General features: G+C 42.9%; 1 long non-coding RNA gene across 2 annotated transcripts; it reads right to left on the bottom strand.

Moving 5' to 3' along the window:
• Positions 1-37,422: 37,422 nt before the first annotated feature.
• Positions 37,423-57,035, bottom strand: LOC101902212 (uncharacterized). 2 transcript variants are annotated; one of them, XR_003031217.2, is made up of 4 exons: positions 56,284-57,035; positions 54,917-55,033; positions 50,698-50,783; positions 37,423-37,748 (listed from the first exon to the last, which is right to left on the bottom strand). It is a non-coding gene; the product is annotated as an uncharacterized lncRNA (long non-coding RNA). The 2 variants fall into 2 exon arrangements; XR_001494442.3 differs by lacking the exon at positions 50,698-50,783 and having other exon boundaries at positions 37,432-37,748; positions 56,284-57,031.
• Positions 57,036-72,089: the final 15,054 nt, after the last annotated feature.

The raw sequence follows: 72,089 nt of genomic DNA, 5'->3' as shown, positions 1-72,089 counted from the left end.
CCAGGTCAGGTTTAAGCTCAAAGGTAGATTTGGCCCTTCTACAAACTAGTTGTGTGACCCTACATTCGTTTCTAAACCTCTCTACTCCTTGGTGTTTCTGCGAAGGCAGACTAATGGCCTGGAAGCTGTGCCTATGTTAGGTTACATGGTGAAGGAATATTAAGTTTGCAGATGGTAGTATGCTTGCTACTTAGCTGACCTTGAGATGGGAAGATTATCCTGGATTGTCCATACAGGCGCAATGTAATCACATAGGAAGAGGAAGACAGAAAGGGTCAGAGTGACAAGATGTGTTAAAAATTCAACCCAGCCTCTGTTGGCTATGAAAATGGAGAAAGGCAGGCATGAATCAAGAAATGTGAGTGGCTTTTAGAAGGCAGAACTGAAGGAAAAAAAAAAAGATTTTTCCCTATAGATTCCAGAAAGGACTACAGCCCTTCTGCCACCTTGATTTCAGCCCAGTGAAAACACTGTCGGACTTAACAGAACTATAAGATTATAAATCTGTGTAGTGTTAAGCCACTAGGTATGTGGAATTTGCCACAGCAGCAATAGAAAATATACCATCTATAAAATGCAGTTAATAATGGTATTTGTCTTAAAATGATTACTGAGACAAAAATTAAAAAAAAAAACAAAAACAAAACATTCACTGCCTGATACACATGGAGTACTCAGAAAATAAATGCTATTATTTTCAATCCTCCTCCCAACTTTCTTCCCCCTTCTTCTCCCAAAGCCCACAGTCATGGTACACTGGAGGCTGCACCACACCTATGAATGGGCCTGCCAGCAGCCACTCTCCCAGAGGTCAGCTGACAGTGCTTTCAAATCCATTTGACCAGGGTTGAAAGTCTGCCAGTATTCTAAAGGAATTTTCTTTTTTACATTAAAGTGACAGATCTTTATGACAATAGGAGCAGCTGCTGGCCAAAGAGCCACCTTTGCTCCTTTTACATATTCATTCCTATTTTAAGTTGTATGTTATAAGAAGAAGCCAAGGATATCTCAGCTTTAAAGCAATGTCCTATCTGTAAGCTTTTAATTCCTTACTTGGGGAGCACAACAGCTCGTATCATGGATGAATTCAATGAAAAGAGATGGTATTTCCTGCTGGGTGGAGGACAGATCCAACAGTTTCTGGGAAACTTCTCTCTTGGCACCTTGCCTAACCACCAGGCTCTTCAGTGCCCCCGCCCCCTTTACAGTTACCCCAATAGTCCAAGAAATTGCCCAATTCTTTCAAAAGCTTAAAGTCTGGTTCCATATGTCTTAGGTATAGGCAACAAAAGTCCTTAGAGGACGACTTGACTCCCTTGGGTTATGCAAAAAAATGTTAATGTAACATTTATGGTTGAGACTTTACACGCATAAAAGTCAGGAAAGCTTTATTTATGGCTTGCACAGCTGTTGTAAGGTACTTGCCTCCTTCTGATTGCGTGGGGATTATCATATAGGCCGTTAACCTTAATGCTATGTTAGCCCTTATTTGGAATCCTCTCAGCCCAGTTCTATCTCACCATTTGCATTTGTTGTCTTTGGCAGAGAAAATAAAAGAGAAAGAGAACCATTGTTGATTGCATATTCAAATAAACACAGCGTTCACACAGACTGGGGTGTGGTGGCAGATGTAAATCAAGAAGTCTGGTTTGATGAATGAGTTGAGGGTAGGGAGGGGTGGGCTGCTGCCTGATCTAAGTAGGGGGTTTCTTTCTTTCTTTTTGAGGGGGCAGTAGATGGGTCAAATGTTTCAATTCCTTTCATGCTGTTGATACATGCATGTGCTTGTTCATGCAAGATCAGCAGTTCAAAGAATGGTAGGATTTTCCTATTTCTCTTTTCTTTCAATAAGGAGAAGCAATGAAAGAGTCTCTTGAGAGCATCTGATTCTTCTCCCCACCAGCAGCCTACTTACAGTGCTGTGAGCAATACAGGATCTCCTCATCTCTAGTCCCAGGCAGGCCAGTCTTTATCTGCTTACCCTGCTCCGTATCTGGGCCCCACAGAGACAATGGGACACAGCCAACTAGGATGAGCCAGGGAAGCAGATAGCACAAGTGAGGAAAGATTTTGGAAGTGAGCCATACCTGGAAGGAATGTGGGAATGGGACGTAATTGTATGGAAAAGAGAAGGGCTTTGTGAAGAGGGCCTAATTACAGAGAAAAGAGGGAGCCAGTGTTCAGGGCGCATTGTCTGAATGACAGAACCCACCCATGCCTTCCTACAGCAGGAAGGAGAAGACGCAAGTCGTGGGAAGATGGATGAGGTTGACACACAAAGACCTTCTGACCATAAGGATGGGGAAGGATGGTTTTGTTTCTTTTCCCAGATAATCTGTTTGTATTTCATATGGGCGCTTTCCTTTCTGTTCTGTCACAACTGCAATTCCATCTAGGTAGGAAGGATGGATTAGGATTTCTCAAGAACTCTTCCAAACTTCTCAGCCAGAAGCCTGAATTCCATATGAAGTTCCACCTTTAATAATATTTAAGTTTTGTTTTTTTTTTTTTTAACTAAAGGAAAGTAAGACATTTTACCAACACAGCATGCTGGAAGAGTTTATTACCTTCATTTTTGAATAGAGGGAAGCTGACACCTAAAAAGCATTAGTATTCTTTTCCTTCCCATATAAATAGAAAGTTCTCTAGGCATATGATTTCCAATTTCCTGTCATTGACTCTGGATTTGGCTTTTGAATGTGGAGCAAACATAAAATATCACTGATGTTTTAAAATTGCTATGCCTGCATCTTTCTTGGTTATACTCACCTCCATTTAAATGCTTTTACTAGGAATGAATAATATTTCAGGCAGTCTTACAGATAACCATTTCCTCTTTACCAAGGCAAAACCACAATACCTGAGTGACACAATAGTGTTTATTTCAATCATGGTACTGACTACAGAGGGATGCAGGATGGAGGGACAAATTCTGAGATGGTGGAAAGAAAAAACTTCCTGGTAAAAATCAGAGTGGTCAGAAAAAAGCTGTGCTTACTGAAAGATCCTGGAAAGGGTTTGTTGGAAAAAGTGGCTGCACTTATTATCATCAAGGCTTCAGAATCCAGTCCCATTTACTTATTAAGTCCCTATTATTTATCTTTAAAAGGAAACCAATACTGTGGCTATCAGAAAGCCCAGCCTGCGAAACAACTGGAGAGCAAATCAAGACAGGATTCCATCCTCCCCCCTTCCCCACACTTCAACTGCAGTGTTTCAACACTATAGATGTACCCACCCCCCGTGAAAACTGGAATGCAGTGGACCTTTGCTTCCAAAATAAATAGGAGTTTAATTTCCCAGCATTTCCCGTCTTTTCCAGGTTCATTCCAGGAGCTTGGTTTTAAACAAGATTAAACATGCACACAGCTGAAATCAAACTGGGTGCTATGGAAATGTTGAAAGAGTGGACTTAAATCTTAGCTCCTCAAGACAGTCTAGAGTCATCCCACAGCAAATGTTCCTTGCAGCTGCTGCTCTTCTGGTAAACAGAAGAGAGAAGGGCAAAAAAAGTTATTATCTGCCTGTTGAAACTATCCCAAACTTAGGTAGCATACTCATCATGTAGCATAAATGTATCTTTTCTTTTCAGTTTTAGTCGACCAGAACTGCTGCCTGTTGGAGACCTCTATGAAGAGAAAAATAATTTCACTTATTAAAAACTTGATTTTGCTCCTCCTTGGACATCTCTATAGCAGATTTATGGCTGGATTCAGTCTGTTTCCCGAATCTGAATTCACCATTTATTCAGGTTCTCCGTCTTGTTGGCAGCTATGATACAGAAGAACTATTTTTATATTTAGCAAGAGCTGTTTGTCTTATCTTTTAAGGATAATATTGGCTTAAGAGAGAAGACAACCAGGCAATGTATATTTGGAAAATGATCATTACCCTTGAAGTCCTGGGTGTCTAAGGCCAAGGAAGATAACTGATTATCTGATCTCAACACAAAATACACAGTCACGTCAAGGGGAAGACACCTCAGAGACCGGCAACCTCTAGCCTCTTCACTTACTATAAATGAGGAAGCTGAGCCCTAGAGGAGACATCATGTCCTTCCAGCATCTTCCTAAGGGGAATTTACTTTGGCTTCCCTCGTTGTGACAAACAAATCAAGAAATTCTGCAAACAGACGTGCCCAGGTAAGAATTCCATAAATACCATGGCTGCTTGGTATTTATCGGCTACACTGAGCCAGATTGAAGGTGGTCTGGGTGGTCATTGGCCAATTCAGGTAAGGGTCAAAACAGGAGGATCTTGGCACAGATTGCCTCAGAAAGGTGACATAGCCTCAAAATAAAAATTCCCTAGTCCCCTGTGGACTGTTTCTAAGGGTTCATGCTTTAGAAAGGGGCACAAAGTGATAAGTGTTCCCATTTAAGATGTCCCCAGGCATTAGTGGTGGTTTATCCCTGATCTCCAAACCCTGGGTTCTAGACTGAGTCTCCTAAGCAAAGAAATCTGGTTTTCCTGTGTGTGTGAACCACTCTTTCACTGCCACTGGTTATATCTATTGTTATTGTGGCGCCTGGAATTTAAGCCCAGTTAGGGCCCAGACTGACCAAGGAGGAGTGGAAAAGAAAGTTAGTCCTGGCTGTTTGGGATTAATCAATACACACACTATGGACAAAACAGAAGAGCCACAGGACTCACTGTATAACACAGGAAGCTATACTCAATATGCTATAATAACCTAAAATGGAAAAGAATACATATATGAACTGAATCACTTTACTGTATACCTGGAACATTGTAAATCAACTATACTTCAATAAAACTAAGTAAATAAATAAATAAGGGGAAAAACGTTAAAAAAAGAGTTTGGGCCCTGTTGGAAGAAAGCCTCGAGGCAGTGAGTGAGGTCTGATTTGGCCTTGCAACTCAAAGGGTCCCCTACTGGGGACATCAGCCTTTTCTGGGAACTTGTTAAAAAAGCAGAACCCGCAGGGTCACAAGATCTTCAGGTGATGTTCACGTGCATTAAACTTGGAGAGTAGTACCTGGTCCTACTTCCAGAGATTCTGACTAAATTGGTTGACTTTGTGGTCTGGGCATGGACACATTGACAGACTCGCCCAGGTGATTCTAAAGTGTAGCCAGACTTGACAACTACTGCCCTAGAGGGCTGGGCTGTGACCACATGCCCAGGACAAGAGGGCACTGGGCAAGTACCCTTGACCCAAGGAAGTGTAGCTCATTCTTGCTGTTGTTAGTTTTCCATGCAAAAATCTTCATGGAAGTTTAGAGAAAGGATTCCCCCCCACAACCCCCACCCCTCCGCCCCAAGCATTCTGGTTTTTTTTTTTTTTCCTATTGAAGGATAATTGTTTTACACATTGTGTTGGTTTCTGCCATACATCAGCATGGATCAGCCATAGGTATACATACGTTCCCTCCCTCTTGAATCTCTCTCCTACCTCACCCCACCCCTCTAGGTTATCACAGAGCAGGGTTTGAGCTCCCTGAGTCACAGAGCAAATTCCCACTGGCTATCTGTTTTCTATAAGGTAATTTTTATGTTTCCATGCTACTCTCTCCATTCATCCAGCTCTCCCCACCACCCCCCTCCACCCGACCTGGTCCCCAAGTCTGTTTAGAGAAAGGATTTTTTTTAAGAGGAAAATAATGGGGAGAAGGCAAACCTATGGTTGGTCAGGGAAAGATGGCTGTTCCTGTTTAGTCAACTTGGCCCAGTAATTGGGATGAAATGAATTAATATAAGCAAAGCACTTAGAACAGATATGATCTAAGTGATCAGAGCTTTACTGATCATTAACATGTGATCAGAGCTTTAGACATGTCTGTTATTGTTACTACTATTGTTATTCATAGAGACTGTGGACTTGAATAAAGAGGTTACTACAATGGCTACCTTTCATTTAGTATCTAAGCATCCAGCCTTCTATATTCATTATCCCATATACTCCTCATAATAGCTTTCAAAAAGATATTACTACCCCATTTGGAGGAGAAGAAACGGAGGCTAAGAGAGATGTCTTAGACTGCTTGGCAGATATCACAAAATATTATAGACCAGGTGGCTGAAACCACAAATACTCCTTCTCACCCTTCTGGAGGCTGGAACGTCCAAGGTCAAGATTCCTACTGAGAGCCATCTTTCTGGTTTGCAAACCGCTCTGTCCTCCCATGGTGGAGAAAACAGGACTCTGGTCTTCTTTATATAAGGGCACTAACTCCATCATGGGAGCCCTACCCTCATGAGGTCCCACTCAGATATACTTGACCCTAAAGCACCATTTCAGCCAGGATGAAGATTATATCATTGTATGTCCTGGGAGTGCAGAAGATGGAGGTAGGTAAGTAGAGGCTGAGAAAAGTGAAAGGCGAAACTGGAATGAACTTGATAAATTCCAAAAGTTATCAGTTTATTAGGCCCTGCCTCCTCTCAGTTCCCAGACCCTCACTCGGCCTGCTGCCCAAAGTGCAGAAATAATGCAACACTTGGTCATTCTAGAAAAGCTCATCTCTGCGATCAAGAGAGATGTCTTGCCCCCGGCTTAGCACACCAGGGCTGGGTTCCAGCTAACGAACCTCCTCTTAGCCAATTACAAAGGAGGGTGGAAAGGCTAAGAATTAGAAAGGAGTGAGTGCCAAGCCCAACACATTTTATTACCAAACTGTTAGAATTAGAAGAGGGCGTCTATCAGATCGGCTAAGAAAACACTAGCAACCACTTGGACTGTGGAACTCCAAAAGGATTTGCAGTAACAGAGTCTGATAAGATGTAGCCAGTGTGGATTTGTGAGGGCAGGCCTAGCTTGAAAGAACTCGTTGGGTTTGTTTTGATTTTATTTTTTTAAGAGGAATTACAGTTATAGGAGACAAAAGAAAGAAGAAAAGTCTAGGATTCTATTTACCTAAAATTTCAAAAAGCATTTGATAAGGTTGCACATTAAAGCCAATTGCCCCAGGTGAGAAATCATGGTAGGGGGTAAAAGAGCACACTGTGAAGACAAGGTTCTGCCCAAACAGGAAACCAAAAAAGGGTAGTAAGAGGTAATATCTCTAGCTGGAAAGGGGTTATTCGTGGGGCTGGTTTGATCTTTTCTCATTTATACAATTTAATCAGAAGACAAAAACTCTGGTGGTTTTTCACTGTCTTTTTTTCAGGTGGAAAAGAAATTGAACAAGGGTATTGACATCGTGTGTGTGTGTGTTAGTCGCTCAGTCATGTCTGACTCTTTTGAGACCCTATGGACTATAGCCTGCCAGGCTCCTCTGTCCACGGAATTCTCCAGGCAAGAACACTGGAGTGAGTTGCCATTCCCTTCTCCAGGGGAACTTCCCGACTCAGGGCTCGAACCTGGGTCTCCTGCATTGCACGCAGATTATTTACCATCTGAGCTACCAGGGAATTCTACTGACAACCTAACAGCATCAAAATCTACCCTCAAGTCCTCTCCTCCCCAATTCTTCCTTCAATAACAATTCATGGGATGTTTCTGCAATGAGAGGGACTGCTGTAGACCCTTGGGATAATCAGTGAACCAAAAAGACAGAAACCCCTGCCCTCCTGGAGTTTGCAGTTGTAGCAAACAGACAATAAACAATATACACCACGCTGTTCCCTAAACACCTACGTTACAAATGAAATTGAATCCCAGGAACGTTGCCACGGTTCAGCTAAGACGAGTCAAAACGAAATGACTACAAACATTGAGTGATTTGTTAGAACTGTGACCTATCCCACCAGGGCTACATAGCAAGACTTTTGGAATCCCTTCATTTCCAGGTTAGGATTAAGGGGCACTTAAAAGTCTTTAGTTCTTGATGTGAGTATATTCCTGCACCCTTGTCCCAGCACAACTTGAAAGTCCTAGAGGGCAAGAATCACTGCACCTCTTCTATTTCCTACATCTCTACCTGGCTCATGGGAAACAGTGAATTCTCAACCCTACAAATGTCAATGACTTTGTTACCAGTTTCCATAAACTAGAGGAGGAGACTGCAGAAAGAGTTACAGTTGCATCTCTAAACCCACAAAAGATTATTACTGTTAAGCCTATGGCAAACAGTTCTCCAACTCTGCAGAAGCCAGGAAACAAAACAAAACAAAGTAGCAGAGGAAGTGAAGGTTGCTGGTTTGCCAGACAGGTCGATAAAGACATCAACAGAACTTTTTTCCCCTGCTGCTGCTAAGTTGCTTCAGTCGTGTCCAACTGTGTGCGACCCCATAGACGGCAGCCCACCAGGCTCTGCCGTCCCTGGGATTCTCCAGGCAAGAACACTGGAGTGGGTTGGCATTTCCTTCTCCAATGCATGAAAGTGAAAAGTGAAAGTGAAGTCGCTCAGTCGTGCCTGACTCTTAGCGACCCCATGGACTGCAGCCTACCAGGCTCCTCCATCCATGGGATTTTCCAGAACAGGTTGATAAAGACATCAACAGAACTTTTTTCCAGAGACACTTAAAACAGAAAAGATTCTCAAGGGCCTAACGAAGTTTGGTGATGGAGGTTTCTAAAAAACAGACAGTGGTAATAATTGCTTATGTCAATTCTAATTTGTGATAACAATCTAAAAAGCATGAGGCTAGCACTGGAGAGTTGAGTTCACAGTTGGAGATTTAAGGATTGAGTTCCTGCTCCCAAAAGGATCTTTGCCAATGGGGAAGGCACAAGGTCTCTCTGGGAGATAGAGCCATGGCATATTATAAACTCAACACTTGAGCCAGATGATTCAGTGGATTGAGTGGGCTGTGATCAAGTATGGAGCCTCTGAAGCTTTAACTGGCCACTGTAGGATGGCAACCATAACAGGAGACTAAAGCGCTCAAGATCAGTCCTGGAAGAAGTCTTCACCTTTGAAGAAGAATGTTCAAAAGAATGTGGTCGTGATCCATCATTGCTCTAGCAAAGTAGGCAACAGCCACAGTGTGTCAACTTAAACAAGGAGATGAGTGCTCCCTAGACAGGGAGGATTTCCACCCACTGTTTTTGTGGGTTGTGATGGCATAAGACTTGATCACACAAGGCTTCAAATGATGCCAAGAGCCAAGGTAGAACTCCTTGGTCAAAGGCATGGTAGTCAAGAATTGGTCTTCCCCCTCTCCTCTCACACCTGCTGTCCTCCGTGTCCTACTAAACACATATGCACGATCAGATGAACAGTAGAGTCCTTGAGACTCTGATGTTTCTTTGTTCAGTACATTTAGGCAGGTTTTCTGACCACTATGACTTCCTGATATCCATTTGTATCACACTTCAAAACAGCAAGTCTGTCCAAAACGATCTCATCTTTAAAACTGTCAGATTTATCTTTGACCTTACAATTTTTTTTTGTGGCAGAAAGTCTTCTTTTCTGAAGACTGCAAACTTCCTACAGCAGGGTGTATAATCCAAAAGAAATCTGCTATAAGAAGCACATCACAGTTTTGACTGATGACTTTGCTTGGATTCCAAGTATAGAGAGTACTTCGAAAAGTCTCTCTTCTGAGTGTCTGATGTGTCATGTCTTTCGCGTCATCAGAAGAGGGAATTGGAGCGCGAGACTTTCAGAATTCAATAGGCAGTGTTCTTTCTTCCATATCATAGTGTTTTGAAAATTAGCAACATTCTCCTGACATATCTTGCTAAACCAAAGTGCGCAGTGTTCTTTCTTCCACATCATAGAGTTTTGAAAATTAGCAACATTCTCCTGACATATCTTGCTAAACCAAAGTGCATTTCTTAATCACTTCTTTATGACTCTAACTTTCTCCTTCACCTACAATTTTTTTTTTTCAATCTTATATTCTCAAGCCACCTCTGCCTTCAACCTCCAAGTCCTGGCATCCCATGGATTTGGCTTCCAAAGGACCTTCCTTGTGCTATTCTTCCAGACCAGGAACAACTATTTCTCTGGACCTTTCTGTTTGTAAAGTCATGAACCATATGGACTGGCAAGGCCCTGAGACATCACCTTCCCGAATGCCCACATTTTCCAGGAGGTAGAAATTGAGTGTAAGGGAGCCCTCAGTCATACTGGGTTCATGACTCACAACCTACATCCTTTCTACTTTATTAGGCCATCCTTAACAAGCTCAGCATCAACTCAGAACTGTCCAGAGCACTTTCTCCAGGCCCCTTATTCTCTGCAGGTTATGACAGAACTAAAGTACTCAGAGAAAAATTCTAATTGGTGTGCTTTCTCAGCAATAGATTGCCATTCTGAGGTATTAGTGTCTTAACTCCGTAAACTGTGCTATTTGACAGATGACCATGTTGTGATCTGAAACAAATGGTAGGGATTTGAGGCTTTGAGGCAGAAGGGAGAGAGACTATAGATTGACTAGTTTTGTCAGACTCATGGAGCACCCCTTTAGAACTTGTTGAAAGAGGGCCCCTAAACCAGAGGTCCCCATGCTATTTCTTTCTAAACGTAGATAAAGCCTGATACCCTGAGAAATGGCAATTAGTCAAGGAACCAAGGAGCCAGCTTCTCCTTCACCGCACATTTTCTGTGAATTTTAGATATATTTAAATCTGTCTATTTGGGACTAGTTTCCTGGACTAGTTAATCCTAGGGACACCCCCAATTTAAGAATTCCATGGACCCTGAGGAGCCTGGTGGGCTACAGTCCATAGTGTCGCAAAGAATCAGACACAACTAAAGTGACTGAGCGTGCATGCATGTCCCCAGTTTAAAACGTTATGCTTTATGGTAACAGTGAAGTAACCTCTAGTTTAGGATTTGCAAACTCAGATATCTAGTGGGGCAGGAAGTTCACATAAGGAAGTAGGATGTTTGTATATTAAGCATTTTATTTGCTACTAATTGTGAACGGCATGCTGGGCATCTCTCTTGGAGATTTAGAATGTATAACATTATATTCAAGGATTTGACATGTACTATAGTACCACCAGGGGCTTCCCTGGTGGCTCAGACAGTAAAGCGTCTGCCTGCAGTGACGGAGACCCTGGGTTCGATCCCTGGGTTGGGAAGATCCCTTGGAGAAGGAAATGGCAACCCCCTCCAGTACTCTTGCCTGGAAAATTCCATGGACTGAGGAGTCTGGTAGGCTACAGTCCATGGGATCGCAAAGAATCAGACACGACTGAGAGACTTCAGTTTCAGTTTCAGTATAGTACCTGATGCTGCTGCTAAGTCGCTTCAGTCGTGTCCGACTCTGTGCGACCCCATAGACGGCAGCCCACCAGGCTCCCCTGTCCCTGGGATTCTCCAGGCAAGAACACTGGAGTGGGTTGCCATTTCCTTCTCGAATGCATGAAAGTGAAAAGTGAAAGTGAAGTCGCTCAGTCGTATCCGACTCTTCGAGACCCCATGGACTGCAGCCCACCAGGCTCCTCCATCCATGGGATTTTCCAGGCAAGAGTACTGGAGTGGGGTGCCATGGCCTTCTCCAAGTATAGTACCTAAAGTCATTTAATTGTTTAACATAGAACCCTGTTTCCTAGCACTCTTCGAAACCTGCAGGGGAACAGTGTTTCATGAATGTCAGTTTGGTAAAGGGTTTATTTAACAAGTTTTATACATTGTTTGGAAATACTTAATTTAGAATGACAAGTTTACTCTATGAAAAAACAAAAATAAAAAAAACTTGTAAGGGCAACTATTCTGTCTACAATGAACTATGATGGTCCAGTGTTGCTAGAGTCTCTGAGTTTTATCAAGGAAAGCCCCAAATCCAAACTTACATGCGAAGCCTTGATTTTTCAATGCTGGCAATTCAAATTTGAACAATGGAATTTCTAAGAGCACAAAGCAACTCCCATCCTCAGGCTGTAGGAAGCACTGATTGGCCCCCCAGGAGATCACAACGTAACCAGGGCAGCCTGGAGTCCTATGTCCAAGGGATGCTGACTGGTACTTGGAAGTGTTATAAAGAAAGTCTACTGCACCTTGGAAGTGCATTTCTGTGCAGGAACAAAGAATTACTATGCCTCGATTCCTCCTGCAGAGGCTGGGCACTCACAGGAGGGCTCAGAGATGTGGAGTTCCCTACCTGGGTGGTCCAAAGAGCTCAGACCAGTTGGGCTCTGCTGTGTGCCCCCAGGCTCTTAGCCTTCACAGTTCAAGGGGCACTTACTGTTAGATTACAGCTCTGCTTTGAGGAATGTGAAGGTGCCTAGAGGTTACCACTTAACAACCCAGAGAAGGGAAGAGGATGCCATTCCCTCACTGTTTTGTGGGGGAGAAGCTGGCCAGGGTCCAATCATGAAACCAGGGCATAGAGAGAAGGCTATTTCGAGAGGCAGAAAGATATTGATGGGGTGAGACCCACAGATGATTAAGTCACCAAGGACCACGCTCGATAATAACGATACTAATCACAATTACTACGTAGTGACCTCTGGCTCTAAGTGAGAAGCACTTTATAAGCAAGATTGCATTTAATTTCTACAACAACACGACAAAGATTAAGTCAGTTACCCAAGGTCACCCAGGAAGTGGGAGAGTCCGGATGCAAAAATCAAGCTCAGGCAAAATTTCTGAGTTGGGTTTTAACTCACAGAACAAAACTTCTGCTTAGAAGGTTCGAGAGAAATTTAATGCGGTTTATTGTTCCTTAACACATTTGCCCTGACCTTCTTGGAACTACTGGGCTTCCCAGGTGGCGCTAATGGTAAAGAACCCACCTGCCAATGCAAGAGACATAGAGACGTGGGTTCAGTCCCTGGGTTGGGAAGATCCCCTGGAGGAGGACATGGTAACCCACTCCAGTATTCTTGCCGGGAGGATCCCATGGACAGAAGAGCCTGGCGAGCTATAGTCCACAGGGTCACAAAGAGTCAGGCATGACTGAAGCTACTTTGCATGCATGCTTGGAACTGTTTTTGATTTTCTTTCTGGGTGTCATCAACTTCTCCATGGTTTTACCAGAAGTTGTCTTTGCAATTTGTCATATTTAATTCAAATTCTGTTCTCTGTATTTTAAAGGAATAGGATGTTTGTAAATAAAGGCATGGTTTTTATCTTGTCCAAAGCCAAAAAAGCTCAGGTAAAAAGCTGGTGGCCAGTGTGATCTTAAGCGACAGTGATGGGTCATGGTCAATGACTGGTCTCTCAATGAGGGGAGCAGGCCATGTATGTTCCCATGAGAAAATTAATTTTCCATTTTTTCCACAGAGGAGACCCCTATAGCTTCAACTTCCTGCCTGGCCAAGCTAAAGCTGCTCTCTTCCTAAAGCTCCCCCATTTCTGTTGTCTCAAGAAAGTATACTTTAATGAAAATTTTTAAAACCCAACTTACTTGTCACCTCCCCAGATCTACAAGGTGGTCTCTTCTTATGGATGTAGCTTGTCACATGATTCCACTCATAATAAAAGAACCATGGACCATAGAATGACCTGGTTTTTCTGAAAAGTTTTTGCTGATACAGTAACTAATTTTATTTTCCTATTAACAATTAAACTAGAAGGCTCTTTTTAGCAGCTTGCTGCATTGACAACCACCACCTCAGTCCCACTCAACAGCCGTATCATTCAGAGGAAACAGCACCAATAAGGACTACAAATGAACCCCGTGGACAGGTCTGGCATATTACATTATTTGACATTCTTGAGGTCACTGCTGTCTGCCAAGTAACCAATCTTACTTTTAATCAGAAAAGGCATAAAGGGTCACAAGTTCATTTGAGACAATGGTTAAGAGGGCAAAGGAAGAGATGGGTCGGATGATTTATCGTAATGTGCATCTATTTGATGGACATTTCCATTTATCTTATTATCCATCTGCAGAGTAGACAGAGGGAGGGGAGACTTTGAAGGGGGGAAAAGGGAATGAAGTGAGCAGGGACTCATCTGGGAGTGATGGCTTTGCCATGGAGGGCAATGAAATAACACAGTGAACTCAGGAACATCAATCATCAATCTCCCAGTTAATCTCCAGGGTTTGGGCTTTGGTTACTTATATATGGACCCTGGGATTCTAGTAGAACTTATCCACAATCAGGGCACCTTAATCTTGAGTTTGGATGGGCCTGTGCTGAGAGTCTTTGACTTGGCTGATTCATTGGAAGGAACATCCTCACCATAGTCAATGCTGCGAAAACTAAGTCAGCACTAAGTCAGTGCTTAGTGATCACTTAGGATGAGTCTAGGCTCTGCTTGGCACAAGAGTTAGAGGAAGAGAAATTACCAAAGCATTATATCTGATCCCTGCCCTCAAGGGGTTTATACTCGGAGAAGAAATAGTGATACACAGAGCATCTGCAGAGACCTGAGGATATGGACCAAAGAAGAGTATTTAAACAGAAAATGCTGCCAGGAGAGGAAGAAGAATGAGATGGGTGTGGGCCTGATTAGCCTTACAGTACTATCAGTTCAAGAACTTAACGTTTAATAAAAGGTTCCTAATTCCAATGTTCTTGTTTATTTCCCCCAGCCTACAATTAGCCATTATAGTATGTGCAGTGGTAGCTCAGCTAGTAAAGAATCTGCCTGCAATGCGGGAGAGCTGGGTTCGATCCTTGGGTTGGGAAGATCCCCTGGAGGAGGGCATGGCAGCCCAGTCCAGGATTCTTGCCTGGGGAATCCCCATGGACAGAGGAGCCTGGCGGGCTACAGTCCCTGGGCTCACAAAGAGTCGGTCATGACTGAGCAACTAAGCACAGCACAGGAGAAGCTTAAAACAGAAAAGGCCATTGTGAATTAAGAAGCCAGGAGTTAGTTATCTGTTGCTGCTTGTACTCTCACTTACTACTTGCAGAAAAGAACAAAAATGTGGGATCCAGACAATACATGATTATTTGGGTCGTCTACCTACCATCACTCTAAAAAGACTTTATTAAATTGACACAGCCACTATGGAGAACAGTATGGAGGTTTCTTAAAAACTTAAAGTTACCATATGATCCTGCAATCCTACTCCTGGGTATATACCAAAAAAAAAAACCCCAAAAAAAACATAATTCAAAAAGATGCATGCACCCTACTGTTCATTGTAACACTATTTATGATACCCAAGACATGGATGCAACCTAAATGTCTATCTACAGGTGAATGGATAAAGAAAATGTGGTGTATAAATATACATATATGTACATACACACACATAATGGAACTCAGTCACAAAAAATAATAAAATAATGCCGTTTGCAGCAACGTGGATAGACCTAGAGAGTGTCATACTAGGTGAAGTAAATCAAAGACAAATAGCACGTGATACCTCTTATATGTGGAATTTTTACAAAATGATAGAAAGTAAGTTATACACAAAACAGAAATAGACCCACAGACACAGAAAACAAGCTATGGTTACCAAAGGGGAAGGAGGGCAAGGGATAAATTAAGAATGTGGGATTAACATAAACATACTGCTATATAAAAGATAACCAGCAAGGACCTACTCTATAGCACAGGGAACCATACTCCAATATTGATAACCCATAAGGGGAAAAGAATTTGAGGAAAAAAAAAATATATATATATACACATATGAAAAAAGTGGAAGTGTTAGTCACTCACCCACCCAACTTTTTGCAACCCCATGGACTATAGTCCACTAGTCTCCTCTGTCCAAGAAATTGTCCAGGTAAGAACATTGGAGTGGGTAGACTTTCCCTTCTCCAGGGGATCTTCCTGACCCAGGGATCAAACCATGGCCTCCTGCATTGCAGGCAGATTCTTTACTGTCTGAGCCACCAGGGAAGCAAAATAATTCAGATATACTTTGCTGTACACCTGAAACTAACACAACATTATAAATCACCTATATTCAGTTTAAAAAATTAAAAAGTCTTTTAATGTAAGTTCTGCTTCATCAGACAAGAGTTTGACATCACTCTTTATATAGAACATATAACTCAGGAGTTGTGCATCTAGGAGTCAGTTAATGTGAGTGAGTCACGGGGTAGAGGCAAGTAGAACAGGTGGGAATTCTGGGGCCCCGGAGGGGAAGGCAGACTCTATCAAAGCAGTATTACCCGGCAATACCTCTGCTGCCGTGTGCAGACATGGTCCTGTATAGCCCACGTATGCAGTTTTCCAGGAGAAGATAAAATGGTAGTTTGCGGCCCAGTCCAGTATTCCTGTCTGGAGAATCTCATGGACAGTGGAGCCTGGTGGGCTGCAGTTCATGGGGTAGCAGAGTCAGATACGACTGAGCGACTAAGCACACATGTGAAATTTAGTCACGTCTAAGTCACTATTTAACCCACAGCAAAACAAAACTCACATGTGGATCTGCTCCATGGATTTCTGGTTTAGAATGCCTGATTTAGAGCAATCTGTTCATTTTACAGATGAAGAAATAAGATCCATAAAAAAGCAAGATGAGTTTCTCAAGGTCATACAACTAACTCAAGAGCCAAAGCTCAAGATTCACTTTTCCTGAATCTTAAATCTCAGTTGCTTTCATTATATCATATTGTCTTATAAGAAATCAGCCTCAGAGATTATAGAAAGATTCAAACTATAGAACACCTGAGCAGGACTTTCATTCTTCCTTACCCCTCCATCCTCAGTTTTCAGGATTAACCACAGTCATTGTGAAAGGTCTGAGACTTCCAAGTAGCTCCATCTCAAGCCCTTCTCAGCTGAGTGTTCCTTTAAGATTTGTCTCAACAACGGGAAAATGGGAGTGATGGAGCCATCTACAAAGGCAAAAAGCACTGGGCCTTGACTGCTCACTGAGGAGTCTCAAAGGAGAATTCTCCAGAGCTTAGGTTTGCAGAATGCGATAGGCTGTGTTTCAGCACCCATAGCCCAGGACCAGCGAACCCTTCTCGGTTTATAATTTGGAGTGAGAACCAGCAATGGACAACAACTCCTAGTTTCATTTCCTACCAGGAATACACAAAGCCTCCCCAAGAAAATCATCCCTCCATGGCTGATAAAAATAGAACTGCAATTTATGCTTCCATCTACTCCCTCTGTCTTCAGGCTCTTAAGGCGTACTTCCCTTTGTAATGGCTGATTTAGATGGATTCCCGGGGTACTGCATCACTGCTGATGACATTAATGGTCTTGGGCTCCCTGAATTTTGATTGATTGGTGTAATCTGCAAAACTATTTCAGGACATAGATTTATTATTATTAAGCCTATAAAATGGTGTCAGGGTCAAAGCAAGCGGATGATGTGTGTTGTGATGCAAACACGGCCAAGGGGAAGAAGCTACCATTTAATAGACGTGAGTGGCAGGAGCAGACCACGCTTCATCCTCTGCTCGTGACCTGCCTCTAGGCCTTCTCCCAAAGGCACAGTGGATTTAGGCCCCGGTTGTACTGGGCGAAGGGTTGGGGGTGGGGAAGAAGGAAGATAAAGTGTATACCACTAATTACCCTGCTAAATTGCTTAATTCCTTACAGAGGCTTTGGAGATTTTTCTTTTCAGCTCATTTGGAAGGGATTAAAGATTTCCTCCAATTTTTTGTCTTGCAAATATTTTCTAGCTCAAACCTGTTGTTTTTGGAATCAAAGAAATACTGATGCTATCTCATTTAACCTCTATGAAGGCAAGAAGATAAGACTAAGACTAAACAAGGAATTATACAACTAGCCCTTTTATCCTTCCTTCCCTCCTTCAGAAAGCTTAGCTCCAGTACCAAGAGCAAAGAAATGGACCTCATGTTCATTATGGAACCTTATGGGTTCCAGAAAGATATTCTCAAGAATGCCTTTGCAAATTCCTTTTTGGAAAGGATGGGATAGTCCATAAAATAATAACCTATACTTTCAATTTATATATGGAATGCAGAAAGGTGAAAAGAGCTTCACTCTCACTCTTACAACAGCAAAACCTGGACTTGTGTATTCACAACTTTCCATAAATCTATCAAAGAGCTGAGGTTACTAGGCAACCAACTAGCTAACCAACCAAAACTAATTCGAAAGAAGACAAGATGATTGAAAGCAGAGATGGGATGTGAGTACTTTTTTTCCTTGGACTGATGCAGCTGGACATCCAGAATGAGAGGGATTCAGTTAAAATTATGAATGAATTGATTGGCAGTGGTCGAGTGTGGGCTAATGAGACAGTATAGAATCCTGGGAGCCATGGATATAATGGAATTCATGCTGATTCTTCTCCACTGGCTTCAGAGGGCTCTCACAGAAAAGACTGGTGAGAGTCCTGGGAAAAAATCCCTGCAGGTACACACTGGCAGAGAAGAAGAGCAGCCACCACAAGAAAGGTGTGACACTTTTCCTAGATTCTCCCCTGTGCTCCTCTCTACAGAACAAAAGTGTTAACCTACTGTGGAGAAAGGGCAACGGCCCACTGCAACTGGGCTGAGAAGAAAATCCTCTGACCCCTGGATAAAGAAGAATACTGCATGCTGATAAAGGGGTTAGTTATCCAAAAGACAAAAGATGGAATTTCAGTTGAGCTATTTCAAATCCTGAAAGATGATGCTGTTAAAATGCTGCACTCAATATGACAGCAAATTGGGAAAACTCAGCAGTGGCCACAGGACTGGAAAAGGTCAGCTTTCATTCCAATCCCAAAGAAAGGCAATGCCAAAGAATGTTCAAACTACCCCACAATTGCACTCATCTCACACGCTAGCAAAGTAATGCTCAAAATTCTCCAAGCCAGGCTTCAACAGTACATGAACCGTGAACTTCCAGATTTTGAAGCTGGATTGAGAAAAGGGAGAGGAAGCAAAGATCAAATTGCCAACATCCACTGGATCATCAAAACAGCAAGAGAGTTCCAGAAAAGCATCTAATTCTGTTTTATTGACTATGCCAAAGCCTTTGACTGTGTGGATCACAATAAACTGTGGGAAATTCTGAAAGAGATGGGAATATCAGACCACCTGACCTGTCTCTTGAGAAATCTGTATACAGGTCAAGAAGCAACAGTTAGAACTGGACATGGAACAATGGACTGGTTCCAAATCAGGAAAGGAGTATGTCAAGGCTGTATATTGTCACCCTGCTTATTTAACTTAAATGCAGAGCCCATCATGTGAAGTGCCAGGCTGGATGAAGCACAAGCTGGAATCAAGATTGCCTGGAGAAATATCAAGAACCTCAGATATGCAGATGACACCATCCTAATGGCAGAAAGCAAAGAGAAACTAAAGAGCCTCTTGATGGAGGTGAAAGAGGAGAGTGAAAAGGCTGGCCTAAAACTCAACATTCAGATAACTAAGATCAAAGCATCTGGTCCCATCAATTCATGGCAAATAGACGGGGAAACAATGGAAACAGTGTCAGACTTTACTTTTCTGGGCTCCAAAATCATTGCAGATGGTGATTGCAGCCAAGAAATTAAAAGACGGTTGCTTCTTGGAAGAAAAGCTATGGCCAACCTAGACAGTATATTAAAAAGCAGAGATGTTATTTTGCCAACAAAGGTCCATCTAGTCAAAACTATGGTTTTTCCAGTAGTCATATATGGATGTGAGAGTTGGACTGTGAAGAAAGCTGAGCGCTGAAGAATTGATGCTTTTGAACTGTGGTGTTGGAGAAGACTCTTGAGAGTCCCTTGGACTGCAAGGAGATCCAACCAGTCCATCCTAAAGGAAATCAGTCCTGAGTATTCATTGGAAGGACTGAAGCTGAAGCTAAAACTCTAATACTTGGGCCACCTGATGAGAAGAAGTGACTCATTGGAAAAGACCCTGATGCTGGAAAAGATTGAAGGCAAGACAAGAAAGGGACGACAGAGGATGAGATGGTTGGATGGCATCATCAACTCGATGGACATGAGTTAGAGCAAACTCCAGGAGTTGGTGATGGACAGGGAAGCCTGGCATGCTGCAGCCCATGGGGTTGCAAAGAGTCGGACATGACTGAGTAACTGAACTGAACTATCCAAAAGACAACATCCCAAATGCACCTAACACCACAGCATTAAGATACTTGAATCAGAAATTGGCAGAAATGAAAGGAGAAATTGCTCATCAAACCTAAAGGCTTCAACATTCTTCTCTCTGTTACTAATACAAAAATAGGCAGAAAATCAGTAAGAGCAAAGAGTATGTTAAATGACCTAATTGAAATCTATAGAATATTGTATTTAACAATGGCAGAATATACATTTTTTACAAGCACAGAAGGACGTTTCATGAAGAAAGGCCATATTCTGGGCATAAACTAAATCTTAATAAATTAAAAACACTGGAAAATCATACCAGAAAAACAGTCTCTGACTGTAAGAGAATTAAACTAGGAATAACAGAGAGATATCTTTAAATATTTAGAATTTAAGCTATGGATTTCTAAATTGCCCAGGGCTCCAAGAGACATTCTCAAGGGAAGCTAAAATGACTTTAATAAAATAGAAATAAAAGTAAGCCATATCAAAATGTATGGGATACAGTTAAGGCAGTAGTTAAAGGAAAATGTATAGCACCAATTGCTTATATTATAAAAGGGGAACGTTTTCAAATTGGTTATCAAAGTTCCTTCTTTAAGAAACTAACAAAGACAGAGCAAGTTAAACCCAAACCAAGACAATGTCAAGAAATAATAAAGAGTAGAAATCAGTGAAATTTGAACCTGAGAAAACAACAGAAGAGGGCTACCCCTCTTTATTTTTTTGGTACTTATTGGACTCTATTATCCTAACATACTTTGAAGAATTCAAAGCTATCATTTCCTTAAGAGTGACTAGTAGGTTCCTATAAGCCTGATCTTCCCCAGAAATCAGCCAGGAAAGAAGCGTGTGGAGGTCACTGGGTTTGACACCGTCCTCTGATAGCCGGCAGTGCAGGACAGCTGCAGAGGACTGCTGTGATGCTGATGGACACTTGCATAAAAACATACACTCACTGGTAAACAAAGACTTTATACATCACCACTAAAATTCAGTACAAAAGATACCCCCAAACCCTGAAAAATATGTTTCTAGGCACTATAAATGTAACAAACAGCTCCTAAGACACTGAGTTCAGGTGTCTGTATGGGGCATAGTTATATTTAGACTGAAGTCTTGTTAAAAGCATTCTGCAGAAATCAAATAGTCAGGTTTTTAATAACCCCATGAAAGTAGAAATTCTGTAAGTGTGTGTGTGTGTGTGTGTGTGTGTGTGTCTGGAAAGTCTTCCATGGAAAAGCTTCTCCAAGCAGATGGTATGCGTGCGTGCGTGCGTGTGCTCAGCAGTGTCCCATTCTTTGCCCAACCCTGCAAGCTCCTCTGTTCATAGAATTTTCCCAGCAAGAATACTGGAATGGGTCGGCATTTCCTACTCCAGGATATCTTCTCCACCCAGGGATTGAAGCTGCATCTCCTGGGTCTCCTGCATCGGCATGTAGATTCCTTACTGCTGAACCAACGGGGAATCCCCCAGGCAAATGGTTTCCTACCAGTTAAAATGAGGGGCAGTGATGGGAGGTGACACTCAGAGAGACCACAAACCCATCTGGGGCTGGAACAGGCATTTGTTGTGTCTCAGGAAAAGCCAAGAACCGAAACTGTGAAAGGCAAGGAGTTCATGGAAGGGAGAGAAGAGTTAGAGCTGAATGAAGGTTGGAGCCCAGGCTCTCCTTCCCAAAAGGAATTTAAATGCCTTCTGGAATGTCACCTACTCCATATCCATTAAACCAACATATTTTAGAAGCTTAGATTTTTGTCTTAAATAAGCTTAGTTTTGCCTCTGGTGAGAACCTAGCCCTTTTCCTGAGGCCTCTCAGGGGCCCAGCCAAGCCCCAGACTTGCTTGCCTAGAGAGACCAAGTAGAGAACTCAAACAAGGAGTCTAACCTGATGGGTGACCATGGGGGTGTGGTTTCCCGAGGAGTCTAGGGCACTGTTTCAATTCTCAGCTCTGTCTATAAAGCACCATCTCCCAATCTGGTTATATTCTTTCCAATGGTAGGGACCAGACACCTTATTTTTTTGTTGTTTTAAACTTCCATGATTTTGTTCTGCAGTTCCATGAGAACCATTGTATTAGATGGGAATTTCTCCAAGGGCAAAGGCTGTATTTTTCTCTATTTATTCAAACAATATTTGTTGAACATCTACAATGGGCCAGGAACTGTAGGGGCTGGCCACAGGATAATGGAGAGGAGGGGCCGTGTCCCTGATCTCATGGGACTTTCACTGGGGGAGTTAGACACTAAACAAATAATTATAGTTAATTAAATATTTACAACTGATTTAAGAACTACAAAAGAATGACAAATTTCTATATCCCAGGCACTTGGCCTACCTAGCGCAGTACATATGCATAACAAATATTTGTCGAATGTCTGCCTCTGTGGTTATCTGCATGGACATTAAATGCCCAAGTATATTCTGGTAAGAGCTACTAGGCAAGAAAAACTCTCAGAAAATTTTGGGAAGCCTGCTATAGACAAACCTCAAACAGGTTTCCTTCGTGCAGGATTTTCCCTAGACTTTAACCTGCTGATGTGTACTGGAACGCTAAAGGAGCCCCCGGTGTGCATGGGGCATCACAGGGGCTTGTACTCTGCAGTGACCCAAAAAGCCTAATCATCAGGGGAATCTCTCTTGGAAACACTGTATGTTTTCAGGAGGAACATCAGTGCTCCCTGCCATGGTCAGCAGTTGAGCCTTGGAGAGTCTGGTGAAGATCTGGATTTTTTTCTGGTAAAACAATCCTGCCCCTTGTTCAGGGAACACACTCTATGGCACACAGATACCAGGGGAATATTGCTCCTACTTAGGGTTGCTTGAGACACACTTATACTAAAAAATTTTATTTGTGTTTATCTAAAATTCAGGGCTTCCCAAGTGGTGCAGTGGTGAAGAATCCACCTGCCAATGCAGGAGATACAAGAGACACGGGTTTGACCCCTGGCTCAGGAAGATCCCCTGGAGTAGGAACTGGCATCCATTCCAGTATTCTTGCCTGGAAAGATCCCACGGACAGAGGAGTCTGGGGGACTACAGTCCACGGGGTCACAAAGAGTCAGACAAAACTGAGAGACCGAGCATATCTGAAATTCAAATTTAGGTGGGCATCCTATATTTTTTAAAAAATAGGTGGGCCCTACTTTTGCACCTGATCTGCTGGCTACCACAAAGTCTGCCCATGGAGAGCTAGGCTTTGAATCCAAGGGGCTGAGGAGGCCACCCTGCAGGTGCCATCCTGACCAAGCCCACAGAAGCCAAGTCAGCTGTTGTGCAGATGTGCAGGACAGACCTTGCTGGGAGGCGCTCCCGCGCCGCCCTACTTGGCCCGGGTCCATTGCTGGGGAGCGGGTCAATTTCACACTTCTCATTTCAAAACCAGGAAAAAGATGACTTCTGTCATCAAATTTCTGTGGTGCGGAATAGACTGAAGTGGTAATTCTTAACCAGGGGCAATTTGGCAAATTCTGAAAATAGTTTGGTTATCACAACTGGGAGTAGGGGGGCAGTGTTACCGGCATCTAGTGGACCCAGGCCAGGATAAACACCCTACAATGCACAGAGAAGCCCTTGCATCCAAGCATGACCCCATCCAAGACACAAACAATGCTGAGGCTCAGAAACCCTGGGCAAGAGAAAGCATGACCGTATTTCAGAAGCAAGACCAACCCTAAGCAAATGTGCGAAGAGGAGAAAGTTTTAGTTCTCTATTCCCTGACCTTTGTCCAACAATCCCCACTCTGCAAAGAGTCCCTAGGTTGCTTTTGCTTCCTTTGAGAAAAACAATATCTGTGTACTGCACCCCAATTTTTATGATGGTATCAATGACACAACGTGCTAATTTTAAAAAAACATGTTCCTGTTCAAAAGATGGTGTGGCAGACCTTGCTCATTCCTTACTTTGGAGCCAATCTTCTCTTTTTTCTTACTAGGAGGACATTCAGCTTTGTCCAAGGAAGCAAGGTACTCTGTTGAAAATATGGACCTCCTCAAACTTCGACTCAGCTAGAGGTGGATATGAGATAGGACAGGAAGTCTGCTGGGTGGAGGTTTCAGGAGGAGACTGTCACTAAATGTGGTCAGACTTAACTGGCACCTGGACTGAGGATGTGATTTGAGACAGAAAAGTAGCTTCCATCTTGTAAGTGTGAAGAAAAGAGCCACACCCAGAAGGTGCTTCAGCAAGAGGCTGGAAGAGAGCTCGAGTCCTGTGGGGGAGTGGGGGGGGGCCCTGCGGTTTCCTTCAGCTGGGGTTCCATCCTGCACCAGGTAGCTCAAGTCTCCTCTTTACGAAAGAAAGATAAACAATTTGGTTCCAACGCTCAAGATGGGTTTCTGGTCCATGCAACTCAACTCAGTTTTAATGGAGACACAGGCCTGGAGAGGAAAATGCTTAACGCGAGCCTGGAACCCAGTGGTAAGATCCTGGGAGCTGTGGAGCTCCTCAGAAATAATGAAGTTCTTAGGGACGGGGACCCTCCCATCTCTTCATCATTCACACAGCGTGAGCTCCTCTGCACATAGGTAGCTGCCCCAGTTCTGACCCAAGGAGCAGATTAGATAAGCACTTGACTATTAATGGTGCTGGTCATTGCTACAAAGAGTGGTGACAACTGCAAGGAGATAAATGATTATAGGAAAGGCACACGGGAGTTCCCCAGGGGGCCCAGTACAAATAATAATTGACTGGCCTTCATTAGGACCCTATCCTGTGAGGACTCACAGGACCAGGAAGATGCTTTTGATGGCACTGACTTTTGAGAGAACAAGATCAGCATGGATCCAAAAAGAGAGGGTCTGGGAATCCTCCTTAAAATTGACACACAGTATCCGCTCTCTTTTCATATCCACTTTAGGTGTATAGGAGGGTGGGGTGGAATATGATAAAGAAAAGGCCATCCTTGGAAATTCCCTGGTGGTCCACTGATTAAGACTCTGTGCTTCCACTGCAGGGGGCACAGGTTCAGTTCCTGGCTGGGGAACTAAGATCCTGCATGCTACTCGGCCTGGCCAAAAAAAAAAAAAAAGCCATTCTCAATATTAAAGGCCTGTTTGCAGAGATCAGCAGCCACCCTTCCCTTAGCGGAATTCACCCAGGTGTCTAGCCTCATGGGAACAGAGCCTGTGATGAGGTATCACATCGTTCTGATATTATGGACCTAATCAGAGGAAGGGCTCCCTACCCCCAGTTCACACCCCTTTTTGTCCTCCGCCCCTGTCCAGACCCTCATCTGTGTGTCCCAAACAGGGCTAGGCTGGACCAAGAAGAATGGCTAGGTCAGAAGCTGCTTCTTATCAGGATGTGGCCTTGGGCTCCTGTCCCCATCTCTCTGTTACTTGACGCTTCCTCATCTGCATGAATGGTGTCAATCACACCTCCTAGGGTCCTTGTGAGGAGTAACAGGAATAATTCTCAAAAGGGTCAGACAGACACACGACCGTGAACGCTGGGTTGCCTTATTTAAGGATCCGATTGCTTTACTCGGTGATCTGAGAGAACACAGAGTGGTCCAGCCGAGTTCTCAGAGAGGAAGAAAGTCACCCAGCGGGCACTGAAGCGGGTACTTCTTTGGGAGGTGGAAGGGGTGCTGCTCTGCCCTGTCAGGCCCGAGGTGCCCACTGCCCCACCTCTCAGGCCTCGTGATGCTGGCTGGACCCAAGCCCCGGGGCCCTGAGGGCGTGGAGTCACATGGGAAGCCAGCAGCGGTCCAGGGGGAGGGGGCAGACACTGGGTGACTGAGGAAAGCCGCGGGGAGGGGCGGGAGGCGAGGCACCCCCAAGTATTAGGAGTGCAGAGCCTCCCTTAGTGAGGTGAGTCTGCATAGATGGTCACAGAGTCCTCAGGTTGCTCCTGCCAAACACGAAGTATATGTTTAAACTGGAGGACAGAGTGTGTAAACCATTAACAGGCCTCCCGACAAAGCGACAATGATACAATATGCCCTTGTTGGGAGGCCTACCTGAATTCTGCCTTTGTGTAATAAAATCTGTGCAAACGGCCTCTGGGCTGGGAGCCACTGTAAGCAGGCTTTTTATCTAAAAGCCTTACCTAAGAAACACAATAGCCCAAGTTCACCTGACATGATTTCTTTTCAAGGGGTGTGTGTCTGTGTGTGTGTGTGTGTTTTCTGAGGGGGAAGGGAAGCAGGTAAGTGAACCACACTGGAATTCGCATGTCAACTTCTCACTTGTGAAATCTGTAGGAGAAGAGAGAGAGGGTGTAAAATTCGATGGTTGAAATCCCACATGGAGGGGGATTCGACCAGAGGCAGCCACCCAGTGGTAGGCTCTGTGTCCCACTGGCGCACCCTCGGTTAAACAGTACATAGGTTCTGGGATTTTTATTCTTCCCAGAGGAGAAGAGGCTGCTCCTGACCTGGGCAGACCTGGCCACCACACACCTTTCTCTAGGGATCCTCAAGCAGTCTGTCAACATGGCCTCATTGTTAAAGCAAGCTCCCCACCCCCTGATGTGGTCAAGAGAGCCTGGAAAGAGCCAACAAGGGCTCTGTCCTATTTCCTCATCGGGGAGTGACCTTGAGTCCCCTCACAAGTCTGAACAGGATCTTGCTGAAATATTTCAGCAGGATTTCAGTGCCTCTGTCACTAAGATTCTCCAGGTCCACAGTAACGAGTGTCCCTGACATCCCTCCTTAGGTTCCTTCATTTATTTCTACCCCCAGCAGAATCCCACGTGCACACACAGTTGCTTCAGATGTGTCTGATTCTTGGCGACCCCATGGACTGTAGCCTGCCAGGCTCCTCTGTTCCTGGACTTTTCCAGGCAAGAGTACTGGAGTGGGTAGCCATTTCCTTCTCCAGGAAGTCTTCCTGACCCAGGGATCAAACCCGGGTCTCCTGCATTGGCAGGCAGATTCTTTACCAACTGAGACACCAGGGAAGCCCTAAATCCAGTGCTAAGTATACTTAATAATAGACAGAAAGGGAGAAGAACAAGCAAAGATGGAGGCACACACCGGAGTGATGCAGCCACAGCCAAGGACCATCTGGAGTTACCAAGAGCTGGGAGACGCAAGGAACGGATTCTCCCCTAGAGCCTCTGGCAGGTGCACATCCCTGTGGCCACCTTGATCTTGGATATCAGCCCTCCAGAACCATGGAGAGTATATTCTGTTGTTTCTCGTCACCCAGTTTGTGGGAATTTGTTATAATAGTCCTAGGAAACTAATATAATCTCTAAGATTTAAGACTAGAAAACCAGAAACAGGAAACAAGGTGAAAGAATATATACAGTAGATAGTGTATAGAATGTGCCACTCTTGGTATTTTTAAGAACTTTGTTTTTAAGAACACATTTGCATATGCATAGCATATGACTTGAGGATATAAAAGATACTGGCAACAGGGCTACCTCTGGAGAGAAAGGCACTTGTGTTCTAAACAGCATGCCCTGGAGAGGGCAGCACTCTGATCAGCAGAATAACGGCCCCCTACAATGACATCCACATCCTAACCTCCAGAACTATGACCGGCTTATTATGTTCAAATGCAAGAGGGAATTAAGATTGCAGATGGGCCTAAGGTTGCTAAAGATCTGACCATAAGATAGGATGATTATCCTAGACTGTCCAGTGGGCCTAGGAGTCACAGGAGTCTTTACAAGTAGAGAAGGGAGACGTTGGAATATTGGTGGTGGTTTAGTTGTTAAGTTGTGTCTGACTCTTCCGATCTCATGGACTGTAGCCCACGAGGCTCTTCTGTCCATGGGATTCTCCAGGCAAGAATCCTGGAGTGAGTTGCCATTTCCTTCTCCAGGGGATCTTCCCGATCCAGGAATCAAACCTGGGTCTCCTGCATTGCAGGCGGATTCTTTACCAGCTAAGCTACAAGGGAAACCCGATTGGAATGTTACTTGATTAATAAAAAGAAAGGAAGTTCTCATACACACAACAACACAGGTGAATTGCAAAAGCATCATGCGAAGTGAAAGAAGCCAGTCACCAGGGATGACATACGGCTCCACTCACAGGAAAAATCCAGAAGAGGAAAATCCATACAAGTCAGAAAACAGATTAGTGGTTGCCAGGGACTGGGGAGGAAAGAGCATTACAGAGGAGGTGATGAGCACACGGTTTCTTTCAGGTGTGCTGAACGTGTTCTAAAATTGACACTGGTCATGGACACACAACTTTGTGATTATCCACAAAGCCATGTAAGGGAGTCAGTTGTATGATATGTAAATTATGTCTCAATCAAGTTGACTTAAAAAAAGTAGAAAAGGAAGACAGAAAGGGATCAGAGTAGGAGGAGTAACCTATCATTGATGGCCTTGAGGATGGCTGGGGCCCACAAACCAAGGAATGCAAGCAACCTCTAGAAGTTGGAAAAGGCAAGCAAGCCTCCGGAAGGGATGAGACACCTTAGGCTTAGCCCAGTGTGACCCGTTTCAGACTCCTGACTTCCAGAACTCTAAAAGAGTAAATCTGTGTTGGCAAGCCACTCATTTTCTGATAATTTGTTACAGCAGCAATAGAATACTATTATAAGTACTTCTTACACCCTTTTGAATTTTGTGCTGTGTTCGTATATTACCTCTTCAAAACTCAAATCAAAACAAGGCAAAACACCTATTCAGAACAGTGATTTGATGCCATTTGGGAAATTTTCAAATATTTGTAACACTCTTCTTCAATAGAAATACAATGCAGCCACAGATGTGAGCCATATGTGTGATTTTAAATTTTCTCGTAGCCACATTTAAAAAAAAGAAAAAGAACCAGGTGTAATAAATTTTAGTAATACAATCTGTTTAACCTATTATATCTAACATATACCATTTCTATATATAATATAAAATTATTAGAGATATTTACATTTTCTTCCACACACTAAGGCCTTGAAATCTGGCGTGCATTAGTCAGAGCACATTTTCATTTGGACACGCCACCCTGCAGGCACTTAGCAGTACCATGTGTCTAAGGAGCAACACGAATATATCAATACGACAGCAATTTGGGGTGCAGGGTAGGCTTTTCACCTTTTGAGCATGCTACATCATGCCTAAGAATGTGGCTATGAAGATATTTATTGCAGCATTGATCAAAGGATAAAAATCTGAAAATAAAAACAGTCTCCAATGCAGTACAGACACACTTTGGATATAATGTAGACATTAAAAAGAATTAGCTAAGGCTACATGAATTGACCATAAAATATTGACCATGACCCTGGGTATTACTAAATGAGAACATCCAGGTACGCAGTGTTTTTGTATAATTAAGAAAACCAACCAACATATAAATACGATATTATTCACACAAAGCTGGTTACTCTGCCCAACAGTGCAAATACTGTATTGTTATTATACTATCATTACAAACGATATTACAAAGGTATTATGAATACTATCATTAATATTCCCCTTGTACACATTTTGTTGTGTATTGCTTTGTAATTTAATAATTGATGGATAGAGAGAAATATTGATAAATAGATAGACTCAAGAGTAAGTTGCTAATCAAATCCTTAGGAGCATCCCCAGTGATCACACCATTGCCAAAGCATAAGCAACCCCATCAAAGACTCTCTCCTTACCATAACCCTATATAGAACTGACTCCTCTTTTACCAGGTACTTTTTCCTAATGAGAGAGAGGATCTCAAAATATGCTCTATGTAACAATACTTCTAAATACACACACCAAGTTACTATGCCTGTAGAATCTACCAGTCTGCAATAGAACGAAGGTCTATTCTGCTATTCTGAGAAACAGTTTGCATCTTTCCAAACTCACACTTCACCAAACCCATCCACCCAATACCCAGATAATAATGAGATTTTTAAAAACGTGTATGTGGGGGGGGTGACATGAGGGAGGGAGCCACGATGGGGTGCCTACCAAATAGAAAGCAAGAGGTTCCATGAATGGATTAAAAGAAACTCCCAGAAGGTTTCTAACACTGCAGACCTTGGAGTCTCTTCCAGTGTGCAGCACTGATCAGTATTATTGGGTACACAGTGCCTTCAGTCTGGTGCGAGGTCTGCCGTCCTGTGCTAGCAGTGTGCAACAGGGAACTCAGGCCCTACAGTATGGCTGTCCAGCCTGCAACGTCCAGGGAATGAGACTCTAATCTGGGTAATTCGGACACGAGTTAATCCTACAGCACAGTGCCCCTGTAAAGTGAGTCACCACCTGCTAGCCTGATAGTCTGTCACTCAAACAGCCCAATTCAGGAAGCAGCATACCTGTGTTCCTTGGACTGACCTGTGTGACTGTGTACCTGAGTATTCCTTCCAGGCAAAGAATGACCTGTCGAAGAGTTTGGCCAAGATCCCAAGGTTGTCATAATATTTTTGCTTTACGTCTTTTTTTCCCCATGGCAAGTAACATTCAAAGCGTTACTGAGACTTTGTTTTGTATTCTTCCCCTTCCTGCATTTTAAATATTTGGGAAGGAAGGGCTGGGGGTGGGGAACCCTCTGATGCACTCAGAAGTGGGTGCTGGCACTTACTGACCTTCTCTTTGCTCTACACACTAATTACAAAGCAGCAGAGAGAATCCAGGAGACCACAAGTCAAACTTCTACAAATATTTCTTGGGGCTTAGTATGTCTCCTGGACATGAGACCCATTCTTTTGATCAGTCCAGTCGCACAAGGCCCTAGGCTGAGAAGGGCCCGGTACTTGGTTTAGAGCTCTGCTGTCATTGTAGAATTCTTAAGAATTCTTTGGTATATCTTCTATGCTCACACAAATAGACACGCACAACTGTGATTCGGCAGCAGCCCTGCAGCACAGTGGGCAGTGTGCCCAACAGCTGTCCAAGTCATCCACATGCAGGAGCAGCCTCGGGCACTGGGGTACCATGGACCCACAGGGGTTGGCCGGGCCATGACCTCGACCCAGATGTATGGCAGTGGCCACAGCAGCAGAAATAGCTGGGTCCCAGGCCCAGGGAAAAGGAGACCCATGGTGGGAGGCCAGCTTGCCCATCAGTCCCTAGAGCCCAACCTTGCCGTGCCCGCACAAATATTAGCTCTCCCACCTGAGCACTAGAACAGGAACTACAGGCACTTGGGCAGTAAACTTCGAAAGTAAATTATTATAAAACAGAAGCATAAACGAGGACATCAAAATAGAGCTTCTTATGGAGTTAATTAGAATGCAAAGAGTTTAGAATCACCAGTTTGGAAACTGCTGCCAAACACTGCAGAGAGAATGTCTACAAACTTAGAAAGGGGAATTAATAAAAATATGAGAGCACTGAGTAGAAAAACCCTACACTATTTTCATTCGAAGCTTTAGATGAACCGATGATTAACAAAGAAAACAATTTTAAAATTAAAATTTTCTGCCTAATTGAAGGTAAGGCAAAGCATGCATGAATATGTTTTAATCTATATAAAAAGTATGAAGTCACTTGTTTCTTGTACAGCCTCTACAAGCTGACAGAAACTATCAGAGGAAACACTAAAAGGCCTTTGCATAAATTTACATGTGAAATTAAATTCAGGCTAACATTAACTGCTTTGTAGAGAGTTAAATCTTTTTAGAAAAACTGTTCTACAAGAATCAGTTCTAGATGTGTGAAAATCTTATATACTTTGAAATTATCAGAAATGTAGCCTAATGTGACAGTCTATAACATGTTCCTAACTCTAGTAACTCTAGATGCATCAGATTTCTCAAAATTAAAAATTATCAGAAATTACTTTCTATCTTGAATTTGTTAAGAATGACTGACATCACTTTCAAAATTAAAGTATAAATATATCAATATCATTAAAGGTATAAATTTGATGACCTGAATTTGCAGAAAACTGAGCCAGTGATCTTGTGATCAATCAAAATACTGAATTAATGCATTGCATTTATGTATTCTATGAAATTATGTCATGAAAAATATCTTTTTGTAAACTTTAAGTACGTGTTATTTCTCATGAATTGACATTACTCTTACTATGTTTCATAATAAAATATTTTTAAGGAAAAATCTTTATGTTTTTGTACCTTTAATGGCACTTTTTCCTGCTTTTTGAACACAGGCTTGACATTTTCATTTTGCACTGAGCTCTGCAAACTTTATATAGCTGACCCTGGATACAACATTGCATTCAAGTCAACAAATGTATATTGATTGAATTGTACGTTGTATGATTAATCAAGATGAAAATGTGGGAGATGTATCTTCAAGGAACTTATATTCTATTGTTTCAGGTCAAATAATTTTAATATATGGTAGAATTTAAGTCAGAGAAGGCAATAGCCCCCACTCCAGTACTCTTGCCTGGAAAATCCCATGGACCAAGGAGCCTGGTAGGCTGCAGTCCATGGGGTCGTTGTGGGTTGGACACGACTGAGTGACTTCACTTCCACTTTTCACTTTCATGCATTGGAGAAGGAAATGGCAACCCACTCCAGTGTTCCTGCCTGGAGAATCCCAGGGACGGGGGAGCCTGGTGGGCTGCCGTCTATGGGGTCGCACAGAGTTGGACACGACTGAAGCGACTTAGCAGCAGCAGCAGAATTTAAGTATCATGTAATGAACAATGAAAGTATTATGAGAATATAGAGGGAGATTAGTCATTTAATTTATGACCTCTTAGGATCCTCAAGTAGCTTTACGGGACAACTCAAATGTTTCTAAATTCCTTCCTGACTTCCTCAGGAGGCTTAGGCCTGTGTCCCAAGTTTCAGGTTACCAGTATTCCTAGTCAGTTGGCAATTACATGGTTGGTAGTATCAGAAGGAATAATGCCTTTCTTCATTAAAGCCCTTCTTCATTACCAGCAGCATGAAGATGAATTGTGGACTGAGTCCACATATGGCCTAGTCCATGCTGCTATGCCTAAGTGTAGTATATATTATTTATTCTTCCATTCCATGTCCTCAAAAGTTTGGAAGGTAAATGACCTCATCTAATTCATGCATCATTCCAGATCTGTCCACTTGCCTTGATTTTGACCTTGAGAGGAGTAATACCTTGTGCTTAAGGAGCCAGATCCCTGCTGCCTTGGCCAGCATCACAAGCCACTTCAGTGACTGCTTGCTTAGACCCTGGAATCGCTCCTAGGCGCAACCTAACAGCAGCTGGCCAAAGCACATACCTCTAGATTCCTGCCTTTTGACTTAGGAGTTTTCTGTTGCTATTGAGACATGAGTTATCTTAGGGCCCACTTGGCATCCATATATGCACAATGCAGAAAATACATGTGAGTTAATATCCCTTGGGACAGACTTTGACTAATGGGTGTGAACACTAGCAGATAAATTCTTCTCCTTTTGTTCTGTTGAATGGACTGTTCCAGAGATGTAGTTTCATGTGACTTCTCTGGAGACATCCTCTGAGGCCAAGCAATAGTTCCTGAAAGCTATGGGCAGCTCAGAGGCACATTTCTTTGCTTTTGCTTTTTCCTTCTGTGTTAACTTCCTCTCTTTTCACATCATTGCCTCTTCCTTAGGATTTCACATCTAAGTAAATTATTACCATGTAAGAATTTGACTTGGGTTTAATTTTCTAGGACATATGGGCTGAGATATTAATATGCTGTAGGTGTATTTCTGACATGAACACTTAGGCAGCAGTATAATCTGGTTAAAAGCATAGACTCAAGCTGGGCCACCTGGGTTCCAATCCCAGCTCCTGCATTTAGCACTGGTATGACACTGAGTAAGTCACTCAGTCTGCATTTTCATCACCATTAGCAAAAATGCATGTTAGTAGCTACCTCAAAATTTTTATGTGAGATTTATAAGGCACATAGTAAGAGTTATGTGTGTTAAATAATTAAAGGAGAAAAAGAGACGAACATTGAATTTCTTTGCTAAGGAAAACTCCCAATCAAAACACAGATCCTATCAGCAGACTTCACCTTTTGACCAAATTGAATTCAAGGAACTAAAGATAGAGGAGCCTTGGGGGATAAAACTTGGAATGACAAGAACTGAAGCTGAGTCTCACCTACTATGCATGGTGGTGTGGGAGAGAGCTGACTGTTAAATATTCAGGCATGTTGTGATTTCAACTGTCATTAGCTTGAAATTGGCCATGATAGCATTTACACTGTGGAAACCGGCAAATGCCACAAATCAGGGCTTCACATTTCTTCTGAGTCTCAAAAATGCCACGAAGACTAAGTGGAAATATTTGTTAAGCTATGAAGTGTTACTACAAAAATTAGCATTAATATTTGCCTGTCACACCACTAGATAAGGGCTTGGATCTCTGTATTATTTGGCTCCATTCAAATCAAGAGCCCTTGAGGCTTCTGGTGACTCCTCGTTTCTGCCTCAAGAAAAGAAAGACGCCTAAAAGACAACACGGGGCTTAGTAAGAAGTGTTCTCCGTGATCTCAGTTTCAATCACGTCACATAAATTTCCTCAATTTGTGTCACAGATTTTTCAAAGCATTTAAAGTATTAATTTTATCTCACATTTGTGTATACTGGAGAGACTTGAACTACAATCAGTTCCTTGCTCTCCATTCCTAACTTCACTCTCTTTCACTCACATTGCCCATGTCTCTTCCTTCTTCAGTAGCATTCTCTCCTCCAACATTCTTGTTTTACCCTTCCCCAGCCTCCCACATTGCCAAATTCATTTTTATTTAATGGATTTCTGTTCCCTTATCACTTGGGAACTCTTTTCTAATTTCCAGAATTAAGGGAAGTACCTTTCTATCTATTTTCATTGCAGCCGCCACACACTTCATCTTATCTATTATTTCTGTGAAAGAAAATTCAGCTCATTTCCTGGTCTCCTTTACAAGGCTGTGCATTTCTTTTTTATTATGTATCCCCATATTTAGTGCAGTTCTTGGCTCATAGTAGATTTCAAACACTGATAAATTTCTATATGGCCTTAAAAAAATTTTTCCCCTAATTCCTACATGAATATTTATATATCCATAAAAGACCAATTTTGCTATAGGACAGCTTACTTGAGTAGAAAATTTGTAAGTGTATCAAGTATAGCTCAGGAATCTATAAGCTAATGTCTAACATGTCAGATACATGGATATATTCTAGCATAAATCACTCATTCTGGATTTTCAAACCAAAAAGTGTACATTTCCTCATAGAAACCGAAGGGAAAAGGAGTCTGAGAGCAAAGGAATCATTTCTGAAGTCTCTGATAATAAGGAAGGACACAAGGATCCTCAGATGTCACCATAACCCTGGATTTATTCCTGGGTAGACTTGCTTTTATTAGATAGGTAACTGTGATCCTCTGTCCTAGTATATTTCAAGGAATATTTTAATTAAAATGTGTTCAGCATGCATGAGTTAGCATACTGGAAATGTCATTTTAACAGAAAAACTTTCATGTGCTTTGTGGCTGTGAACCAAGGAGCCAGTAAACAAATGGAAACTACAACCAAAAAGCCATTTTTAGATTGGAAACTTAGAGGTACTCTATTTCGCACTAAGAATTTCTCTTCCTCATTGGGCTTTTATCTTTGCATTTCTTTAAGAACTTCTCATTTATCTCAAAATAATCTCCCTTTCTTAGTATCTCCCCTTAACAAGGCAGCACCCTTCTGCCCTTGGAATCTTGTTAATTACATTTTGGATAGAATTTGGATATGTTCTTCTTTATTACCCATTTTCCACCAAAACAGAGAAAATCACTTTATCCCCCCTGGATAAAGTAGAAAATCATTAAAATTGGTCCAAGACCATACTACAAAGCTACAGTAATCAAACAAGCATGGTATTGGCACCAAAAACAGACATGCATCAATGGAATAGAATAGAGAGCTTAGAAACAAGCCCACACACCTACAGCCAATTAATCTTCAATAAAGGAGGCAAGAAGACACAATGGGAAGATGACAGTCTCTTCAGCAAGTGGTGCGGGGGAAGTTGGACAGCCACATGCAAATCAATGAAGTTAGAACACTCCCTCACACCACAGACAGAAATAAACCTAAAATGGCTTAAAGACTGAAATATGAGAAGTGACACCATGAAATTCTTAGAAGAGAACATAGGCAAAACATTCTCTGACATAAATTGTACCAATGTTTCCTAGGTCAGTCTCATAAAGCAATAGAAATAAAAGTAAAAACAAATGGGAACTAATTAAACTTAAAAGCTTTTGCACAGCAGAGAAAAACACGAAATAAAAAGATAACCTGCAGATTGGGAGAAAATATTTGCAAGCAATGCCAACTGACAAGAGCTTAATTTCCAAAATATACGAACAGCTCATATAACTCAACAGCAACAACAACAAAAAATTGAAAAATGGGCAAAACACCTTTTAGTTCTTTTAGTCATTTCTCAATGATAAGAACCGTGCATAAAAGAAAAATCTTCATCTCTCTTATTCACATCCCTAGAGGCAAAAAAACAGATAGCAGCACAGTAAATATAAATGGATGGCTCAGTCAAGGCACTGTAGCCAAATGATCATCTGTCTTTACACAGAGGCAGAAGCAAACTCTGCAGCTTCACCAGGCTAGACTCATTCCAGCAAAGGGCACCCCTGCATACTTGCAGGAAGCTACTATCTTATAAAATGCCCTCCATGCATCCAGGGCTTAAGAACAACTGTAGAAGTGAGCAGATCAGAGGCTCAAAGGCACAGAAAACTCCCAACAATATACCAGGTAGAGCTCTTGCTTTGGGTTTGCAAACTATTCTTGGAAACCTTACATGGAGTCAAGATTCAGAATATTCACAAATTCCATTCAATTTCACAAATGTGCTATACTTTTGGACATACCCTTGATTGAGATGGAGAAGTTTATCCAAGAAGCAAACCTTCTTTAAAAAGTGAGTAATTCACATTTCTTGGGAGATATGGTAACTAAAACAATCAGAAGGAGGAAGGTTCGACAGTGACATCTAAAATACCTTTTTCATGTTACCTAACACATTCCATCTGATTAGCATCATTACTCCCAATTTCAGAAAACTGAGATGAAGAGCCATGTAGAACTAGATTTAAAACTCAGTTTCTCAGCTGGGATGGGATGGGATGGTCTTCAACTCTGTCTCCAAAGCCCTTTCTTCTGCATCATGAAACCCCTCATGAGGCTCTTTAATCGCAGCAATAAAGGGACCAAGAGTAGGATACGACCAACTGTATCACTGGTCCCTTGGCTTTTGACTCAGTCGCAATATCCACTATGCAGTAAGTGGTCCAAGGGTCCCATCACTATTAATTTATGCCACTATTAAATGGGCTTTTGGCCAAAACTTGTCACCTCAACGTTTCAAAAGTACTATGAAGACAAATTCAATGTTTATACTGGTGTATTCTTTACCATAAGAATCCTAAATTTGGCCTCCTATTCTAATTTATATTACTTCAATTTTTTTTTTAGTTTTTGTGTTTGTTACCATATCACTGTGTTCATTTTTGCTGTAAGCCACCTCAAAGCCATTGTGAAATAAAGGTAAGTATAAAGAAATAAATTATACTTACTGTGGTAGATGACAAAAAGAGTCATAAATTTTTATGCTTCCTTATATCCATGGCTTTTGCTGTAGAACATAACTCCTCCCAGAAAGAGAATCTATTTCCCTACTCCTTAAATCTAGACCGGCTTTGTGATTTGCTTTAGACAATAGAATATGACAGAAATGAGAGCGTGCCAGTTCTGAGCCGAGGCCTCCACACCTTGCATGCTTTTCTCCCTCGGGTCCTTGAGGCAACCATGGTGAACAAACCCGTATTTAGACGAGACACCACTTGGGACCACCGATTCCATCTTTCTAGTGAAAAACCAGCCAACTCCAGAAGCAGAGACTCCTGGGCACTCTGTCATGAACTCCAGATTCATAAAGGAGCCCAGCTAAACTCATAGCACCAGACAGCTAATTCCAGCCTAAGTAAGCAAAATAAATAGCTGTTTTCTTAACAAAGAAAGCAATAGCTACCTGATACACCTATATTTACAATTGCCATGCATATGCACTCATACTGTAAGAAGTGACTGACTTACATAATCTCAGCCATTTTGAGCTGGGCACCGTCCTTGTTTTATAGCCGATCCTTATACAGGTTTAGCGACTGGCCTTTCCTCTTCCATAGTGTAAAGTAGATCAACCTATTGGATTGTCATAATAGGAAATATTAGTTAGAACTCCTTAGCCATGCACTATTTCACTTGTATACTTTCCCATTTGGCCTCCAATTAAACAGACTGAAAAATGAAGCTTGAAGTCATTTGCAAATTTTTCATATTTTTGCTTAAACGTTAAACCTTAGATCATTGAAAAGGATGAAGTCAAATTATATGGAAGAACCGTCTTATCAGAAAGGTTTTTCCCAAGTCTGAGAGGCTTTAAGAAAGTTCTGAGAAAGCCAGGTACTCTCTGAAGGATCCAGCCCATCCCCAAGTTGCCTGACATCCCTGAAGGTTACTCTGTAGAGCACTCCTCAGGGGGCCTTTGAGACTACAAATTACTCATTTGGAAGTTTATGGGCTGACACATCTTGAGAATGTCTTTGAAGGAACACAAATGAACGTTCTATTTTCCTGACTACAAAACTCAGTACTAAGTCACGAGCCAAATTCTGTTCATTCTATTGGTCTTTGTCCACCAAGTATCCCTTCCCAATGCATGGGCATAAATCAGCTCCCAGTGTCAGAATGTAACAATTTCAGGAGATTGAAAAAAAAAAAAAACAACCAACGTCCTTTCAGGCTGGCTCTGCAATCTGTAACCTGTGAGAGTCAAGATCTCTTCCAGTAAAAGAGATAGCACAGGCATTCCAGTGGTTAGTTGAACCTTGTATTATGTAAGGATGAAAGAACAGAAGGCTGCTCAGTTATCCCAGCTGTGCTCAGATGGGCAAATACAAATTTATAAACTAAAATTAGAGCACTTAAAAATTTTTCTACTTGATACCTTAAAAAAACAAGATGCACTGAATTTTTCTCACTTTCATCTTGCTTCTAGTTTGTATATCACTTTGTTGTTCTTGAGTATTTTCTACACTCTATCAATCCCTTCCTTGCCCAAGGACTGTGTGTGTGAGTGGACACACGTGGGGCAATGAGCTCTGGGGACAATGGAGGCAAGGGTGGATGTACCCAGATAATGAGAAGGGGACAAATCCAAAGTCAAGGAGAACTAAAGACTGTTCAATAATAAAAACTATATACATATGCAATTGAGCAAAAATCTGAAGTATAATGGGTCACATTAAATTTGACAGTCACAAATTTTCCAAAGAGCCCTCCTTAGACCTCAGTTCCTACAATGACAGTTCTAACTCAAGTCATTAACTCAAAGCCCTACAGGATTGGCCCTCTGCCAACCAACATCCCTTATCATATTTGCTTTCTGGTGTTGAATATGAATTCTTGCACCTTGTCTATGAGACTAACCTTTAGACATTTCACTAGTAGTTATTAGGCTAAAAGTCAATCAATCTCCTCTGCAGAAACTTTAACTTTGAAATGAGGTTCACACTGGTTGGATGCAACTGTGGGGCTTTTGAATGACTGGGTCAGGAAGGCAGATGGGTCTGAAAGTTCAGGTGGGAGATGGTATTCAAATGTTGACAAAGGGTGACATGAAAAATTAGCCTCCTGGTTCTGCATCTTGCAGACTTATTGTGTGGTCTCTTTTAAAAGATAACCATTCTCAGGATTTTTAATGTTGAGAAATATTCTATCATTTTACTGAAATAGTTATGAAAAAAGACAAGTACTGAACATATGTAGATAGCTTAAAAACTACACTGAAATCCAAAGAAATGTTAAGTTACAAAACTTGATCAATTTAAAATCAGTGAAAATAATTTAAAGAAAAGGGTGATTTTGTTTTTGCTAAAATGAAATAATCCAGATTGTATTTAAGGATAGAAAGATGCATTTGTGTGCTTAGAGCCTCTTTCTTTTTTCACTTGATTCTTTTGTTTTTGATAAGCTATTGCTTGACTCATTATTCTTACTTTGTTAAAAAATATTTAGTCATCAGTATATTAGATTGACCAGCCATTTAAAACTGTGTACCACAGGTAATACTCTGTAATGACCTATATGGAAATAATCCAAAGAAGAGTGAATATATGTGCATGCATGAATGATTTATTTTGCTGTACAGCAAAAGGTAACAGCATTATAAATGAACTATATTCAAATAAAACTCAAAAAAAAAAAAAACTGTGCCAAAATGAAATACAGTGGGAAAAAATTAAATTCCATGTAATAAGTTTTCCAAGTGTTTTTATAACTTCCCATACGTCTACTTATGACCCACTCCATGTCCATGAATGAAAAGATGGGTACCACCATCACGCTGGCCAGCAGCACAATCATGGTGTTCACTGTTAAACTGAGGTCTTTTTGAGCTGGGCTTTCCTAGGTTGCTATTTCTTGAGTGTTTACTTTTTGGAAACAAAGGCAAGTTCACGTATGGAAACTGAGTAACAACACTCAGGTACAAGGTAACAAATCAATGTCCAGAATTGCTTACAGTAACTTGTATGACAACACAAAACTAAAATTATCACAGAAAACCTATGCCTTGGAGAACACGTTCAATATTTGTAAAACATCTTCCTAGTATACTGTTTTGCTGGGACAACCTGGCCTTGCTAATAGATTACTTATCAAAGCATCATGAATAACTTTGGGAACTTAGAAAGGTGGTGCTGCAGACTTACTCACATAGTGGGACTTCAGAAGGACTAGATATATAAAGACATCTGATAACTGAAAGTAAGAAGTTTTAAGAACAGCTCCTAATTTTTATTTTTCTGCCTTAGAAAACACAAACGAAAAAGTTTAAAATGTTATTACTTTTTAAGAACACTAGCATTTTTATTTAATATATCTGAAAACTAACCTTCAAAGGCTATTTTTGAGTTTGTTTCTGGTTTCTTTGTCTGATCAAGTCTGAGGCTGTTCCCTCATGTCATTTTAGTATCTCTTGTTGGCGGGGAGGTGCGGCGGGGAAAGTCAAATCCTTTCTTTTACACAGAAATGAGCAAAGAACAAAATTAAGGAAGAACACTGTATGTCCCCTTTTAAAAGTTAACCTAAAACCCAAAGATTATTTTGAGTTATGTTAGATAGAGATCATCATCCAAGGGATAGACTTGTCCACAAGGGTGTTAATTATTCTTTATGAAGTACATTATTTCACCTGTGGCTTCATGAATCCCCCCCCCACATAAAGATGTCCCACCTGTGCAATTACCCCACGCACATATACATCTTCCCCACACCTTGCAGTAATTTAAATACCAGTCTCCTCCAATGTCCTGTTTCTTCCATAACAGAATATGCAGACTTGGTAGCCCTGGGATTTTGTTTTCTACCACTAGGTTGAAATAAATCTGGCAACTGGGACCCCAGAGATTTCACCATCTGATGCCTTAAGATCACCAGCCAACTTAATGGGTTCAGAGGATTATTGCAATCTTGGGTAAAACATTTTAGAACAAGTCATTATTACTTACAGAAATAGCTTTAAAACTTTCCCAATATATAACTCTATTTAAAATATTACGTAGTGACCTACATAATTTGTTTGTATGCTTATTTAAATGCCTTACAATTTATATTCAAGGAGTAAATCATTTGGATTGCTTTTTAGAAACATATATTCTTCATTCTACAAAGAGCCGCCCCCCACCCCAGTCTATTTTTCGACTTTTTTGAGGCAAAGGCAGCTCCTTTTCCTCGACTATCCCTTCTCCTTAATAATACGATGGGTAGCAGGCACATGACTGTCCTGATAAAGATGTTACCCAGCCTCCCTTGCAGCCAAGCGTGGTCCATGATTAAGCTCCAGTTAATGTGGCACCTGACTCTAGTACTCTTGCCTGGAAAATCCCATGGATGGAGGAGCCTGGTAGGCTGCAGTCCATGGGGTTGCTAAGAGTCAGACACGACTGAGCGACTTCACTTTCACTTTCATGCATTGGAGAAGGAAATGGCAACCCACTCAAGTGTTCTTGCCTGGAGAATCCCAGGGACAGAGGAGCCTGGTGGGCTGCTGTCTATGGGGTCGCACAGAGTTGGACACGACTGAAGCGACTTAGCAGGAGCAGCAGCAATGGGAGATAAGCAAAAATGTCAGAGAGCAGCTTCTAGGAAAGTTACATGAGATTTGGGTGACATATGGCCTCTGCCTGTCTTTCATTACTTCACCCCTCCTGATGCCGAGTAGTAGATACCACTTTGACCGTGAACATGAGGTCATACCATACAGCAAACAGCCCAGAGAACTGTTTAAGGACTTCCAGGAGCCCAGTCACCCTACCAGCTCTGCAATGCTTTTGTCTACACTCACCTGAGAGATATCTCTTATTTCTTGACCTCTTTTGTTAAGTTTTTATAATTTTGGATTTCACTGTAACAGGCACATAAACCCAAAGTTACAGAATGCAATTTGGCGTGGATCAAATGGCTAAGTCGCCAACTTACAGCACTAATAGGGCACAAAGATGTAAACATACAAGAGACATGAGATCTACCCGTGAGTAATATAGAATTCCTAAGGCATGCACGTTAAGTCTAGGCTGATCATTTCTATCACTAACAGGGAGAAGAATCATATTCTGAATCCACACAGGATGGAGTGAGGAAAGGTCATCAGCTTGCATAAATGCCTGAAGGTCAAATGTCAAGAGTTGTTTGAATAGCTTGGTGGGCTAAAATGAGGTAATCCAGACCCACAGACTCTTGGGAATAAGCTGAGTGGTTGAAAGAGAAGCCCAGACAGAAGGGACTTTGAGAAGGTCCATGTGCCAGGCCGACACCAGCCCAGCTCCCCTTCTCTGGGGCTGACGCAACCTGCCCTACTCCGCCCTAACCTCTGACCTTCTGTACAGCCCCACACAGAGGAGAGCCCTGGGCAACTGCACTCTTGTTTCCTTACCAGCCTGGCTGCAAAAATAACCCCCAGCTGCTCCAAGAGTGCCAGAGGGCACGGGGCCGGCCCGACCCCACACTTGGAGTTTGGAGAGGGAAGGGCAGCCCACTCAGGCAGGCATCAGATGCCTGAAGCTCCCTCTTCCTTCCCCAAGTGTGGCAGCTGCCACAAGAAAGGAAGAGACCCTGAGAATGCTCTGTCACATGTGCTCGGTAAGCACGCAGGAATGGCAGCCGAGGTGGCAGCCATTCCTGGGCACCCAGGCTCCATTGACAGGCAGTGAAAAGGCCAGGGGCACGGAGCTAAAAAAGCCCATGGAAAGCCCCCAGCCCTGGTGAGTCCAGGTGACACTGAACAGCTCCGGTCTCTCCCAGCGTCAACACCAGGAAGGGACAGCTGGTGTGACCTGGGCATGATAACAAGAAACCAGGCTGAAACCAAAGCAGCAGGAAGTGGAGCCCAGCTGTGTCAAGTAGGCGAGGAAGCCACGTGGTCCCTGGGGAGAATAGGGTGGGGCAGGAAGGACTAAGCCGGGGTCCAGATAAACTGGGAAAGATAGAGGTTTTTAAAGCTCTGTGCTATTTCAAGGTAAAGGGAGTTTATTTAGAGTGGTTGAGCCCAGCCTCTGCTTCATCACATTCTTAATGGGCCTCAGACATCGTCTCTGAAGGGATGACACACTTGGATGCTCTGGGGCCCCTTGTTAACATGGCAGACTTCCTCCGTTTCATTCCCCTAGATTCTCGTGCTAAGGCAAAGACTTCTGATGCAGACAACCCTTTTCAGTTAGCCTGACAGTCCTCCACTCATTCATCTGTACACGGGCTCTATGAAAGTGACCAGAGGGTCTCTGCCCACTAGGCAGAATAGTATCCTAGAGCACCAGATGGAATTGCAAGGCCTCCAGCAAAGGACTGGCAGACTGCCCAACCCGGATGGCATGCGTCAGCTTGATAAGTCCTCCAAAGCACCATGCTATCATGGTACAGCTAGGACTCGGGTGGTGATACTGATGATGCAAAATGCTGTTAAGCTTGACTCACCCAGTTTTTGGATGAATTGAGGATCTAGAGACTTGCCTTCTTTCTCTCTCCCCTCTCCATTCCTTTTAGTCAGCTCATAGCTTTTAAGCACCATACCACCTAAAAGCATTCTCTTAGATTCTCTCCAACAAATATATTCAAGGAATCCTTTATTCAACACTATTGAGTATTAGTTCCTATCCTATCATTGGACTTGTCTCTGCCTACTCCTTACCCCAAACTAACCTCTCAGATTTTCTGAAATTAAATCAGCAAGTATGTGTTGAATTCATATCAAAAGTATCATGAGTATAATGGGATGAACATATGTAAGGAGCTCAAATTCTATATGGGGAAGGTACATAGACACACAGGGGCTTCCCAGATGGCTCAGTGGTAAAGAATCCTCCTGCCAATACAGGAGATGGAGGTTTGATCCCAGCGTTGGGAAGATCCCCTGGAGACAGACATGCAGAAAGAGAAGACAATGTGAAGAGACACAGGGAGAAAATGGCCATCTACCAGCCAGGAAGAGCAGTCTGGAACAGACCCTTATCTCTCAGTCATCAGATGGAAACAACCCTACTGACAACGTTGACTTTAGGCTTCTAGGCTTCCGAACCCTGAGACAAGTCTCTAGGTGGTTTTTTAAGCCACCTAATCTGAGGAACTTTTCTGAGGAAAAAAAAATGCAGCTTGGCACATGGGTAAAACCTGAGTAAGCACAGGACAATGAGGAAAGCCTTACATGTTAGTGAAACAGCACAAACAAAATAACCAATCGGAATGCCACAGTGTGAGAAAATCAGTTTACCTGAAGCAAAACGCTCATGGGGAGAGTGGTAAAACCTATCTTGTAAGGTAAAGGGTCTTTGTGTCAGCTCGTAAGAGGCTGTGGTCTCCATTAAGGCATTTGAAATGTGTTCTACAGGCAGAGGTAAACTGCGATGGCATTTCCTCAGGAGCCATGTGAAACAGAGATGGGCATGTGTTAGGAAGATGGTGAGCAAGATGGATTGGACAAAGGAGCCTGGAAGAAGTTTGCTCAGTTATGAGTGGTTCACAAACTCGACTGCAAATTAGAATCACCTGGTGTGATGGGCCGGCTGATGACTTCCAAGGATCGTCATTGCTTATCCGGAAAACCTGATATAGCCAAAGAGACTTTACCACCGTGCTTTAGGATCTTGAGATGAAGAGATGACCCTGGATTATGCAGATGGACCCTAAATGTAATCACCAGTATCCTTGTTGTAGAGGAAGCAGAGGGAAACTTGGCTTACAGCAGAGAAGGTGATGTGGTAACAGAAAGAGGGAGAGACAGGAACAGGGAGAAAGAAGGCCTCGTGATGGGCCAAGGCTCTCAGCAGATTGAATCATGCCCACCTGCGTTAGAGGGCCACCTTCTTCATCAGTCTAGATTAGACTAATTTCTTCCAATGCTAATTTCTTCCAGAAACGTCCTCACAGACACCCCTTAGAAATAATGTTTTCCTAGCTCTCTGGGGATCGCTTAGTCGAGGTGACACATAAACTAGCCATCCTGGGGAGAAATCATCAGAGCGGCAGCAGGAGACTCCATATTACAGCATAAAAACCTAGTGTGTTGGAGGTGGGGAAGGCAAGCCCCCATGGGGAGAGTACGGAGTCACATGACACACAAAGGGTGAAGAGAAGGGCGACTAAGAAACGACGGCAGATTAGAGGCCGGCCCCGACCTCTGAGAACAGTTTCCAGAGTGGGGAAGAGGTGGGAGTGGGTCATAAATCAGGTTACAGGAGGACGTGGGTGGAGAGGATGTGGAAGCAGCAGTAGGGGCTAGCTTTGGGAGCTCCAGCAATGAGATCAAGTAGAGGAAAGGAGCTCGAGCCTAGCCAACTAGACAGAGCTAACTTAGCAAGATGGACGTTGGCGTCGGACTGACCTGACCCACCCCTACCCCCACCACCTCCTAAAATTTGCATTAAACCAATTGTTTAATTTTGCACAAACTCAGTTGCCTTGTTTGGAAAATAGCTGTAAACAATACCAACACAAATAACACCAACACCAAAGAGCTGTGAGGATCAAATGAAAGAGAAGAGTTAAGTTGCCTACTTTAACCGGCTGGTACATAGTGAGTGCGTAGAATTCAAGGCAGAAATGTACAAGAGTTTTGGAATCCCACTTTCCGATCAACAGGGTTGACAGGCAAAATACAGGTTTCACAGTTAAATTTTAACTTCAAAACAGAAATAGTATTAGATATGTGTGTCCTAAATATCGCATGGCCATACTTATACTAAAAAAACTTATCTTTTTAAAATTAATTTTCCATTGCTGCTGTTAGCAAATTATCACAAACTAAGTGACACCAATTTATTATCTTACTGATATGGCTCTCACTGAGCTAAAATCAGGGTGTCAGGGGGGCTATGTTCCTGCTGAAGGCTTTAGGGGACAACTTATTCTTTTACCTGTTCCAGCTCCTGAGGTCACCCGCACACCCAGCCTTCTTCCACCATCTTGAAAGGCAGAGATGTTGCAGCCTTTGACTCACCTTCCTTAATCATATCTCCCTGATGGCAGCTGGTGAAGGTTCTCTCCTTTGAAGGACACACTTGATTAGATTGAATCCAGCTGCAAAAGCCAGGAGACTCTCCCCATTTCCAGGACCATTAGCTTAATCACATCTGAAAGTGCTTTCATCATATAAGGTAACACAGTCACAGGTTCCAGGGACTGGGAGAGGAACATCTTTGGTGGGACATTATTCTGCCTACTCCACTGTTAATCTGGGGTTTCCCTGGTGGCTCAGCAGTCAAGAACCGCCCACTAGTACAGGAGAAGCAGGTTTGATCCCTGGGTTGGGAAGGTCCCCTAGAGTAGGAAATGGCAACCAGCCCCAGTATTCTTGGATGGAAAATTTCATGGACAGAGGAGCCTGGCAGGCTACAGTCCTTGGGGTCTCAAAGAGTCAGACACTACTGAGCATACACACTCACACTCACACACACACACACACACACTCACACTCAAACACTCATACCCCACTGTTAATCTAAAGTTCTAATTCAACTAGGTGACCTCTTGTTGCTTGCGAAATCTGGTGACTGTGAACCCACCTACCAAACATGCTTTGATTAATTGGCAGGAAAAATGCTAGTTTCCCCTGCCCCAGAACCCCAGCTACACATTGTGTTACTTCCTCTTTCCATTCTACAATTCCCCTATATGTATCTCCCTCCAGGCTGTATGACGCGAATGTGTTTGCGTTCAAAGTTTTATGAAAGAGATCTGTAGCTGAAGAGAAGAAAACTGTGCGGAAAGAAATTCTACTTTCTTTAAAAAAAAAAAAAAGAAATTCTACTTTCTTGACTTCCATTATAAAATAAAATTTAGGCTTATGTCATAAGAATTAGTAGGAAAAACAGAAACAATTTTAGGTATTTTGGGCAATAGAAGGAATTTAACACAAGGAACACAAGACCATGACGCTGGGAGGGATTGGGGGCAGGAGGAGACAGGGACGACAGAGGATGAGATGGCTGGATGGCATCACCGACTCGATGGACGTGAGTTTGAGTGAACTCCAGGAGTTGGTGATGGACAGGGAGGCCTGGCGCGCTGCGATTCATGGGATCGCAAACAGTCGGACACGACTGAGCGACTGAACTGAACTGAACACAAGGAACTGGATGCACACAAAGCTCCTGGAAGGTCTGGAGGAGGGCAGGTCAGGGACAGCAACAGCTTTTAAGTTTGCTGGTAGCTTTAGAGACAGGAAGCTTCAGGGACTACAGGAAACGGCTGGCGATGATGTCATCTGCTTCCAGCACTCACTGAGGTGGATGATTCAAAGGGAGATGTCTGGGATCTAATACAAACTCTGATATCTGTTGAACCCCACACATCTGCTCACTTCTGACAGAGGAGCAACAGCATAACTTCTACCTCTCCTCCCTCTTCCAAGTCCCGTGCAATTGCCTCTGGTTGTCAGCATCAGACTAAAATCTCTTTTGGCAAGGGATGCTGGGAAATGTAGTTCCCAGACTTCCAACCTTAACACTTAGAAGGAATTGCATAACAGACAAGCTGGCCTATACAGCTAAAGAAACACTCCCAGAGAATCAAAGAGGGAAAACTTTTGCCAAAGGAAAAGGGAAAATAATCACCGGTGCTCAGGTTCCTGGTTATTGCAAAATAGCAAAATCCCAGTGTTTTGTATCTATCTGTAACTTTCATTTTAAAATGATACTTTGGAAATTTGCTGTGGGCTTACCCTGGCCCTATGATTTGGTCTTAGGATTCAGCCCTAGGATTTCACTGTCTACAAACTCTTGACCACCAGAATTTTGCTTTCTTGTCTAAGATGGCAATATGTGAAAAGAAGAGTCTTAGTAAATATGTTTGCTTCCAGGGCTAATTCGTGAACCATACGATATGACAATTTTATTATCTATTGCTGTGGCACAAAGTACCCTCTAAAACTTAGTGCTTTAGAACAAAAATTCTCCTTTTTTCAGAATTATCTGCTGGGCTCTTCTGCCCTGTGGTGTCAGTTGGGTCACTCATTCAGCTACATTCAGTTGGCTAGGCTGGAAGATCTAAGAGAGCTTCTTGGTGCCCCTCAAGGGGCCTAACTCAGGCTTCCCCATAACTCAGTCGCATATGGTCAGACTCTGACTGCCCAGAGGGAGGAAGTGGAAGCTTCTAGACTTCTAACAGCCTGGGCATGAAAGACCTAGAATGTTGCCTCCATTATATCCTATGGCTCAAGGAGAGGCACAGTGTTCTGATTCAAGTAGAGGAGAAATGGGCTCTGCGCTCTCAAAGGATAGAAAGCTTGTGCATACAGAGAGGGAAGGAATTAATCAGAGCCAATCCCCATGGATACCTAGGGAAGATTGAATGTGTACAATTAACTGCCTTTGAACAATACACAGGTTAGGGACAGTGACCTCTAACTGGGTTGCTGCTGCTGCTGCTAAGTCGCTTCAGTCGTGTCCGACTCTGTGCAACCCCACAGACGGCAGCCCACCAGGCTCCCCCATCCCTGGGACTCTCCAGGCAAGAACACTGGAGTGGGTTGCCGTTTCCTAGTACAAGATATATGTATAACTTTATCCTGACCCAGATCATGTAGTACTGCAGTATTTAGTGAAGGAAATCCTTATATAAGTGCACCCACACAGTTTAAACCCATGTTGTTCAAGGGTCAACTGTAAGTACACATTATGTGTATATTACACATTATAGAGTAGTATATATATAGTATACAGGCTTCCCAGGTGGCTCAGTGGTAAAGAATCCACCTGCCAATGCAGGAGACTCGGGTTTGATCCCTGGGTCAGGAAGATCCCCTGGAGATGGCAACCCACTCCAGTATTTTTGCCTGGGAAATACCACGGACAGAGGACCCAGGTGGGCTGTAGTCCATGGGATCAAAGAGTCTCACATGACTTAGCGACTAAACAACAAAAACATATATAGTATACACATATACTACTGCCAATCTATTTGTTAAATATTAATAAAGTTTAATGTATTTTTAAAATTTTAGTAAGTGTAACTTATGAACAGAAGATTGTGTATTATTTTTTTACACTCTGCTGTGAAGATCACGGATCTATCCTTCTGTCTTGGATTTTCTCATTAAGTCCCTACCCTTGCAAGCCCCTTCTACTACCCTTGAGGTGACACTGAGATTTTGTTCCCTCCTTTTATCCTCTTCTTCTTGCCTAGATATATCAAATATATCAGATAGAACTCAGCATTGTTCCACACTCCATAGCAGACAGCTAAGAATATACGAACTCAAGCATTGTGAAATCTTAAGGCTTATAGTTGGGTAAAGCAGATTTGCTCTTCTTTTATAAATGTTGTTACCCTTTTAGGCCCCCAATGTTTGTATAAATATATATGGGTACTCGGGCACCCTCATCCCTCTGAAAAAAAAAACCAAAACATTTGGGGATTAAGCGTTGATTAGAATTATGTTCTCTCAATACAGTATACCCTCAGCTTATAGGAGGCAGGTGGGTGTCTTATCATCTCTGTCTCCAGAGTTCTAGCACAGGGGCTAGCAAACAGTAGGTGCTTAATAGATGTTTGTTATACTAATGACTGACCCCTTACCTCTAGCCATCTTGTACATACTGCCTTTTTTCGTGTGTGAATGAAAATGTACACTTTGGTTTGTAAGTAGTTACTAAGAAACTCTGAAACACACAGATGCATTTCATAATACAAAAATCAAACTCTAATCATCACAGAAAATGTCAGATAGAAGGAAAAGAAGGAAAAAAAATTGTATATTGTAGTTGTGAGTGCTCTATCCTTTTAGTTTTGAGTACAATTAATTTCTTTCTAATCTTTAGGGGGAAAAAATGTGTGGAAACAGAAGAGGAGACTTGAGGCAGAAGCAAGGGTGGAGGATTTTAAATGATCCCTTGTGATCTGCAGCTCCTATCTCAGCCAGGATCGTCTCCAAACAGGCCTCAGTGGAAGAGAAGATGGAGTTGGAGGCCAGCTTCCTTGTTAATCAAACACGAAGCTGCCGTGTGCGCAACCCTGATGTCCAGGCTGCTGAAGGCGCTGATAGCTGAGGCCGAAGCACGGGAGAGCCTGATAACGGGGCCTCTGGCGGCCATTCTCGTGCTCCTGGCTGCCAGAGGTCATGCCTGGCTCAGGGACCTAATTCACAGCCTGGAGGTGGAGGGAGCGGGGTGGGGCTTTCCCCTTCTCAGCTTGTCTATAATTTACCCTGGTTTTCTGTCTGGCTCCCCTCTGCTTTAGAAGGGAGACTGGAGGGCTTGCCTACACTACACAACAGAGTCCTAGGGAACTTTCTTAGTTGGTATTTCGAAATAAGCACTGGAGGCAGCCTGTCAGGCAAGTGCGGAGAAGCAAGAAATATGTGCAGAGGTGTGTGTGGGTGGGGGGTTGGAAGGGAACCTGGGCTCTGACTAGATGCCTTTTGTTCCTTTCATTCCAGGCTGCCGTTCCCATTGTTTTGACCAAGACATTTTTTCTCCCCCAAATGCAAAAGCTGGAGCTATAGGAACAACCCACCCCTGGCCCTTTATACAAACAAACCCTGGGCTTTGAGCTACAGCCGGAAGCAAGAGTCCTGCTCCCGCTGAAGGTGCTGACAGCTCACCTCAGGGCTCCCTTCCAGCAGGCAGACGGGAGCGAGGCTTCTGGGACTCCCGCCACTGGATACAGGGTAGTTACTCTTAGTGAGACCTGAAAAGAAAATCAGGATACTGCTAGGCAGGCTTCAGACCTGCTGATCAGTGGGTTACAGAGAAGACCTTTCTTTTAGGTGTTTCAAAGCCTGTGCTCCTTAAGCTGGGTCCTCCCCAGCCTCTGGGCCATCCCCCTGAGATGAAAAGGTTGGGCCAGAGGGTGTTCAAACCTCTCTGTTGCTCCCACTGCCTCTGATCCCATGACCTTTAGCTGTCAGGACTATGGAGACCAGCAAAGGCCTGGAAAAGCCAGAAGACTGGAAAATCCCCAGATAGTTCTTCACCTTGGAATATCAGTACTTGATTTGGAATGCGCATGCGACCTCATGAAGTCACACAATAAAGATCTGACATAGAAGGTTTCCCTGGTTTCTCTACTCTGCCCCTTTAAATCCTGAAGAAGTCTGTTCACCTTTCCAAAGAGATTTAAATACCTGCTTAAGCCTTCCTTAGCTGCTTCCCTGCCCCCATCCTGACTAGTCTTTCCAGTTTCTCTATCTAGTTAGCACTTCCTCAGACTGGGAGAGGGGGTGGTGTTTGGTTTAAAAGCCCTCACTACAGGAAAGGGCTGCAGTTCCTCTCTGCACCCTTCTTTAAAAAAAAAAAAATGATTGCACACATATATTTAACAGTAGAGTTTTACACAGAATGCTAAAAGCACTTTCTTCATATTTTGCAGAAGGCCTTGAAACATATGGACTTTCTATTAATATTCATACCATAGCACAGACAAATCTAACTCCTAAATAGATCCATTGCAAGTCATTTAGAGTTTGAAGGCTTAATGGCAAAAATGAAGGGAGAGAAAAGAGTAAGTGTATTTTTATAAAACTGAAGGAAAAATATATTTACGAAATAGTAAATAAAATTAAACATGGTCTTATGCTCCCCGAAGGAGATGACGCCCAATTTGGAGCGGTGACTGCTATGTCCAAATAATCTCCATTTGGAATCTCTGTGGTTGCAGAGATGAACTGCAGTTTAAGTTGCATCTTAAGCAGTTCACAGGGAGAGAAAGAGTTATTAACCAGGTTTTGAAACAACCAACGTGATACATAAGAGATCACGCCATCTCTGACTTTGTTCCTCTTACAGTGCTACATGTATAGCCCCATTTTACAGATGGGTATACTGACTCTGAGATAACTAAGTTATTCAAAACTGTCAAGGCTCTTTAAAAGGTCAAATGAAGAGTAGAAACCAAGCCTTCTGATTCATAACACTCCCCCCACTCCACAGCACTGTTTAAAATATTGATCATCTTTCCAGAGGAAATGACTTGGCCTTCCGTGTTCACCTGTCCTTGGATTGAAAGAGCGGAAAAATGGAATAAGTGGGGAGAGGTCAGTTCAGAGTTAAAACTCTTCTTAAAGGGATATGACTCCTTTCTTGCTACGCTCAAAAAGCTGCTTCTGCTTCCAGAATTTTCCAGAAACCCATAATCACAAAACCTGTAGCTCTTTTTGTCATGTGTAACTACTTAAAACTGTGCAGGCAGAGTCCAACTTAAGGGTCACCTTTCTGTTATGTGAGATGATAAAGCCACAGCATTCACCGGGTATTACAGAGTGTAGGACACCCTCTACAGTAGTAGCACTTTAGTGGTCATGTTCCTTGCTTTGACAGCGTCCTTTAGTAGACAGAGAAGTGTGCTACTGACCAGCGGGACTTTTTCCTGTTTAATGTGAAAGGGCAAGAAACTTAATTGGAATATGAATTTGGAAAAGATATTGATATGTTCATTTTTTTCTAACGCAATACTTATGAAAAGATATAATTTCAGTTCTGACTCTGCACAGTTCACTGGTGGTTTCATAAGGCAAAGCTCATTTTGATTTGTTTTAAAATTCAGTTAAAAACATTGCTGATGAGTGTTACTGGGGGTTCACGTCAAGGATTTTATATTTTCACGGTTCTGTTTTGTTGAGGTCCTGAAAAGGTCTATGAATATTCAGAGTATGAATTTGATCCAAGAAAAAAAGAAAGAAAGAAAAAAGAAAAAGATGGAAAACCAACACACACACAAAAAAACAAAAAGCCTCAAGAATGCAAACATTTTTTGAAAATCACTAAACAATAGGCTTCTGATGGCCATGATTTAAACAAGATGAACTGCAAAGGCTGTCAGTCCATTTTGGATTGAAAAATAGCAGATCCTTCTTTTTCTAAATTTCCTTAATCATCTCCTTTACAATGGTTTTCTATGCCCAAAGCGTACCATTTCATTCTCTAAAGACCTCTGTCCTGACTTGAACTTTGAACTGACTTGACAGAAGCAGTTTCTGGTTCTGTATTTTAGAGGGTTTGTTGGAGGAGGTTTTCAGGGAGGTCACGTTGAAAAGTCTGAAATGCCCAAGGATATGTGAGGAACTTTTTTCTGCAACACAGATGCACAGAACCCAAACAGCAGAACCAAGAGGGGGATGTGCAAGCAGGCAGCTCTGTGCCAGGGACGTCCCTTACCTTTGGCTAACTCGCTCATTTTGATAGTACATTTATCTGGTGATGTTGCTTTGGCAGAAACAGTATGGTGGTTTTGAGTTCTTTCGGTGTCGCTGGTGGTTTTAAATGCCTTTTCCCCAGTGAAGTAGTTCACACACATTTCTTAGCCACAAAAGAGTTCAGCGAAATGCCTTAGAAAATGAACACTTCCTCTGGACTCTTGCCTTTCTTCATCACCACACACATACAAGTTTCCCTTGTGGGAAACTTCCCATTTCTTCTATTCTTCATCCCAATGGAGCTGGTTGTTTGGATTTTTATCACCAACTTAATTGCTTCATTTTGGTTAAAGATCATTTACTGTAATCACTGAAGATGTCTACTCATCAGAGTCCTATTAAACTTGCAGCTTTTGTTTAACTTTTGTATTTATTTTTAAATTGAATATTTATGGTACAATATTATGTTAGTTTCAGGTCTACTAAAAGTAACAACTTTTAAATCAGATTTCAAAGGCCTCAGTTTTCTCATCTAAAAAAATGAAGATGGCAACAGGACCTCACTCAAGGGGACTGAGAAAATTATACTGAGAAGATTCCAGCAGACCACTTCCTAGGTGTTCTATAAGTGTCTGATGCAATTATCCTAACTTCAGACAGGCCTCTTGTACTCTCTGGACTCGAGTCAGGCTGAGATGGGCATCTTCAGACATCCTTGAGAGGATGTGGGGAGAGATCTCAGTGACATAGTTTATGGTTAGCCATCCTTAGGGGGAAGCTTCCAGTCTCCCTCAACTTGCCTTAACTGCAGAAGTGTAAGTTTTCCCTTTCAGATCAAGGGATAAAAAGGCATCCCAGATCTCTACTTCTCTGCCAATCCCAAGCCTCACACTGAACTGATCTGTGAGGGGAAAACATAAGCCTCCTCCTCCACATTAATTTCAATAGTTGCATTTCAAGTAGCAGACAATAAGCAGGCTTTTCTCTTTCCTTTATAAGGTGGCCAATCTGGGGGAAGGAGAAAGACTCAGGATAAGACTGGCACCAAGCAACAGGGTAAGACCAACTGGTCTCTCTTCATGGAAGTACCTGTGCCATCACCATCTCACCAGGTGCAGTGAGTCGTAGGCTCCCTTCCTGCCCCTTGTCACTGCAGGAAGGAAAGTGACAGTGGCAGCTCCTGGGATGCTGCACGTGTTTGCAACTTGGAGAGGAATTTCTCATCCCTCCCTTGTTCTTGTCTGCATGCCTACTCCTGCTAGGGCACCTCTGACACAGTCCACCTGCAACTTCTTCCAAGATCCTCTTCCATGTTGTCCCAGGAGCTGTTTGGTTTTATCTCTTAGGATCTGAAAATGTTCTAGCCAAAGGGTTTTTTTGGTCATATTCATGTTCTCACATTTTTGTCAAGTAGGGAATATAAGGAGGTTAACTTCTCTCACTCTTTCTGTCTCAGAAACTCAGCCAGTGCCACATCAACACAGAATTAGGAGTCCTGAGCTCAGAACTCATGCTTTGTCTCCAAGATTATCCAACCTGTAAGAAATACCAGAACTTTCCTGAGATCCCTATCAGCTGGACATTAATCAGTATCTCACCTGAAAGAGGTGGTTTCTACATTAGATTTCACAGACTAATAGATGAACTAAACATATCTCCCCTGCCTTGGACAAAATATATTAATTCTTACCCTGAGTCACAAAGGTTAATGCTTAAGAGGCAGCCTGCTTGCGTGTGCACTTCACCTCCTGTTGGCTACATGACCTGGAGCTCAGGTCTTTATTTCCCAGCACCTCAGTTTCCTCATCTGTAAAACAGAGACAGGAATCATATAACTGGCAGGGTTCATGGCAGGCAGACTGCTCAGCAATAGTAAAGACTCTGATGATACAGGCTATCAGTGACCCTGGCATGGAGAAGAAGGAGCTTCCAAATTCCAATTCAGCTCAATATTTAGGTTGGTATAAATAAGCCCAGCTTCCCGGGTGGCTCAGTGGTAAAGAAGCCACCTGCTAATGCAGGAGACACAAGAGACACTTTGATCCCTGGGTCAGGAATATCCCCTGGAGTAGGAAATGACAACCCACTCCAATATCCTTGCCTGGGAAATCCCATGGACAGGGAAGCCAGGTGGGCCACAGTCCTTGGAGTTTCAAAGAGTCAAGCACGGATGAGTGAGCGTGCATGCACAAATAAGCACAACACATTCTTCACTGCACATCTTTGTCCAAGTTTCTCACATCCCTGGTTCTTTTCCCACTGACTTGATACTGGTTTTCTGCCTCTTTCCCTGTCCCCTCCCAGCTCCATCTCCCCAGGTACTTCTGCCCAAAGAGATCTCTCCTGTTTCCTTGCTTGTGGGCTTCCCTTGTGGCTCAGCTGGTAAACAATCTGCCTGCAATGCAGGAGACCTGGGTTCCATCGCTGGGTTGGGAAGATCCCCTGGAGAAGGGAAAGGCTACCCACTCCAGTATTCTGGCCTGGAGAATTCTGGCCTTGGGTGGCAGAGAGTTGGTCAGGACTGAGTGACTTTCACTTCACTTTCACCCCTCCTTCTTTTCATTTTCTACCGATTCAATGGACATGAATTTGAGCAGACTCCAGGAGATAATGGAGGACAGAGGAACCTGGGGTGCTGCAGTCCAAGGAGTAACAAAGAGTCGGACAGGATTTACAGGCTGAACAACCACCACCTTTACATTCAAAGCAGAACTGTAAAAGGATTCCTTTTAAGCCACCCATGAAGGCAGGCCCACTGCTGGGCGCATGCAGTTGGGAAAAGTGGAATGCCTGGGCTATGGAGACCTTTCTCAGAAACTTGCGACCTAAGCGCAAACCACTTTGTAATCTCCTCGGGGTGCTGCGGGGCTGCGCAGAGATTTGCAAATCCTGGGCACAGGACAGTGAAGTCCGGGAAGGGAGCGTGCGCTGCGTGCCGAGGCGACTATTCCAATAATAGCTGCAGCCTGGGAGGATGGTGCGGTGACTCATGCCCCTGGCGCACTTCCCCAGGCAGCGGTGTGGGCGGGGACGCGCACCAGGACAAGGGGGATTTACCTGGGGAGGCCGCCTGCAGACACTGACTCGGGAGGGAGCCGAGGGCACTAGGGCAGCGACGCTGACTCACACGGGAAAGCCAGAGGGCAATGACCAAATTTGAAAGAGCAAATCGCCGCTGTCTGGGAAGCTCTTAGAGAAACAGGAAGTGATCAGCTGGTACCAAGCTCAGGAAGGGAAAATCACCTGTCGTCCTGCCTTTGTGCTTGCTGAAATTTATCAAGATGAGAGTCTGCTGAACGCAGCACTGTCTTCTGAGAAGTGAGACGCATCATTCCCACTCCTATGCTCCCCCTCCTCCTACCCCCTCCACCCCACCCCCACCCTGTCATTTTCAAAGCCTGCTGAGGGAGAATCCTGGTTCAAGCTCATTCCCACCCTCACGTGGAATTATTACTAATATAGCTAACATCTAGTCACAGATATCTGTTATCACAGATGACTAGATAACATCCAGTCATCTAGCAAACTCTGGGAGTTGGCAATGGACGGGGAAGCCTGGTGTGCTGCAGTCCATGGGGTTGCAAAGAGTTGGACACTACTGAGTGAGGGAACTGAACTGAACATCTAGTCACAGCCTTCGTGTTCAGTTTTTCAGGCTGTGATTAACTGAAGTGGTGGCCAGCTGAGATCAGCTGAGATCCCACCAAGATAACAGCCAGGACACCAGCCTAAGCCAGTCCAGAGGAAAGGAAATCTTTTCTGATATGTCTACCCAAAGGAGAACAGCATTTTTTTCTAAATAGCACACCATTCTGCATGCTAGCAGTGCTCCTGTTTACTGAGAACTTACTCTATGCCTGTCTGTGTGAAGAATTTCATGCACATCGGAACATTTAATTCTTATAGCAATCCTAAGAAGCTAATTCTTGAAAGTGAAGTCGCTCACTCGTGTCCGACTTTTTGTGACCCCACGGACTGTAGCCTGCCAGGATCCTCCGTCCATGGGATTTTCCAGGCAAGGATACTGGAGTGGGTTGTCATTTTCTTCTCCAGGGGATCTTCCTGACCCAGGGATTGAACCCGGGTCTCCCGCGCTGCAGGCGGACGCTTTACCGTCTGAGCCACTTTCAGTACCCTTTTTGAAGGATGAGGGAATGGAAGCACAGAGAGGTAGAGTGACCTGCCTCACACCACACAGCTGTTTCTGTCAGGTTTGGACTTTGACACAGGCCATGCTCCCTCCTGATATGATTTAGTCCTAGTCGATGAGGAGGAGGAGGGTGGTGATTTAAGTCTTTGGATGCCTTTTTTGTAGCCTGTGTTCTCAGGGGTGTTTCAGTCAGCCTACTGAACCTCTAGGGAGAACTGGGAAGGTGGAGGATTGGGGAATTCTGAGAGAGATGGGCTCCATCCTTCCAGGGCCAGGCTGCCCCAGGGCCTCCCTATAGGCAGGATGGGGCTGAAGTGCCCCCTGGCTGAGTAGCGGGTCTGGGAGGGAGGTCCCAGGCAGCACAGGGCAGCGGGCCCTCTTGAACAGCATAGACTTGCCACTGCCCTGTTCCCTTGATGCCCTGAACGGGGTGGATCTTCCCGTTATGTAGGGGATTCACATGGCACTCTCCAGAGATGACAGGACAACGTGCCGCTTAAACAGAGCTAAACAACCTTCAGTTCAGAAGCTCGCAAACATCAGCGCCTTTACAACTACACTCCCAGCCTAAGAATTGGCATGTTAACAAGCTTCCCAGGTGATTCTGATATACGTAGTCATTAAGACTATTCTTCATGAAACACGGCTTTGGGCCTTTTATATTATGGGATGTAGGCCATCTTCCCAGTTAAATGAAAAGAGGAAAACTAATACTGAAAGTCCCCTTGTCAAACAAAAGCCAACAACCCTGGGTGTCTCTGCTGGCCACCATAACTGTTCAGGATACTTTCATTTTTGAAAAGGACCTGGAAACACTTTGCTCACAACCACAGGTAAAGGATCTTGGTGGGGGAGGGGGGGCTGGTGGAGAGCAACCTGTAACACCATGAATTGCCCTGCAGAAAATCTTAGGAAAAGAATATATAAGTAGGCGTCGCCTGGAGCCATATTTTTTGAGCGTGTTTTCCAATGGCTCTGCAAAACTAAAGATGTTCAGGTGTAAAAAAACAAAAGATTTGGAAAATGAGGGCAGATGAGGATCTGTGTTTCAGAGGGTGGCTTACACCTCCAGACTCAGGTGTAGATGGTTCCTGAGACCAGAGGGTGAGGGGCCTCCTCTAATTTCCCACCAGGCCACCCTCCTGCTTACAGGAGTAGCAGGCTTGACCTGGGTCATGATAGGAAAAGCAACATGAAGGCATGGGGCCCAGAAATTTCTCTCCAGGCTCTGTGACACTTTTCCTTACGTGGTTTCCCTTGGTCTCCAGTGGGATCTATAAGACTACCCACATGAAAGTGCCTGAGAGGGAACATCTTCCTCCCTTTGACATCTGCCATCTGGGTAGGGATTTAGATATCTTGACAGCTGGCTGAGAGGATTAAGGCAGGTAAGGAGGCATGGAAGAAAAGCTATGACCAACCTAGACAGCATATTTCAAAACAGAGACATTACTTTGCCAACAAAGGTCCATCTAGTCAAAGCTATGGTTTTTCCAGTAGTCATGAATGGATGTGAGAGTTGGACCATAATGTGATGTAGAAGACTCTTGAGAGTCCCTTGGACTGCAAGGAGATTCAACCAGTCCATCCTAAAGGAAATCAGTCCTGAACATTCAGTGAAAGGACTGATGCTAAAGCTGAAACTCCAATATTTTGGCCACCTGATGTGAAGAATTGACTCATTGGAAAAGACCCTGATGCTGGGAAAGATTGAAGGCAGGAGGAGAAGGGGACAACAGAGGATGAAATGGTTGGATGGCATCACTGACTCAATGCACATGAATTTGAGCAAGCTCCGGGAGTTGATGATGGACTGGGAAGCCGGGCGTACTGCAGTCCACGGGGTCGCAAAGAGTCAGATGCGACTGAGCAACTGAACTGAACTGAAAGGAGGTATCAGATGGCTAGTGGGATGGGAGACAACTAATGAGATCAGTCAAGACACCTAATAAGGGGAGTGGAGTCTCCCATGTTAAAGACCAATTCTGCTAACTCCCTTCTTCCTTATGATTAGAGATGGAATTGTCCCTTATTCCCTCCCTGGCTTGCCCCATCCCTTAGAGTCAATACACTAGAAGTCTAAACAGCTGACCACATCATATATTTTGCCTTCTTCCTTTCACAAAGGAATAAGGCAGGTGGTGTGTGTGTGTGTTGGGAGCTATGTCGGGCTCTAGAGCTACAAATTTTATCCCCTTTATGTGCCCCCTCGGGCCTTTTCGTGGGGACGTCAGTTCGGACAATCCTAGGGACTGCACAGACAGGCAGCTGGGAACCTGTCTCCTGGGGGCAGACCACTCTTTGATGGAGCCAAAGCTGCAGTCAATCCCTCTCGAAAGGAGCAGATTCCCTGTAAGATGCAAAGGCCAGACCTTGGCTACCACACTTCCCAGTGTTTGGTTCATGAGGTTTGAAGGCCCTTAATGGGATGAAATAAGGAGAGGCAGGTTCTGAGTACTTTCCTTAGGAGCAAACCTTTGGGATCACAAAGCATCAGTGAAGTTGGGCAAAGAACAGCCTCTTGGGGCTCACCTCTGTTTCCACAAACGTAAAACAAATCAGTTGATCACAGAAGGTCCTTTCGGCTCTAAAGTTGTGTCATTCCTTAACATGTAACACCGTTTATCTGACACACATTTAGATGTGTGCCTATCTAGAGAGACACCATATAGGTGTTTAACTTAAGTGAATTCAATTATATCAGTTCTGTTTTTTTACATACTTAAAAGCAAAAGTGCAGTAGGATTACATTTTGCACACATATGTGTGGGGCAGGGGTATCCTATGACTGTGCACCCACCCTCATGGCCCCCTGCTTCCCCTCACTGCCTACACTGCCTGCTGTGGCCCGGTACTAGGAAAAAATGTAGCATGTGTAACACGTTCAGAAAAGCTGTTGGTGATTTACAGGAGTCTGATTCCCCTCCGGGGAATATCTGCTTTGTCAAATGCAGGAGGAAAGGGACAGTGGTGGAAGCTGGGCCCTCAGACCATTCCCCTGTCATTCACCTCTGGCCTCTTCCAAGGCATGTTGAGCAAAATTTCTGGTCAAATCAGATTGTGTGGGTTGAGAAAAAGGAGGTTGATAAGTGAGGGAAAGAGCTCAATGATTTTTAAATGGCATCATTCCAATCTGACCAAATACACCAAGGAACCTTCCCTTCCAAGAGCAGTGACTGATGAAAATTCCCCGTTCTTCCTCTGCTTCCCCCTACACCACACATACGAGCTATTGCTCTTCTCCATTTGTCAAGACATAGGTGGATGGCCAACTTCCCATATAAATGACATCTTTCCCCCTTTTAGCTAGCATTTCCCTTGAGGGAGCAGAAAGATACAGGCATCAGTGTTGCTTGTCTCCATGACTCCTCCGAGTTCCCATAATTGGCATGTTTCCTGTCTAGCAGAGAACACACGCACCTACCCAGCAGAACCCAGATGACATGTTGTGAGCCCCACTGTGTGCCAGCTGCCCCCACCTGGAGAGCTCTGGCCTGAGTTCCTCTCTGTTCCTAGACTATCTTTGATATGGTGACCCATTTTACCTCTTTTTGTCCATAAGTGGCTGTTCCTCAGAGAAGGCTGAATCACTTTGTATCCATAACAATGCAAGCTATTCCCAAACATCAGACGCCTTCCTATGTTTTAGAGTTTTGAATAGGCTTCCAAGGGAACTTCGCAAAGCAGTTACCCGTGGGTGAACACCTGGTAAGGAGGTGGTACAATTTGAAATAGAACGTCACAACCCACCTCAAATTCACTAGAGATAAAGATTTGAAGCAGAAAGACCATTCTCCTCTAAGCAGTCCAGCATATTTCCTTCCAACCAAGCAGTAAGCCCAGTGTAACAGCAGAATCCCAGCACTGTCCTGAGTTAGCACAAAGCCGCCATGTTGCCATGGCTCCATTCGAGCCCTGCCGCTAGTCAGCCTCCTGTTACCATATCTAAGAAATCAGATAGAGGCTGGTTGCCTCCTAAAAGATGGAATTTGCCTTGTTCTCTGTACCACACGCAAGCAAGCAGTCATTTATAATTGCCTGGAAACCAGCAGCACAAACGCTGATAAGTAAATGTTCAATTGAAGCCAAATTCCTCTTCTTATTCATGAAAGGAACTTGGATGCCCACCCTCAAGTGTCAATCATCTTGAATCACGCTGGTGCGGATTTGAACTAATGTTTTTTTTTCCCAAAGTAGCATCTCCCATTAAGCCAAATGATGCCTTCAGGCATATTATTCCTTTAAAATGTTATACTGTATTTGAATAGAAAAGAACTTTAAATGTGAAAAAAAAATAAGTCTGTTTGGGTGGTTGGTTACATCGCCAGGGTTAAGTGTCTGCACTGCAAGTTACTATTTTGAATCAAGAGTTTTCATATAATTGGACCCTAAAGGAAAGCATAGAAAAATTTGAACCAGAAATTTACTTACTGTAATGGATTATAACCAAAGAATAAATAAATCACATTCAGGAACAGGAAAGAAAGGAAAGTGACATTTTTAAAAAGCTGTCAACTTTTCAGAGCAAAATCCCATCCCCACAGTTCTGCTCCCCCACCCCCTCAACTCCCTTTCCCACCTCAACCAGGAGCTCAATGACCTTATGCACTTTTCCATCATTTCTCTTTTTTCAAACTTGCCTAATGGAAAAGATCTGAAACTCATTTTCATTGTGGTACAAATGACTGATAACTTAAGTGTTACATGTTTTTAGATTATTCATTTCTTTTAACATACTTGCTAATGCTTTAGGCTAAAGGCAGGAACTCTAATGGGAATTTGAGCAGCCAGACCACAGGGGAAGGATTTTTGTCTGTGAAGCTGGTGATATTGGGGGAATGCCTTTCCAGCCCAAGGGAGATCTTGATAGATATACCAATGAACATGGGCTAAAACAAAATATTAGATAAGCATATTTTTTTAAAAAAATAGTTGTGTGCCAGGAATTTAAGTAGCCTCAGCACAAAAGATTTGGGCATTTGGTAAAAATAGCAAGATAGGAACATTGAGAAGATAAACACACAAGCAGTTCAGTTCGGTCTCTCAGCAGTGTCCGACTCTTTGTGATACCACGGACAGAAGAACACCAGGCTTCCCTGTCCATCACCTACTCCCGGAGTTTACTCAAACTCATTTCCATTGACTTGGTGATGCCATCCAATCATCTCATCCTCTGTCGTCCCCTTCTTCTCCCACCTTCAATCTTTCCCAGCATCAGGGTCTTTCCAACGAGTCAGCTCTTCATATCACCTGGCAAACGTACTGGAGTTTCAGTCTCAGCATAGGTCCTTCCAAAGAATACCCAGGACTGATCTCCTGTAGGATGGACTGGTTGGATCTCCTTGCAGTCCAAGGGACTCTTAAGAGTCTTCTCCAACACCACAGTTCAAAAGCATCAATTCTTCAGCTCTCAGCTTTCTTTATAGTCTAATTCTCACATCCATACATGACTACTGGAAAAACCATAGCCTTGACTAGATGGACCTTTGTTGGCAAAGTATTGTCTCTGCTTTTTAATATGCTGTCTAGGTTGGTCATAACTTTTCTTCCAAGGAGCAAACATCTTTTAATTTTATGGCCGTAGTCACCATCTGCAGTAATTTTGGAGTCCCCGGAAACAAAGTCTGTCACTGTTTCCCCATCTATTTGCCATGAAGTGATGGGACTGGATGCCATAATCTTAGTTTTCTGAATGTTGAGCTTTAAGCCAACTGTTTTACTCTCCTCTTTCACTTTCATCAAGAAGCTCTTTAGTTCTTCTTTGCTTTCTGCCATAAGGGTGGTGTCATCTGCATATCTGAGGTTATTGATATTTCTCCCAGCAATCTTGATTCCAGCTTGTGCTTCATCCAGCCCAGCATTTCTCATGATGTACTCTGCATATAAGTTAAATAACCTGGGTGACAATATACAGCCTTGATGTACTCCCTTCCTGATTTGGAACCAGTCTGTTGTTCCATGTAAAGTTCTAACTGTTGCTTCTTGATCTGCATACGGATTTCTCAGGAGGCAGGGTTTGGTATTCCCATCTTTTGAAGAATTTTCCATAGTTTTCTATCATCCACACAGTCAAAGGCTTTGGTATAGTCAGTAAAGCAGAAGTAGAATTTTTTATGGAACTCTCTTGCTTTTTCGATAATCCAACGGATGTTTACAATTTGATCTCTGGTTCCTCTACCTTTTCTAAATCCAGTTTGAACATCTGGAATTTCATGGTTCACATACTATTGAAGCCTGGCTTGGAGAATTTTGAGCATTACTTTGCTAGCTTGTAAGATGAGTGCAATTGTGCGGTAGTTTGAGCATTCTTTGGCATTGCTTTTCTTGGGATTGGAATGAAAACTGACCTTTTCCAGTCCTGTGGCCACTGCTGAGTTTTCCAAATTTGCTGGCATATTGAGTGAAGCACTTTCACAGCATCATCTTTCAGGATTTGAAATAGCTCAACTGGAATTCCGTTACCTCCACTAGCTTTGTTCGTAGTGATGCTTCCTAAGGCCCACTTGATTTCTCATTCCAAGATGTCTGGCTCTAGGAGAGTGAACACACCATCATGATTATCTGGGTCCTGAAGATCATTTTTATATAGTTCTTCTGTGTATTCTTGCCACCTCTTCTTAATATCTTCTGCTTCTGTTAGGTCCATACCATTTCTGTCCTTTACTATGCCCATCTTTGCATGAAATGTTCCCTTGGTATCTCTAATTTTCTTGAAGAGATCTCTAGTCTTTCCCAGTCTATTGTTGTCCTCTATTTCTTTGCATTGATCACTGAGGAAGGCTTTCTTATCTCTCCTTGCTATTCTTTGGAACTCTGCATTCAAATAGGTATATCTTTCCTTTTCTCCTTTGCTTTTCCCTTCTCTTCTTTTTACAGCTATTTGTAAGCCCTCCTCAAACAACCACTTTGCCTTTTTGCATTTCTTTTTCTTGGGGATGGTCTTGATCCCTGTCTCCTGTACAATGTCACGAACCTCCATCCATAGTTCATCAGGCACTCTGTCTATCAGATCTAATCCCTTGAGTCTAGTTGCCACTTCCACTGTATAATCATAAGGGATTTGATTTAGGTCATACCTGAATGGTCTAGTGGTTTTCCCTACTGTCTTCAATTTAAGTCTGAATTTGGCAATAATGAGTTCATGACCTGAGCCACAGTCAACTCCCGGTCCTGTTTTTGCTGATTGTATACAGCATCTCCATCTTTGGCTGCAAAGAATATAGTCAATCTGATTTTGGTATTGACCATCTGGTGATGTCCATGTGTAGAGTCTTCTCTTGTGTTGTTGGAAGAGGGTGTTTGCTATGACCAGTGTGTTTTCTTGGCAAAACTCGATTAGCCTTTATCCTGATTCATTCTGTACGCCAAGACCAAATTTGCCTGTTACTCCAGTTATTTCTTGACTTCCTACTTTTGCATTTCAGTCTCCTATAATGAAAAGGACATCTTTTTTGGGTGTTAGTTCTAGAAGGTCTTGTAGGTCTTCATAGAACCGTCCCACTTCAGTTTCTTCAGTGTTACTGGTTGGGGCATAGGTTTGGATTACTGTGCTATTGAATGTGCCTTGGAAATGAACAGAGATCATTCTGTCATTTCTGAGATTGCATCCAAGTACTGCATTTTGGACTCTTTTGTTGACTATGATGGCTACTCCATTTCTTCTAACACACACACACCATACTTTATAGAGTTTACAAAGAATGTACATATTTGTATAACTGAATCCCTTTGCTGTACAGCAAAAGTTCACAGAACATTGTTAGTCAACTACTTCAATAATATAAATACATAACAGAGTTTGCTGTATCCTCTCTTACATTAAGGAGGTACAAGGGGAATGGGGTAGAGCCCTGAGGCTCTTGCAGGACCTCGAAAATACAGGATTGTGGGAGCCAGTGTCTCAGGGGAAGCGTGTGTACGCTCAGTTGTGTCCAACTCTTTTTCACGCCATGGACTGCAACCTGCCAGCCTCCTCTGTCCATGGAATTTTCCAGGCAAGAATACTGAATACAATGTGTGTGTGTGTGTGTGTGTGTGTGTGTGTGTGTGTGTGTGTGTGTGATAAGTTGCTTCAGTTGTGGGTTGCCATATCCTGTTCCAGGGATCTTCCTGACCCAGGGATCGAACCTGCATCTCTTGAGTCTCCTGCATTGGCAGGCAGAATTTTTTACCGTTGAACCATCTGGGAAACCTCAATGTCTCAGGGACCCTGACATTTGGGGAAGAAGGAAATTGGGAAAATGCTGCAAAACCAGCTAACTAGTAGGTCACTGGTAACCTTTACTGAGGATAATTCTGGAAGCCATTGTTCTCATGACAAAGACCGAATATCTCAAGACCCTAGATAATCTGGTCCCTGCCTACCTATCATCTCTTTCTACTTCCTCCCACCCCTCCCCCAGCTCCAGCCAAAGGTCTTTGAACCTGGCATTTCCCAAATCTGAAACACTCTTATAATCCTCTAACTGCTCCAGTTAACCCTTAGTAACCTTTCAGATCTCAGCTCAGTGGCCATATCCTCTGAGAACTCTGACTCCTCAGACTAGACAAGTTCTCCTGCTCTCATACCTACGAAACTCTGCTTTGAAAACTATCAATACTTTTCTTAGTTTATCGTGTGTGTAACAATTGATTAATGTCTGTCTCCTCTACAGCTCTGTGAACACCATGAGGATGGGACCACATCTCTTTGGTTACCTTTGGGTCCCTGGTGCCAAGAATAGTGTTTGGTACAAAATATGTGCTCAATAAATGTTAATTGATTATGTAAATGAATCAATGTGTGTGTGTTAAGTTGCTTCAGTTGTGTCTGACTCCTTGCGATCCTGTGGACTGTAGCCCACCAGGCTCCTCTGTCCATGGGGTTCTCCAGGCAAGAATACTGGAGTGGATGGCCTTGTCCTCCTCTGGGGGATCTTCCTGACCCAGGGATCGAACCCACTTCTCTTACATCTCCTGCATTGGCAGGCATGTTCCTTACCATTGGCACCACTTGGGAAGCCCAAATGAATCAGTAATTGTAAAAGAATCAATAATTCTTCTCATCAGTTGCTTTATACTGAATGTTTATGTCCCACTAAGATTCCTATGTGAATGCTGAAGCCTAATCCCCATTGTGATGATATTTGGAGGTGAGGCCTTTGGGACATAATTAGGTCATGAAGACAGAATCTCCGTAAGTGGGATTAGTGCCCTTATAAGAAGAGATCTCTCTGGAATTCCTTGGCAATCCAGTGGTGAGGACTCAGCACTTTCATTGTAAGGGCCTGGGTTCAATCCCTGGTGGGAGAACTAAGATCCCACATCCTGGCCATCATGGAGAAAAAAAAGAGATCTCTGCCCACCATGTAAGGACATAGCAAGAATGTGTCCATGTGTAAACCAGGAAGAAGGCTCTCACCAGACACCAAATTGGCTGGCATCTTGCTCTCAGACTTACCATTTTCCAGAGCTGGAAGCAAAGTTCTGTTGTTTAAGGCTCCAGTCTGTGGTATTCTGATTCTAAGACATCAAGACAGCTCAGGAGAATTAACAATCTAGAAACCTTAAGTAAGTAGCTTATTTAAACATCAGTTTCCTTTACCTCTATTATAGCATTAGCAACAGTACCTATTTCTGAGGGTTGTTTTGAGAATTAAGTGAATACATGAAATAATGTAGTGCATCTGGCATATAAAACACACTCAGTAAAGTTTTCTTATTATTACTGTTGCAACTTACTTCCTTGTACCAGCTTTCTCATCTATAAATTGATGGTTTTAAAGGTTCCTTCTACTTTAAGCATGCTATAAATCCTTTCTAATCCTAAAAGAAAAAGTCTTTGTTTTCTAGATTTGTCAACCTGGTAATTTTAACAATCAATATGTTAACTTTTCTTTCCAGTAAAAAAAGTTCTACCAGAACCAGCAAAGATTCATCAGCCTGTAATAATATGCATGAATTTAGGACATGGCCATAACTATTTTTTGAACTTATGTTTAATGTACAAAAGTTTTCATTCACCTCACAAGATTTCAGGAGATACAGTAAGAGTACTGGAGTGGGGTGCCATTGCCTTCTCCGATACATAGAGGCAGGTGATTTGAAATTATAAAGCTCCCTTTTCGTCTCTAGTCCTGAAGAAGGGCATGTTTTTTCTTTTCTTTTTTTTTGTCTAAAGATATACATGCCCTTACTTGAAAGAGAATAAAACCAGAAAACCAAAAGTTAAGATATTCATATTACACAAGCCAAAATATTAAACAGAAGCCTGTGTGCCACTCTGATTTTCTAACTCTATGGAATATCTTCCTGGATTTAAAACCATGTTCATGACCTCATAGTGATGAACTGTATATTCAGTGTATATTCTTACTTTCAGTGAAAAATATGATGTTCTCTACTCTTATAAGATGTAATGGGAGTTTTATGTCCATCTCATGCATGAGAAAGTTGAGGATCCATGAAGGCAGATAATTACCTAAAAATTACTTAGCTAACCAGGAATGAAACCAATGCCAAATAAGCCCAAAGGTTTAGGCCTCGTGATCAGACACCCCACTTCCCTTTGCTTACCTGCCAAGTCCCATAAGTGTGAGCTATATTTCATGTTTGTTTCCCATAAATACATCCTTATTGATAATGTCAATAAAGTAAATTTCATCACCCACTTGGAATGGCTCCATCTTCATTCCGGCAGTGTTCTGCCTTCCAGAAGAGCAGAACAATGCTCCATAGTGTCCAGGTGCCTTTCATTTGTCACTGGGACCTTTGCATTTAGATCAAACTTCCTCCTTCCCAGACCTTAGCAAATATAATATCTTGGTCCAAATAATTGTCTCTGTAATGGAGGTAATTGCAATGGTAAGCACCTTTTACCCAAATTCCCATGTTTCTCCAGTGTTTTATTTTTTTTAGTTTGACCCATGCTATTGAAAAATGTTTCAGTGACAGCTAAAGCTAGGAAGTGACAAGGTACTAAGAAAAAAAATATTAAAACCAGCAACCAATATTTATATAGAGTTTTAAAGTTCATGTGCCAGGTCACTTTAACTGTGTCCAATTCTTTGCAACCTTATGGACTGTAGCCTGCCAGGCTCCTCTGTCCATGGGATTCTCTGGGCAAGAATAGTGGAGTGGGTTGCTATGCCCTTCTCCAGGGGATCTTCCTGACCCAGGGGTTGAACCCGGGTCTCTTATATCTCCTGCACTGCCAGACAGGCTCTTTACCAGTACAGCCACTCATTTCAATCCAGGGCGGTCACTAGGGCAGAGCTCATTGTCCCCATTTTATAGATGAGCAAACTGAGGTTCATTCAGACCTTTTTATTTCAAATTCCATGCTATAGCTATACTACCCCAATGCCACAATAATACAATTCCTGAGTGCTTCACTAGTATTCTTGTTATTACTCCTATCATGCAAAACCAGAAGGGCATTTTCCTGACCTTCCACTCACATGAGCAGTCAAAGAAATCAGAATTGGAATCATCAACCAAATTTTACTTAAAATAACTTACTTATTGTTTCCCAGACATGCTTTGGACAAGTTCTTTTAAACACGATTGCACATCAGTAAAAGTCCATGGGAACAATGAACCCTCCACAGGCATCTACTGGAAAAAGTGAATTCAGAATGGACCTTGTTACAGTGTCGAAATGGAACAATGCCTGGGCAAGTTCCATTACCTTTCCACAAACCAAATGAAGGAAATGGGAGAAGAAAGGAGAAAAGTAAAGTGAATTTGTGTCCTGCAGGGCTGGAACTCTGGCAGGAAATTCTGAGTGAGAGCTCTTGTCCTTGCCCAACCACCTGACCTGGGGTTGTGGAGGCTTTGTGTGGCCATCTCCCACCAAGCATGTGTTGGCTCCTTCCACAGGCTCCAGAGGCAAAGAAGTCTGAGCCTCACTCAGCTTTTCCACATCTCCTCAAACCCAGTCACTGCCTCTATAGGAGAGCTTCCCTTCTGCTCTTATAAGCCTTGTAGATTTCCAGTTTATGGCAGGAAGAGCTGTTTCTCTCCCCTCACCTTTTACACCACTGCCACATACACCATTCACTGATCCCTGTCTTAGTAAGTCTTTATTAGTTATTTATGTTTTTAAAGGCTTTATTGAACTTATTACAATATTACCTCTGTTTTATATTTTGATTTTTTGGCCCTAAGCCTGTGGGATGTTAGCTCCCCAACCAGGGAATGAAACCCACACCCCGTGCATTGGAAGGCAAAGTTTCAACCACTGGACTGCCAGGGAAGTCCCAGCAAGTCTTAAAGTAAGTGCTTTCAAGGCTATGGTTTCTCCAGTGGTCATGTATGGATGTGAGAGTTGGACTATAAAGAAAGCTGAGTGCTGAAGAATTGATGCTTTTGAACTGTGGTGTTGGAGAAGTCCCCTGGACTGCAAGGAGATCCAACCAGTCCATTCTAAAGGAGATCAGTCCTGGGTGTTCATTGGAAGGACTGATGTTGAAGCTGAAACTCCAATACTTTGGCCACCTGATGCCAAGAGCTGACTCATTTGAAAAGACCCTGATGCTGGGAAAGACTGAAGGCAGAAGGGGATGACAGAGGATGAGATGGTTGAATGGCATCACCGACTCGATGAACATGAGTTTGAGTAAACTCTGGGAATTGATGGACAGGGAGGCCTGGCATGCTGCAGTCCATGGGGTCGCAAATAGTCAGACATGACTGAGCAATGGAACTGACTGGGCACAGACACCCTGAAGAGACATGCTATGTGCCAGGTACATAACAATATTCTCAAACTTGGTTATATAAGAATCACTTGGAAAGCCCATTGAAAATACAGACTTCGGGATTCTACCTCTGGAGAGTCTATATATATGTGTGTGTGTGTGTGTGTGTGTGTATATATATATATATAGTTTATACACATTATATTATATATATGTTTATATATATATTACATATATATATATATATATATATATATATATATATATATATTATATGGTAGGCATGGGATGCAACTCAAGGTCTGGGTTATAATCAAGCACTCCAGATGATTTTGATGTAGGGGATCTAGGATCACTTTGAGAAATACCTTAGGGAGGGCTGAAGAACTCAATGAAAGAATGGTAGTATCATAAATGAGAATCAGTGGTTGAACAATTTTTCCCTCATTTGCATTGCCAGGAGGATCATTGGTACAATTAATAAAAATACTGATTCCTAAGCCTAGGAAAGTGGAAAAGTTGGCTTAAAGCTCAACATTCAGAAAACTAAGATCATGGCATCCAGTCCCATCACTTCACTGCAAATAGATGGGGAAACAGTGGAAACAGTAGCTGACTTTATTTTTCTGGGCTCCGAAATCACTGCAGATGGTGACTGCAGCCATGAAATTAAAAGGCGCTTACTCCTTGGAAGGAAAGTTATGACCAACCTAGAGAGCATATTAAAAAGAGATATTACTTTGTCAACAAAGGTCCGTCTAGTCAAGGCTATGGTTTTTCCAGTGGTCATGTATGGATGTGAGAGTTGGACTATAAAGAAAGCTGAGTGCTGAAGAATTGATGCTTTTGAACTGTGGTGTTGGAGAAGACTCTTTAGAGTCCCTTGGACTGCAAGGATATGCAACCAGTCCATCCTGAAGGAGATCAGTCCTGGGTATGCATTGGAAGGACTGATGTTGAAGCTGAAACTCCAATACTTTGGCTGCCTGATGTGAAGAGCTGACTCATTTGAAAAGACCCTGATGCTGGGAAAGATTGAGGGCAAGAGGAGAAGGGGATGACAGAGGATGAGATAGTTGGATGGCATCACCAACTTGATGGACATGGGTTTGGATGGACTCTGGGAGTAGGTGATGGACAGGGAGGCCTGGCGTGCTGCAGTTCATGGGGTCACAAAGAGTCGGACACGACTGAGTGACTGAACTGAACTGAAGCCTACCCCAGACATAGTCATCACAGTCTGCAGGGAAAGCATCTGAGAATCTAGATTCTTAAATAAGTGCTCCAAATGAGTCTTATGATGAGGTACTTTTGGGGAATACTACTATATAGGTTATGGTCTCTGCAGTTCCCGCAACACTCATTTCCTATTCTTTGAAGCAAAAACTGGGGTGACCACGTTCAAGCAGGTGCTTGAAGTTCTTATTGTCTTCATAAAACTGCTCCTTCACTTTTTAGAAAAAGTCAGACCCTTCAGTCATACCCCATATGATGCTTCCATAGTCAACAGTTACAGATTCAAATGGGTTTTAACATAATCTGCCAAGATTTCAAAATATCTAATGATCAGTACCATCTGGGCATTGACTAATCCAAGTAGACAGAGTATATATAATATAAGCAACCAACAGTTACTGTCTAGATATCAGCCCCTAGTATAATAAATAATGACTTTTATTTAAGTATAGTTGATTGACTTTACATATATATTCTTTTTCAAATTCCTTTCCCTTACAGGTTATTACAAAATATTATAGTTCCTGTGCTACACAGTAGGTCCTTATTGGTTATCTATTTTATATATAATAATGTCAATCTGTTACTCCTAAATCCCTAATGTATTCCTCCCCCTTAAATGATAGTTTTTTCAATTGTATTAGCCTAATAGAGCTTGGGAAGAATGCTGTCTTTTCAAGATTCCTTTCTACTTTATTTCTTGCACTCCATTATAGAAGACTTGAGTTTGGTAAATATGGTGAAGGTAATGCCTGGTAATTTTGCTCAGGTTTGGTTAATACATCTTTCTCTGTTTA

Source organism: Bos taurus, chromosome 20 (genome assembly GCF_002263795.3).
Source record: "Bos taurus isolate L1 Dominette 01449 registration number 42190680 breed Hereford chromosome 20, ARS-UCD2.0, whole genome shotgun sequence".
Lineage (NCBI taxonomy): Eukaryota > Metazoa > Chordata > Mammalia > Artiodactyla > Bovidae > Bos > Bos taurus.
This window is presented reverse-complemented; position numbering and strand designations above follow the sequence as displayed.